The sequence below is a fragment of the Quercus lobata genome, chromosome 1 (genome assembly GCF_001633185.2).
Source record: "Quercus lobata isolate SW786 chromosome 1, ValleyOak3.0 Primary Assembly, whole genome shotgun sequence".
Lineage (NCBI taxonomy): Eukaryota > Viridiplantae > Streptophyta > Magnoliopsida > Fagales > Fagaceae > Quercus > Quercus lobata.
This window is the reverse complement of record NC_044904.1, coordinates 50,226,234-50,287,609: the sequence shown is the minus strand read 5'-3', so window position 1 is coordinate 50,287,609 and position 61,376 is coordinate 50,226,234. Positions and strand designations below refer to the sequence as shown.

Here is a 61,376-nt window from a genome sequence, read left to right as displayed (position 1 = left end):
ATCAGGAAAAATCTAGAGTAATGAAAATAAATAAATAAAAAACCTACGCTAAAACACAAAAAAAAAGCCTAAAAACCCTAGAAAACAGTGGAATTTGGCCTCGAGAGAGTGGGGCTAGTAATCCAAAGGACTAACTAGTCTCGCTTAGAACGTCGTTTACCTTTAGAAAATTATACTATCAAGGCCTAGTTCTACCGCAATTAGAATTCTGCCGAAACTGTAACTACCGAAAACTAACGATTTTTTTTTTTTAAAAAAAATTTCAAGAACGAAATCTAGCCTAGTTTTATGTTACGTGAACAAGGATGGGAGGGGGGTGTTTGAGTATAATGAAAACAATTTTAAGAAAAAAAAAAAACTAAGGAACAACTCAAATTAAATAATCGAAATCAATCAAAACAACAAACCTTGGTCTAAGTCAACATCCACCATCAGAATATTATAGCCGATCATCGATGCAGGTATATATAGGGGTGTGCGCGGGTCGGATTGGGCGGGTAAAGGCTAATATTTCTATCCAATCCGCTACTAGCGGGTTGGGAAAATTCCAATCCGCCACCAACCCACCAAATTCTAAATCCGGCGGATTGGTTACAAATTTTGGCAGTTTCAACTCAGTGGGTTAGGCGGGTTAGGCGGGTTAGGCGGGTTGGCATTAACAATGTATTTTTTTTTTTTTTTTAATTATCACAAACTACAATTTGTTATTGATAATCTCAAAATATAACTAATGCACACAAAAAACTAAAGGTAGATTTCATTGAATAATCTCAATTCCAACACAAACATAGAGTCAATGAAAAAGAGATATATCATCTCTAACAAAAGTAGGCTCTGCCTTACAACTTAGGAAATTTAAAAATAGTAGAATTAAATCAACAAACTCAAAGTCTTAACATTCCCAAAGTCATATCAAGGATTCAAAATAATAACATACCAACATAACAAATAAACTTCAAAATGGTATGGTCTCAAAAGCCATAATGTAATCAAATTAAACCCACTGAAAATAAACTCAATTCTAACAAAAATTCTTCACAAAATAGACTTCATCAATCAACTTCAAGCTTGGTACCACTCCAAAAGTTAAGGTGAACTCCTCCAAAGCAAGTAGCAACCTAATCAATCATCCACAACATAAGATAAAATTAGGAATGTTACTGTTATCTATATAAGATAATGAAAATTGCACATAATCCTAAGTTGCTTTAAGTACAACAATGCCAAATATAATGATGCAATGGTAAATCCCTATGAGCTACACTGGCAACAAGCATTTGAACACTTGATTTTACTCTATTATTATATTGTTAATGTTATAATTTATAATGTAATCAATCTAATCAAGTTTAAGCAAATGAAGATAGAGAATGGATGTTACCTGCCTAAGCCAAGTTCCTCAAAATCAACTAAATCAATTCTCCACATCTCTTATATTTAAAGCCGCAAATTCTGAAATAAAAATATTACATATAATAAACATGTTACTACAATTAATCAAAACGAACTAAATTAAAGTATCCATGAACCAACTTCAACAAATAATTAAAAAAAAAATGTTACCTGACTCAATTTCTTCATATTTTTCTATGTCATCCATAGCCTCTCGAAGGTTGATTGGAATTGGTGAAGACCGCAACCAATTTTGTCCACAAATAAGAGCCTCCACCATCTTTGGAGTTAGAGAACTTTGAAATGGATCAAGTACACGTCCACCAGTACTAAAAGCTGACTCAGAGGCCACTGTGGAGACTGGAACAGCCAAGACATCTCGTGCTATTTGAGAGAGAATTTGATACTTGTGGCTATTAAGCTTCCACCATGCCAAAATATCAAATTCAGCATTGCCTAGACCCTCACAATTTTCTGTCAAAAACCTATCCACTTCAGATTTATTCTCCAAACTTTCTGCCTCCTCCAAGTGTTTCTTATATTGAAAGGCAAATGACTTGCTATCATCTTCCTCCTCATCATCAACATCCATCTCTTCAAAAGTTTGACTTACACTAGGTTTTGCAATATTAGCACTAGTATCCTTTTGAAGATAGTGCTCATATAATTTTTTTAATTTTGCCTCCACCATTGCTGTTAGTTCTTCTGCCTTGGATTTCTCATAAACTTGTTTAAAGGAAAACATGATATATCTCAATTTATAACGAGGGTCTAGCACAACAGCAACATACAACAAAAAATTGATATTTTTAATATTCTCCCAATATTTGTCATATTTCTTTCTCATGCTAGCAGCCATATTCTTTAACATATTATCCTCACTTCTACTTAAAGTCAACAATTTAGATTGCACTAACACAAGTTCATGGAAAAATGCATTAGATGTGACATATAAAGAGCCTGAAAATCGCAAAGTCACCTTATAAAAAAGTTTTAGAAATTGCACAAAGATTCTAGCCTTTCCCCAATCAAGCACATTAGGAGGCCCAATATTCTTTCTCCCCCTCCCTCTTCCTCTCCCATTATCATCCTCAACCCCAACCTCATTCTCATCATTATCATCATCATTGAAATATGAGTCAAATTGTGAGTCTTCCTCTTGTAGCCGCTCAAAAGCATTTTGGAACTTTACAGCTGCCTCCAACATCATATAGGTCGAATTCCACCTAGTTGGAAGATCTAGGCATACTAGACTTTTACTAGGAATTTTTTCACGCTCTACACAATTCTTAAAAGTTTGGAGCCTAGATGGAGAAGACCTAACATATCTCACTGCATTTCTAATCTTAACAACTGATTCATTTTGATCTTTTAAGCCCTCACACACAATAAGATTAACAATATGTGCACAACACCTCATATGCAAAAACTCATTATCCAAAATGGTGGTTTTCCAATCCTTAGTTTTTCTTTTCAGATATTGTATGGCAATATCATTTGAACTTGCATTATCAAGTGTGACTGTAAATATCCTATCTATCCCCCACTCTTGCAAGCACTTCTCAATATGCTTGCCAATTGTGACACCCTTGTGATTAGGAACAATACAAAAATTTAAGATTCTTTTATGCAAGTTCCAATCATTATCAATCCAATGAGCAGTAAGACACATATAGTTAAGATTTTGAATTGATGTCCAAGTGTCAGTGGTTAGGCATACTCGTTGCTTTTGAAATGCTTTTTTCAATTTTTTCTTCTCTTCATAATAAAGATTCATACAATCACGAGCAACAGTGGTGCGACAAGGGATAGTGAACCTAGGTTCCAAAACCTCAACAAAAAACTTAAAGCCTTCCTTCTCTACATGCCTAAAAGGTAACTCATCAACAATTATCATCTTTGCTAGGGCATTCCTAGCAATTTTTTCACTAAACCCCACTGCTTTAAGAGTAGATTGCCCTTCTTCTTTTTTAAGAAAACAAAGTGTCTTTTGTTTTTTGTCTACAACCTTATAAGGGGATGTGGCGCATTGATTATAAAGATGATTCCATAAATTACTAGTCCCATCCCTTTTCCCACGACATCCATAGTCTTTACCACAGTAATTACATGCTGCTCTAGGGTTATTAGGATCACAATCACCCATCATTGAAAAGTGATCCCAAACTTCAGATTTTTTCTTTTTAGGACGCTTAGGAGGAAGTGCATTGGTATTACCTGTGGTTGGAGACTCAGTTTTGTCATTGGGTTTTTCATTGTGGGCACCAGATGTTTCACTCTCCATCACCTATTAAAAAAATTAGACAAAGACAAAGAATAAGATGAACCGTAAGAATATGTAATATATAACAATATAACATATTAACTTGAATATACAATGAACAATAAATACTTGAATATACAATAAATTGCCTCTGCCAGAAATAGAATGGCTTTGCATGTAATATATTAACACTTTTTATATTATATAAATTAATCAAATGATGGAAACTGAAATAAGAAAGACACAAAAACTAAACAATACAAGACAAGAAAGCAAATTGGCAATATCAAGTGTGCTGTTGGTGAAGAGTTGAAAGGATATAAAATAGGTTTCTATTATCACTTTTTATATTATATATATTTCAAATGATGGAAACTGAAATAAGAAAGACACAAAAACTAAACAATAAAAGACAAAATAGCAAATAGGCAATTACCTTTGTGCTACCGGTGAAGAGTTGAAAGGATATAAAATAAGTTTCAAAAAAGTTAAAGAAGAAAAAGGGCAAAACAGTGGCTGAACTGAAGGTGTCGGCAGTGAGAAGAAAAAGTGAGACTTAGAGCATATAAATACCAATAGTATAAATATAATGTATATACGGCTGAAGCAAATGGGGTGGGTGATAGGTAAGAGTGTTTAGGGTTTCAATATTGACTTTTTAGATTTTGTTTAAGGAATTTTTTGAAGGCTGGTTCTGTTTAGGGAATTGATGATTAATTAGCTGTAAAAATTTATTAGGTGAATTGATTAACTTTAAATACTTAACAATTTCAACTAATATATTTTTTTTATGTATGTAAAATTATTAATTAAGCGGGCGGGTTGGGTTGTAGCGGGTTGGCAATTTTTCAATCCATAACCCAATCCAATCCGCAATTTTTGGGGTCTAACCCGCCCAACCCATACCGCCTAACTTAATGACCCGTACATGGCGGGTGGGTCGGTTGCGGGTTGGACGGGTCGGCGGGTTAAGCGGATATTTTGCACACCCCTAAAAGAAACTATACATGGCTTTATTTCCTAGTTATAATCTAGTAAAGGAATTACATGACCTTGTTTCCTAGTTACAATCTACCAACAATAAAAACTACTCTACAAACCTAAGATCTAGGGTTTGGGACACCCATCCTGCCAAGACAAAGTCCGGACTTCTAGACGCTAAATGATCATTAAGTACCTATTAACATACATTGATAAGATGCAACATGTGTTTGAATAATAGATCTAAATTTAAGTCATGAAGTGAGCTTTATGAATCTACTCTCTTTAGAACAAGAGGAAAATAAATAAATAAAAGTATTCTAGATCTATTTTTTATTAGAACATGGAGACTAAATCTAGATCTGTCATTATTATGAAAGAAAAACATGAGATTTAATAGAAAATTTCAAACCTGTTTTTTATTATTGTAGACCACATGAAATTTGATAGAAAAATCTAGATCCATTTTTATTTTGAAAGAAAAGATGAGATTTGATAGAAAAAATTCCAAATCTGTTTTTATTATGATGAAAAACATGAGATTTTGATGAAAGAGTTATAGATTCATAATGGCGACTTCATAAATAATCATGGATGTATATGCAAACAAACATGTGAATTAAGAAAGTATAGAAAAAAGAGGACTTGCAGACTAAGAACTTGCTTGCATGAATTTATTCAATGAGAGGGGATTACTTTAGAGATCAGAGAGATTGAATCTCTCTAAGATCTAAAGTAGCATCACTTAATAGAAAATAAATTTCTAAAGCAGAGCTTCCAGAATTTCTTTAACCTAAGGGGAAGAGGGAGGTCAGGGGTGCTGAATGTTAGGAGGCTGTTATATTTATAGAGGTGTTAGTTGCTTAGAAAATAAGCAAGGGTTGCTTAAAAATTAAGTCAGATCAGCTTAAAAAATAAGCAAAAAAAAAGGAGATTTGGATAAGAGTAAGTTGATTTTTCAAATCTAAACACATTTTAGTATTTTGATTATATCTCTTTACTCAAAATTCGGATTAAACTGAAATTTCGATAGCTGAAGGGAAATTAGATTTTCTACAACTTTGCTAGATATAGCCTTGTCCGAATTTCAACGTTTACTATGCCAAAAGTGCCCTGGAACGTGAATTTGAAAAATTGCTACTTGATTAGCACGTTTTTGAAGTGTTTTCCAAGTCTAAAGCTGTATTTGGACGAATTTTAGAGTTATTTTCATGATAAACCTCATCCTAAAGTGATAATTAGGATTTTTAAAATAATTATTTTGAATATAATTATCCTAAAAGCCTAATTATTTACGGTCTTTAAATATTATCAACTTAATTGTTTTTAATCCCACGCAACAAATCTCACTTTAAGAAAAATACTCCACCAATCACATAAATTCATTTAATTAATTTTAATTAAAAACTAATCAAAATTAATTTCAATTAATCACGTGTGATCAATTCCACCTAAATGAATGCATGCAGACTGTGAAAACTTGATCTTGTGATATCCTTCCATCCGAAGGTCCAATTTGGGAACCATACATATTGATAAGAATGCAAAATGTCATATTTTTCTCCCTTAATATTTAGTCTTTTATAATTATTTGGTACCCAAATATACTCATTATTCTTATATTTTGATTTAGGATGCAAATGGAGGCATTAAGTGCAAAACGTAGTTAATTGGACGATTCTAGGAAGCTTTGACATCGCTTCGTAATCTAGGCATAACTCTCTCATCCGAGCTCCGATTGAGATGATTAAAGATGATATGGAACGCCAAGAAAAAGCTCTACAACTTTCATGTTTTGAGTTTTGAGAGATACTAGCTGCATCAAGGTCAAAATCGGGCTTGAAGTTGCTGCACCTACACTGCTGACGTTCTAGAATGTTCCTTTGTTTGAAATTCTAATACGCGGATCTGATGTGGTTTATTTTTAGAAGTTTCCAAATCTGGTGCACGAAATTTCCAGCTGAAAACACCACTTTCCTAGTTATATTAGGACTCTATTTTATTTATTTTATATTTTTCTTTAATTAGTCAGATTTGGATGTTGTTATTTTAGGATAATATTTAGAATATTCTTAGGAGATCTTATAGGCTTGGAAAAGGGGGAATTAACATGTATAAAGGGGGAGGAAAAATAAGACTTGAGACATGTCTCTCTCTCCCCTCTTCTCTAATTTATCATTCGAGTTTTCATCATGGCCCTACTTGGCTAAACTTTTATTATTCGTTGCAATCTACTGCTAGATTAGATATCAAATCCATAATTGTTTGATCTCTCTAATTTGTGAAGCAACCAAGATTTAATGATTTGATGCGCTAGAAATTATTAGATCTTAGGAAGAACGCTCGACTAAATTAAATGCAACCGCTTGTGCTTGTGTTGTTTAGTTTCATCGATCTCTCTAATTCTTAAGGCTACTACTAAACTAAACCTTTAGCGCTTGTCTTGGGTTGTTTTGTAGTTAGGGTTAATTAGATTGCTTGTTTTCTAATTAACTGCGACTAAGGAGAGATAGGAAAATAGTTCCAACGGTGAATATTTAAAGTGTGAATTGATATATACCTAGGGGTGTGCAAAATATCCGCTTAACCCGCCGACCCGTCCAACCCGCAACCGACCCACCCGCCATGTACGGGTCATTAAGTTAGGCGGTATGGGTTGGGCGGGTTAGACCCCAAAAATTGCGGATTGGATTGGGTTATGGATTGAAAAATTGCCAACCCGCTACAACCCAACCCGCCCGCTTAATTAATAATTTTACATACATAAAAAAAATATATTAGTTGAAATTGTTAAGTATTTAAAGTTAATCAATTCACCTAATAAATTTTTACAGCTAATTAATCATCAATTCCCTAAACAGAACCAGCCTTCAAAAAATTCCTTAAACAAAATCTAAAAAGTCAATATTGAAACCCTAAACACTCTTACCTATCACCCACCCCATTTGCTTCAGCCGTATATACATTATATTTATACTATTGGTATTTATATGCTCTAAGTCTCACTTTTTCTTCTCACTGCCGACACCTTCAGTTCAGCCACTGTTTTGCCCTTTTTCTTCTTTAACTTTTTTGAAACTTATTTTATATCCTTTCAACTCTTCACCGGTAGCACAAAGGTAATTGCCTATTTGCTATTTTGTCTTTTATTGTTTAGTTTTTGTGTCTTTCTTATTTCAGTTTCCATCATTTGAAATATATATAATATAAAAAGTGATAATAGAAACCTATTTTATATCCTTTCAACTCTTCACCAACAGCACACTTGATATTGCCAATTTGCTTTCTTGTCTTGTATTGTTTAGTTTTTGTGTCTTTCTTATTTCAGTTTCCATCATTTGATTAATTTATATAATATAAAAAGTGTTAATATATTACATGCAAAGCCATTCTATTTCTGGCAGAGGCAATTTATTGTATATTCAAGTATTTATTGTTCATTGTATATTCAAGTTAATATGTTATATTGTTATATATTACATATTCTTACGGTTCATCTTAATCTTTGTCTTTGTCTAATTTTTTTAATAGGTGATGGAGAGTGAAACATCTGGTGCCCACAATGAAAAACCCAATGACAAAACTGAGTCTCCAACCACAGGTAATACCAATGCACTTCCTCCTAAGCGTCCTAAAAAGAAAAAATCTGAAGTTTGGGATCACTTTTCAATGATGGGTGATTGTGATCCTAATAACCCTAGAGCAGCATGTAATTACTGTGGTAAAGACTATGGATGTCGTGGGAAAAGGGATGGGACTAGTAATTTATGGAATCATCTTTATAATCAATGCGCCACATCCCCTTATAAGGTTGTAGACAAAAAACAAAAGACACTTTGTTTTCTTAAAAAAGAAGAAGGGCAATCTACTCTTAAAGCAGTGGGGTTTAGTGAAAAAATTGCTAGGAATGCCCTAGCAAAGATGATAATTGTTGATGAGTTACCTTTTAGGCATGTAGAGAAGGAAGGCTTTAAGTTTTTTGTTGAGGTTTTGGAACCTAGGTTCACTATCCCTTGTCGCACCACTGTTGCTCGTGATTGTATGAATCTTTATTATGAAGAGAAGAAAAAATTGAAAAAAGCATTTCAAAAGCAACGAGTATGCCTAACCACTGACACTTGGACATCAATTCAAAATCTTAACTATATGTGTCTTACTGCTCATTGGATTGATAATGATTGGAACTTGCATAAAAGAATCTTAAATTTTTGTATTGTTCCTAATCACAAGGGTGTCACAATTGGCAAGCATATTGAGAAGTGCTTGCAAGAGTGGGGGATAGATAGGATATTTACAGTCACACTTGATAATGCAAGTTCAAATGATATTGCCATACAATATCTGAAAAGAAAAACTAAGGATTGGAAAACCACCATTTTGGATAATGAGTTTTTGCATATGAGGTGTTGTGCACATATTGTTAATCTTATTGTGTGTGAGGGCTTAAAAGATCAAAATGAATCAGTTGTTAAGATTAGAAATGCAGTGAGATATGTTAGGTCTTCTCCATCTAGGCTCCAAACTTTTAAGAATTGTGTAGAGCGTGAAAAAATTCCTAGTAAAAGTCTAGTATGCCTAGATCTTCCAACTAGGTGGAATTCGACCTATATGATGTTGGAGGCAGCTGTAAAGTTCCAAAATGCTTTTGAGCGGCTACAAGAGGAAGACTCACAATTTGACTCATATTTCAATGATGATGATAATGATGAGAATGAGGTTGGGGTTGAGGATGATAATGGGAGAGGAAGAGGGAGGGGGAGAAAGAATATTGGGCCTCCTAATGTGCTTGATTGGGGAAAGGCTAGAATCTTTGTGCAATTTCTAAAACTTTTTTATAAGGTGACTTTGCGATTTTCAGGCTCTTTATATGTCACATCTAATGCATTTTTCCATGAACTTGTGTTAGTGCAATCTAAATTGTTGACTTTAAGTAGAAGTGAGGATAATATGTTAAAGAATATGGCTGCTAGCATGAGAAAGAAATATGACAAATATTGGGAGAATATTAAAAATATCAATTTTTTGTTGTATGTTGCTGTTGTGCTAGACCCTCGTTATAAATTGAGATATATCATGTTTTCCTTTAAACAAGTTTATGAGAAATCCAAGGCAGAAGAACTAACAGCAATGGTGGAGGCAAAATTAAAAAAATTATATGAGCACTATCTTCAAAAGGATACTAGTGCTAATATTGCAAAACCTAGTGTAAGTCAAACTTTTGAAGAGATGGATGTTGATGATGAGGAGGAAGATGATAGCAAGTCATTTGCCTTTCAATATAAGAAACACTTGGAGGAGGCAGAAAGTTTGGAGAATAAATCTGAAGTGGATAGGTTTTTGACAGAAAATTGTGAGGGTCTAGGCAATGCTGAATTTGATATTTTGGCATGGTGGAAGCTTAATAGCCACAAGTATCAAATTCTCTCTCAAATAGCACGAGATGTCTTGGCTGTTCCAGTCTCCACAGTGGCCTCTGAGTCAGCTTTTAGTACTGGTGGACGTGTACTTGATCCATTTCAAAGTTCTCTAACTCCAAAGATGGTGGAGGCTCTTATTTGTGGACAAAATTGGTTGCGGTCTTCACCAATTCCAATCAACCTTCGAGAGGCTATGGATGACATAGAAAAATATGAAGAAATTGAGTCAGGTAACATTTTTTTTTTAATTATTTGTTGAAGTTGGTTCATGGATACTTTAATTTAGTTCGTTTTGATTAATTGTAGTAACATGTTTATTATATGTAATATTTTTATTTCAGAATTTGCGGCTTTAAATATAAGAGATGTGGAGAATTGATTTAGTTGATTTTGAGGAACTTGGCTTAGGCAGGTAACATCCATTCTCTATCTTCATTTGCTTAAACTTGATTAGATTGATTACATTATAAATTATAACATTAACAATATAATAATAGAGTAAAATCAAGTGTTCAAATGCTTGTTGCCAGTGTAGCTCATAGGGATTTACCATTGCATCATTATATTTGGCATTGTTGTACTTAAAGCAACTTAGGATTATGTGCAATTTTCATTATCTTATATAGATAACAGTAACATTCCTAATTTTATCTTATGTTGTGGATGATTGATTAGGTTGCTACTTGCTTTGGAGGAGTTCACCTTAACTTTTGGAGTGGTACCAAGCTTGAAGTTGATTGATGAAGTCTATTTTGTGAAGAATTTTTGTTAGAATTGAGTTTATTTTCAGTGGGTTTAATTTGATTACATTATGGCTTTTGAGACCATACCATTTTGAAGTTTATTTGTTATGTTGGTATGTTATTATTTTGAATCCTTGATATGACTTTGGGAATGTTAAGACTTTGAGTTTGTTGATTTAATTCTACTATTTTTAAATTTCCTAAGTTGTAAGGCAGAGCCTACTTTTGTTAGAGATGATATATCTCTTTTTCATTGACTCTATGTTTGTGTTGGAATTGAGATTATTCAATGAAATCTACCTTTAGTTTTTTGTGTGCATTAGTTATATTTTGAGATTATCAATAACAAATTGTAGTTTGTGATAATTAAAAAAAAAAAAAAAATACATTGTTAATGCCAACCCGCCTAACCCGCCTAACCCGCCTAACCCACTGAGTTGAAACTGCCAAAATTTGTAACCAATCCGCCGGATTTAGAATTTGGTGGGTTGGTGGCGGATTGGAATTTTCCCAACCCGCTAGTAGCGGATTGGATAGAAATATTAGCCTTTACCCGCCCAATCCGACCCGCGCACACCCCTAGTTTCTTTCTATCAATTGTAATTTTTCAAATAAATAAGAACTCGATGTTATTCATGTATTTTGTATTTTTTTAGTTTTTATTATTTTTTGTAATATGTAAAAAAAAAAGTGGCAACTCCACAATAATCAAAACCCCAAAAGAGAGGTGCTAATGCTTTCTCTTTTGTTGAGAGCCAAGTGTGGTCTCTCACACCTAGCTTATTTTTTAAGCCGATACACCTCTATAAATAGTGGAGAAAACCCAAAATTCAGCACCCCTCTCCTTTTAATGTTAAAGGAATTCTAGAAGTTTTGCTTTAAGACTTTCTTTTCTGTTAAGCGACCATACTTTAGATCCAGAGAGATCCATTCTCTCTAACTTCTAAAGTAATCCCTTTTGTTTAATCCTTCATGCAAGTCAGTAATTAGTCTATAAGTTCTTTTCTTTTTGTATTCTAATGATTAACATGTTTGTTTGCATGCTTGTTCAAGTTTATTTATGTCATGCTTTCATATTTTCGTGATTAATGTATTCATATGATAATCACATGATTCATGCATAATATTTAAGATGGTATATGAAGTCTCCCTCATGAATCTATAACTCTTTCTTAAAATATCATGCTTTCTTCTAAGTAAAAACAGATCTAGAATTTTTCTTTCAAACCTTATTTTTTCATCATAATAGAAATAGATCTAATTTGTCTTCTTAAATCTACTGTTTTTCTTTCTAAAATAAAAACAGATCTGGATTTTTTTTCTACTGTTTTTTCTTTCTAAATAAAAACAGATTTGAATTTTCTTCTTAAATCTACTGTTTTTTCTTTCTATATAAAAACAAATCTGAACTTTCTCTACAATAAACTGTTTTTCTTTCTATATAAAAACAGATCTAGAATTTTTCTACTACAATGCATTGATTTTTTCATAAATAAAAACAGATCTAAAATATTTTCTTAATCTATTATTTTCTCTAAAATAAAAAACATATCTAGAATACTTTTTTTTTCCCCTAAAACTTCTTGCTTTAAGAGAATAGATTCATGATGACTATTTCTTTACTAAATCTTAGATTTATCATTTAAACACATGTTGCATCTCGTTACTTTATGTTAATGGGTACTTAAATGGTCATTAGAGTTTAGAAGACTGGATTTTGTCTGGGTAGGATGGTTGCCTAATACATTCCCATCCTATAACCTAGCCCCCGAACCATAGATCTTAGGTTCGTAGAGTAGTTTTTATTGTTGGTAGATTGTAATTAGGACAAAGAGGTTTGTAATTTTTTACTTAGATTGTAATTAGGACCAAAGTCATGTAAAAATGTCTTTCTATTAATTGTAATTGTTCAAAAAATTAAGAACTCAATGCTATTCATGTCTTTTTCTAGTTTTTAAAATGTGATTGTAAATGAGACTAACCCCTTTTGTGTAAATTTTTTACGTTGTCAATAAACTCTTTTTATTCGATAAATTAAAAAAAAAAAAAAAAGTATATATGAGAGACATGGATTGAATTAACATACGGGTCTGTTTCTAGTCCACACGATGTTTATCCCACTTCTCTGGCGTCCACACATGCACTGCCTACCTACGCCTTTTCCTCTCTGTCTCTGTGTCAGTGTCATCCTCTATCTATCTAATCTATGTTCTAAACTAATTGCAAACGAAACTGTAACTGCAATGAAAAGCGTCATCTCCTGTACCAATCCACTTGCCCCTTTGCCTTGTTTCAGCTCCGCCTCTTGGTATGTTTTCCTTACAACTCTTCAAATTTCTTAGTTACACCAATACTTCACTTCAGAAAATTAATGCATTGCTAACAACTTGTTTCTTATTATCACATAGATTGTCTAGTCTTTGCAACTCATATTGGGTATTCGATTCCTTAATAAGGAAATTTACTGTGTTTTAAGAATGTCTTTCTGGGTCTTCTACTTTATGTGCTGAACAAAAGTTTAAAAAAAAAAAAAAACATTATGTGCTGATGATATTTATATATCTGTAGACTGTACTCAGGCCAAATTTGGACTGAAAGAAGTATGGCACTGGCTGCTGCGCAATCAATCTGTTTGTACCGTGACGAAATTATTGGTAATGCATATTTCAGATCAGGACTTACTAGTCATGCAAGGTTTCACAGGCGAAGGGTCGTAAATTTACGCGGTGTAGCTCTAATGAAAATTAGGTTCACCAGCAGAAAGTCTAAATATTTCCAAATGATCAGACCTTATAGGAATCTTTGTTGTTTCGGATCAGAATTTTCAACATTGCTCTCCAGCATGACTGAAAAGATGTCTTCATCATCTGGTACTAGTACAACTAAACATGAGGTAGCTCCCAACACCAGTACTCATTTAGTCTCTCAATGTACAATTTCCTTAATTAATCATTACATCCACTGCTTTTTCCTTAGCTAATTTGGTTCCGTTTCAAGACAAAACAGACATTTGACTTTCTTGTTGACAAAGTAAGAATTGTTCTCAAAGAATGGAGGCATCTACACTTCATGAAAGTTGTTGGTTTACTGGCGTGTGCTTTCATGGTCATTCCATCAGCCAATGCTGTTGACGCTCTCAAAACTTGTACCTGCTTGCTTAAGGAATGCAGGTATGATCTCATCCTGTAAAATTCAGAACTCTCTCTCTCTCTCTCTAAATAGAACACTGACTTTATTGATTAGAGAAAAGAATACTATCTAATGGGTATAATCACTACCTCTACTCCTATATATATATACACAATCTAATACAAGCTAAAAAAAAAAAAAACTGAAAAAATAACTAACTCCCTAATTGGAGGGAAAATCTGTTACAACAGAATCAGAACTAATTTGCACACGTGTTTATCACCAAATCAGGTCCCTAACCTCCTAATCTATGTGGCATTGATTCAATCAGGACCATTAGATCTTCCTTTACCAATTCTGATTCTGCAACAGCTGTTTGATCAATGCCTCTTGTCACGATTTCATCTTGAACCTTTCCCTGATGCTGAGAGCTACTTTGATTGACAGAATGCAGCTTACCTTGATGCAGAGAATCACTCTGCCTTTTAGTTTCAACACACATCCTAATTGGTTCAAGCATTCTGAAGCTCCCAACAAATGGTATCTTATTCTATTTTCTTAGCTTAGGTTGATTATAGCGTGACAGCTACTGATACAAGAGTACTGAAATGTGTTACCCTGCTTCGTTTTAGATAATAAGATGGCTTAGAAAGAAACTTAGCTATATAACCTTCAATTCGCGCTAGTTCAATTTTTAAGAAAATGGCCCCAGGTCAATAAAATTCTTTTTGTGAAGGAAAATCGTAAACAAAGTGCTGTAAATTGCCTCACAATTTAGTGAATCACGTGTTGAAAAGTGTGAAAACAAAGAGGTACAGTATAGTTCATATTTCTCACGTAAAGGTGGTAATCGTACATCACCAAGAGAGTAATGAATTGTAGTTGGATCCTTAAGTGCTTTGATGATGAAATCAATTTGTATCATAGCGTTAAGTGTCCGCAATATGACTGAAAAATAGCATTTAGTTGGAAAATTGCCATTGTAATTTGTGCAGTTCGTTGGCATATATCTTGAATAAGGGAAAATTTACATTGGTTTAATGGAAGATGTTCAAGAATTTCTTACCAGATATTATAGACACCCCATTTTGTTCCTAACTATACCTGAAACAACCCCCCCCCCCCCCCCGGCGGCGATCCTAATGATGAGACAATTTTTCCCTACCAAAATTATCAGAATTGTGTATTGAGTCCAATGAGGATACAAACCCTAAAAGTGACCCAATATAGTCCAAGCTCAAACCCAACTATGAACCACAAACTAAACCCAAATCCCAAAAACCCATTTTTGACCTATTTAGCCGAGGCTTACAAAAGATGTGTATGTACGCACCCAATCTATGGCATACGCACCTTCTAGACAAAAAGCCTAAAATTACTCCATTTTCATTTTGGTGAGATTCTAGATCAACCAACTTGATCAACTGGCTGCCCAAACGTCCCATCAAACCCTAGACCCTCATTTCCCCTATAAATACTCCCGCTTTCATCAACCAAAGGGTTAAATACTTTTTGCCTACCGAAACTCTCTCAAAATCCCCTCAACATATCTAAACTAAGAGTTTTTGGCTAGGAGAGCAGAAAAGGGTGAGGATTAGGTTGATTTTCAGCCATCTTTAGTTAGAAAATAATCTCTTGCTCACTTGTGATCAAACTTCTAGTTGGTCCAATCTTGCTAGCACACATTTTTTAGGGTTATTCAGCCACCCTAATCAAATCGTTCAACTCATCCTCCCACACACACAGTTGCGGTAGTTGATTTGAGTCGAGGGGCCGGTCAAAATAACATCACTATAAGTGCTACAAGAAGATGTGGATATTTCCTATGATGCACACTCTTCTCCTTGATTCTTGTTTCATTTATGTTCTTTCTTTTTTTTAGTCTTTCAATATGTTATCTTGTGCAGAATAATTTGCTTTGTGTCTTTTTTATTTATTTATTTGTTTTGTTTTTGCTAAAAACATGTTGGAACCCTAATTTGCTTTAGGGTGTGTATGCGTTTGGTAAGATTTGTTCACATCCATGTTCGTGCATATGCATCCTTTGAATGGCTAGGTTTCATGTTTTGTTCATCTAGCTTAAAGCCCAGATGCATACGTTAGTAGAAGGATGTGTACGCACTCTTCTTATGGCGTACACCAAGGGAAATTATTGTGTACTTCCGGAGTACCATAAATACGTACTCCCTTCTCTCACATAAATGGTGAGTCTCTCTAATTAAATTCATGGTGGGACCCACCATTCATGTGAGAGGAGGGAGTACACATTTATGGTACTCCGGGAGTACCTAATAATTTTTTGTACACCAATCTGAGTAGAAAACAGATTTCATTCCTATTTTGTTTTATTTGCCTTAAATGTCATATTTATTATCTTTCCTTATCTATTTTATCTGCATTAACTATATATACTTGCTATCCTATTTGTTTCCTTTTGTGTCTCATGTAATAAATGAAAATATTCAAAATACTTTTTTTCTTTCATTTCTCATACCAAAACCTAATACACTCTCTCTCTCTCTTCTCCCTCATCCACTCTGTAATTCTGATTTGAATCTAATTAGGCAACTGAAAGTGTTAGGGATAAATAAGGAAACCTTTTTAATTCTTAAAAGACACATACTTTCTAAAACTTAAAATCAATAGTCAATTGATATCCAATCCCTTTTGGAAATTGGTTAACTATTCAAACATAAGAAAGGTATTTAAGTAAGCTTTATTGTAGTTAAGATGTTTGATTTGAATTTAAATGGTAACATAAAAGTTAATTAAATATCTCTTAATTAATCAAATCTCTTTTAAGCCATGTACAGTCACCAAGCCTAGAACGATAAGTGTAAAGGTTTGTCTGTGAAGATTACATCCTAGCCTTACACGTGAGTGCCATCGAGCTACGGAAGCAGTGAGTTTGGGTGAGGAGAGCTATGCCTTTAGCATTTCAACAGCGTGAACTCCATAGCTGTAAGGATCTGAAAGGAAAGAGGACACAGCCTGATACACTATACTGGTCACCGAGCACTAACATGAGAGAGGTACTGATCTTTGCCTAGTTTGGTGTTGCATCAGCCTCCTCATGGGTAGAACATTGCTTGGACAGCATAGCAGGACAATTGTAGCTCCCTCTTAGGACAAAGCAAGTGACAAGGCTCACAATCTTCTCTCTCTCTCTCTTCATACCACCCAACGTTGTCCTCCCAGCACACTCCATGCAACAGATTTTTCTCACTCCATTAGCAAGAAAATAAGTACTGCGGGCTAGCTGCCCTTAGGGTTTGAAAGTACTAATAGGAATTCACCAGCTATCCTTGTATACCAGAAAACAACCTCGTACTATAAAAGGGAAAAGTATACTAAGCATCCTAGGTATCACAAAAAACAGAACAATGAGGTAGAAAATGATAGAAAGAGAAAGATGAATACAAAAAACACTAGATGTGCAACAGAAAGAATGTAATTTCGGTTTCTAAAATGGAATACAATATCTTTGCAGGGATAAAGAGATGAAATCCTTAATCCCGCTGTGGTTTTTCACCCCTCATTCATGGGGTTTTCCACAAAATTCCTCTATCTTTGTTGCTCATTTTAATCCTTGCTCTTCACTCTCGATTCAAGCACAAAAACACCATTTTTAGAATCCTTATAAAAAATGATATTTAAATATACTCTTGTTGAGGTTTAGAGATCTTCCCAAAATACTTTCTAAAATTTAACTTGCTCGTACACTTTTCATGACTTCATTGGGGATCAAACCTAGAATTTTTGATTATTTCCGCTTCATTGGGGATCAAAATCCTTTTTCTTTTAAAAAAAAAAGTTTTTTTTTTTCCTATGTTTATTCTCAAAAAGAAAAGTTTCAACCCAATCTTCCGGAACAAAAAACTCCCATGTTTTCAATCAAAAAATAAAAGGTTTTCATAAACCTATAGCTCTCCCATGCATGCTACATGTGCATCTCTCATACATGCTTCTAATATTTTGCTCATGCATTCTCTTTCACATGTACCATTTCTCACATCCCTCGTATGTGCCCCTGCATTTCATGCATCGTTGTCTTTTGTCGGCTTTACAGATATCTTAAATCTCGTGTTAATGCTTGTCACATTTGCTTACATGCTTCATGCATCCTTAGTCTGTTAGCAAACTCCCTTTCAGAAGGGAAGTCTCTCATCATCACGAGAACGCACTCAATAAATCTCTATGTTACATACGACAACTGGCTCAGTTTTCCTCTGCGTCTCTTGGTCTACATCTCATGCATTTTGTCCATGCATCCGTGTGCTTTATGCATCATATCATTATCCAATCAATTCCATTTTTTTTATGCACCATTTATCATGCGATCCCACTGATCTAATGACTCCTGCAGAAAATATCTTTTCAAGTCTATGTTGTCATCAATCTCATTGATTCTACTTTAGAGCTATGATGCTCCAATTTGATTGATTGCGTGATGTGTGTGGGTGTGTGATGAGTTCCACATCGGACATATAATAAGTTGAACTGGATTTTATTAACAATTACAAGGAGCCTCAATTGTGACTGGTCCTTTTAAGGTATAGTGCAGATGTGGCTAGCGCTTTTCCTTGGGTTGTTACATATGGTATCAAAGTCGGCTTGGTAATCTCGTGTGGATTCAGAGACACTACACCACAAATTGGGCCCTAACGAGGACGTTAGGGATTTAAGTGGAGGGAGATTGTGATGCTCCAATTTGATTGATTATGTGATGTGTGTGGGTGTGTGATGAGTCCTACATTGGGCATATACTGGGTTCAACTAGACTTTATTAACAATTATAAGAAGTTTCAATTGTGACTAGTCCTTTTAAGGTATAGCGCAGATATGGCTAGCGCAGATATGACTAGCGTTTTTCCTTGAGTTGTTACATATGGATTGTGATGCCCCAATTTGATTGATTATGTGATGTGTATGAGTGTGTGATAAGTCCCACATCAGGCATATACTGGACTTTATTAACAATTACAAGGAGTCTCAATTGTGACTAGTCCTTTTGAGGTATAGTGCAGATGTGGCAGCTTTTCCTTGGATCGTTACATATAGTATCAGAACCGGCCCGGTAAGATGTGGCTAATGCTTTTCCTTGAGTTGTTACAAGAGCAAGTCAACTCTAAATATACAATTTTCTCTCAAGCATCTTGCTGGCCCTGTTTGCATTTGGTTGTTATTTCAGTAGAAGACAATCAGCCTTGGTCTTGAAGCCCAGGACTTTGAGACCACCTTCTTTGGGGAACTTGTCCCTAGAGGTTGATGAGCGACACGACCATGTCGTTTAATTAGCTCCCTCATTGTATGTTTTGTTTGAGAGAAGTGTTCAAGGGTGGGGCGCGGGTATCGGTTGGAACTACTGGATCATCTATATAGTCTTTCGACATCGCCGTGCACAACAACGCCAAAAGAGGGGCAACTGTAAACACCCCATTTCATTTTAACCTATACTCAAATCCCCTGGTCCCAACGATGAGACAATCTTTCGCTAACAAAATGATCAGCATCGTGTTTGGAGTCCAATGAGGATACAAACCTTAAAAGTGGCCTAATAGAGTGCAAGTCCAAGCCCAAATATGAACAAAAAACCAAGCCTAAAAGCCCATTTTTGACATAATTTGGCTAAGGCTTTCAAAAGGTGCATACATCAGGAATATGATGCATATGCGCCCAATCTATGACGTACACAACTTCTAGATAGAAAGCCAAAAATCATTTAATTTTCATTTTGGCGAGATTCTAGGGCAACCGACATGTTCATTTGGCTGCCTAAACGTCCCATCAAACCCTAGATCCTTATTTCCCTTAAGAATACCCCCACTTTTATCAACCAAAGGTTCAGACACCATGTTAAAATCATTTCAGAATATCTAAACTAAGAGTTTTAGTCTAAGATGACAGAAAAGGCTAGGGATTAGGTTGATTTTCAGCCATATTTGGTTAGAAGATAATCTTTTGCTCACTTGTGTTCAAACTTATAGTTGGTCCAAGCTTACTAGCACACCTTTTCTGGGGTTATTCAACCACCCTAATAGAATTGTTTGACTCATCCTCCCACACAGAGCTGCAGTAGTTGATTTTAGCCAACGGGCCGGTCAAAATAACATCATTATTAAGTGAAATGAGGAGGAGATGTGAATCTTTCCCATGATCCACACTCTTCTACTCGATTCTTGTTTTCTTTATATTCTTTTTTGTTTTTAGTCTTTGAATATGTTATCTTGTGCATAACAATCTATTGTTTTTACTAAAAACATGTTGGAACCCTAATTTGCCTTAGGATGAGTATGTTAAGATACTAGCTAGCTGTACTCATTGTATCAACACTATATGCATTGTATGATCACTGTATGATGTATTGCATTAGTATTGTATTTGCATTAGTATTGTATTAGCATTAGTAATGTGGGAGTTAGTTAATAAAGCAATTAGTTAGTTAGTGTAGTTAATAAAGCAATTAGTTAGTTAGTGAGGCTGTTGAGTCAGTTAGGTGAGGTGTGGCTGATAGGGGTCGTATATAAGCTACATGATTGAATAATAAAGGGCATTAAAAGGAATTAACCAAACTTTCTCCTCTCTGAGCTTTCTTAATCTCTCTTTCTCTGGAGGCAGTTACCCTCGAAGAAACAACCCACACTTCCCACCCTCAATTCTTTTCCGATTCATCCATTTACTCATTTCCTTTTCTTTGATTTTCTGATCAACCAAACATTTAACATTTGGTATCAGAGCCCTCTTTCCTGCACCATGACCGAAACCCGTTCTTCATCCTACATCAATGAATCTATCTCTAATCTCAAAGTTAATATTGACCGCCATGCCCATTCTTTGCAAGAATTTCCCAACAATTGAATGCTCATACACAGCAGTTGAACGCCATCAGTATTGGTCAGCAAAAGCTCATTGAGGCCGAAGAAAAGTGACAACAACATCCTATACCTCCTAAATCCCCGTCTCGATCCCCCAATTCCCAAATGTCACGAGTTGTTATGTTACCACACTCAAACCTCTCAAAGAGCATGAAACTGGATTTTCTGCGATTTAGAGAGGAGGATCCAGCATCTTGGGTATACAAGGCCCACCAGTACTTTGATTTCTACTAGACCCCATTCAAAGAGAGGTTGTTAATGGCTTCTTTCCACATGGATGGTGATGCTTTTGTGTGGTTTCAAGATAGTGATGAAACAGGGATGTTTGCCAGTTGGGAGGGTTTTGTGGATTCATTGTTGACAAGATTTGGAAACTTAGCATATGAAGACCCAATGGAATCCCTTACACGATTGAGGTAGACTACTAATGTTGTGGTTTATAAGGGACAGTTTGAAGCTTTATCAAATAGAATTAGGGGCTTGTCTGATAGCCACAAGTTGAGTTGTTTTCTTAGTGGTCTTAAAGATGAGGTGAGATTGCCTGTGAAAATGCTTAAGCCAAAGAATCGAAATGAAGCTTTTGGGTTGGCAAAGATTCAGGAGGAGTACTTGATGAGCAGTAGGAAGTTTCAGAAATCTTTTTCATTGGAGTCCTCCAAGCCTTCAATTCTTGGACCAAGACCTGATGTAAAGATGGACTCAAAGTTTAAGCTTCCACTACAGAGGTTGTCTCTTGCACAAATGGAAGAGAGAAGGAAGAAAGGCCCTTGCTTTAATTGTGATGAGAAGTTTCAGGCTGGGCATCATTGTAAGTCTGCTAAACTCTTTTTATTAGAAGGGCTTTATCCATTTCAATGGACCGGTTCTAATGTAGAATTAGTAGAGCTTGATGCCTTTGATGTGCCCCTGTCCCATGATTCTGACATGCACTTGTTACATTCTAGAGTTGATGAGTCTGAACCTAAAAGGTTTGAAGCAAATATTACTCTTTATGCTCTCTTAGGAAGCCCCTCCCCAAGTACAATGAGAATTAAGGGTAAAATTAATGGTCACTGGATTGTTATTTTAATTGACACTAGAAGCACTCATAATTTTTTAGATGCTGCCATACTCTCTAGGTTACACTTGCCAGTTGATCCTACTGTCTCCTTTGAGGTTAAAGTGGCTAATGGTGATACCATCATGACCAAGGGTGCTTCTTTAGATGTTAAGGTTGTCATGCAAGGTTACAATTTTGCAGTGGATTTGAATGTTTTACCACTAGGTGATTGTGAGTTGGTTCTTGGAACCCAATGGCTTAGAACTTTGGGTCTGATTCAGTGGGACTTCTTAACTATGTCTATGCAATTTCAGCATTTTGGTAAATCTGTTACATTGTTTGGCATGCACCCCACTAATTTAACTCTTCAAAAGAGTGATCATTTCTTTAAAAGACCTGTCAGGAAGGGTATTTGTCTCCAAATTGTGTCACTGGGTTCTGGTACTACTTCACCTCAGCAACAATGTGATCCTTTGATTGAGAAACTATTGAATAAGTTTGCTTTAGTGTTTGATACACCATCTGGTTTGCCTCCTTGTAGAGGTCATGAGTGCCAAATTCTCTTAAAAGAAAGGACTGACCTAATCTGTCAAAGGCCTTATAGATATCCCCATTTCCAAAAAACTGAGATTGAGAAGATAGTCATTGATTTGTTGGCTGCTGGTTCTATCAGGCCTAGCCAAAGCCCTTTCTCTTCTCCAGTTTTGTTGGTAAGGAAGGCAGATGGCTCTTGGAGAATGTGCATTGACTATAGAGCTTTGAACCAGGCTACAATTAAGGACAAGTTCCCTATATCAGTAGTTGATGAGTTATTGGATGAGCTAGTTGGTTCCACCATTTTTTCTAAACTTTATTTAAGATCTGGTTACCATCAGATTCATATGAAGGAAGAGGATATTCCAAAGACTGCTTTTAGGACACAGGATGGTCACTATGAGTTTTTAGTCATGCCATTTGGTTTGACTAATGCCCCATCTACTTTCCAGTCCTTGATGAATGATGTTTTCAGGCCTTATTTGAGGAAATTTGTGCTAGTCTTCTTTGATGACATCTTGGTTTTCAGTCCTACAATGGAACTTCATCTTTCTCATCTTAGGACTGTATTGGAGCTATTGTTGCATCATCAATTATATACTAAGAGAAGCAAGTGTGTCTTTGGCTGTACAGAGGTGGAATCTCTTGGGCACATCATTTTAGGTTAGGGAGTTAGTGCTGATCCCAAGAAGATTGCAACAATGATGGCTTGGCCAACTCCTACTTCTATTAAGGCATTGAAGGGATTTTTGGTTTTGACTGGCTATTACAGGAAATTTATACAGAATTATGGTCATATTGCTGCTCCCCTTATTGCCTTACTTAAAAAGAATGCTTTTATTTGGTTTGTCCATGCTGAGGAAGCCTTCCAACAACTCAAGGCTGCTGTTAGTCAACCACCTGTTTTGGCTCTGGTTGATTTTAATCTTCCTTTCACCATTGAATGTGATGCATCAGGTTATGGTTTAAGGGCCGTTTTGATGCAAAACCACAAACCAATTGCTTATCATAGTCAACTTCTCAAGGGAAGAGCTTTACAGCTATCTACTTATGAGAAAGAGCTATTAGCATTGGTTACGGTAGTGCATAAATCGAGGCCTTACCTCTTGGGCAAACCCTTCATTATAAAGACTGATCAATAGAGTTTAAAGTATATTTTGTAGCAGAGAATTGCCACTCCTGCTTAGCAGAAGTGGCTAGCCAAGTTATTGGGTTACTTGTTTGTGGTGGAGTATAAACAAGGGTGTGAGAACAAGGTAGCTGATGCCTTGTCTAGAAGGGAAGAATCTATTTGTGAGGATTCATCTTCAGCTCATCCAACTGGTCCTGCATCTTTGTTTTAATCTCATTTCCATGTCCTTCTTGGATTGAGGAACTTAAAGCTAGCTATCAACATTCTGCTGAGGTACAACAGTTGCTACACCAATTACAATTTGGTTTTTCAGGGCCCAAATTCTTTTCTTTACATAATGCGTTGATTTTATATAAAGGCAGGGTCTATTTGGGTCCAACTTGCAGTCTGAAGCCTAAAATTCTTCACCAAGTTCATTACAGCCCTCTAGGAGGCCATTTTGGTTTCCTTAAATCCTTCCATAGACTGAAACGGGATTTCTTTTAGGTAGGGATGAAGTCTGACCTGAAGCAATACATTAGGGAGTGTGCAGTGTGTCAACAGATGAAACATGAGACTTGTAGTCCTGCTGGATTGCTTCAACCTCTACCAATTCCTGATAAGCCATGGTCTGCTGTTAGTATGGACTTTATCAGTGGTTTACCTCCTTCCCAAAGGCTAGATACAATTATGGTAGTTGTTGACAGACTCACCAAATATGTACATTTCATTGGTTTATCTCACCCTTATTCTGCTGCTAAAGTGACTGCTTTGTTTGCTCAGAATGTCTTAAAATTACATGGCATGCCTACTTCTATTGTTTCTGATAGAGATCCAATGTTTACGGCCAAATTTTGGGCTGAGTTGTTTAAGCTCCAAGGAGTGTAGTTGGCTATGTCTTCAGCATACCACCTCCAGACTAATGGGCAAACTGAGGTGGTGAATAAGTGCTTAGAGCAGTACTTAAGGTCCTTTTCTGCAGATAGGCCTACTAAGTGGTCTGAGTGGCTGTACTTAGCTGAATATTAGTTTAACACCAATTATCATTCAGCTACCAAATTCACCCCATATGAGGCTGTGTATGGTTTTCCTCCTCCTCGGTTGATGGATTATATACCGGGTACAACTTAGGTTGCAGCTGTGGACTCTCTTTTGCAGTCTAGAAAGTAGATTCTTGCCTTGCTGAGACAGAATTTGGTCATTGCACAGGCTCAGATGAAGCAGCAATGTGATCTTCATAGGACTGAAAGGGTATTCAATGTTGGTGATTGGGTATATCTCAGGTTACAACCATACAAGTAGCAATCAGTGACTTCTCAAGCCTTTCACAAGCTTTCCCCCCGTTTCTTTGGTCCTTTTTAGGTTCTTAAGAAGACTGGGGAGGTAGCTTATAGGTTGGATCTTCCTGCGGGTTCTGCCATACACCCTGTGTTTCATGTGTCTTGTTTAAAAGCTAAGTTGGGGCAGTGCAATGTCGCCATTCCTCTGTTACCATTAATCAATTCCCAGGGTATCCTCACTCCTGAGCCCGTGGCCATTCTACAGACCAGATCTCATAGACTCCGCAATAGGACTATCACTCAGCATCTTGTTCAGTGGCAAGGTGGCTCTGCAGATGATGCTACTTGGGAGGATCTGTTTTGTCTTCAACAGCAATTCCCTCATCTTGTGGGCAAGATGTTTTGAAGGAGGGGAGTGTTGTTAAGATACTAGCTAGCTGTACTCACTGTATCAACACTGTATGATCACTGTATGCACTGTATGATGTATTGCATTAGTAATGTGGGAGTTAGTTAATAAAGCAATTAGTTAGTTAGTGTAGTTAATAAAGCAATTAGTTAGTGAGGTTGTTGAGTCAGTTAGGTGAGGTGTGGCTAACAGGTGTTGTATATAAGCTACAAGATTGAATAATAAAGGGCATCAAAAGGAATTAACCAAACTTTCTCCTCTCTGAGCTTTCTTAATCTCTCTTTCTCTGGAGGTAGTTACCTTCGAAGTAACAACCCACACTTCCCACCCTCAATTCTTTTCCGATTCATCCATTTACTCATTTCCTTTTCTTTCTTTGATTTTCTGATCAACCAAACGTTTAACAGAGTATGCATTTGGCAAGATGTGTACGCATCCTTTAAATGGTTAAGGTTCATCTTTTGGTCTATCTTCTAGGAATCTGGCTTGAAGTCCAGATGTGTATGCCGGTAGAAGGATGTGTACGCACTCTTCTTATTGCTTACGCCAGTCTAGGTAGAAACTAGATTTCATTCCTATGTTTTTTATTTGCTTTAAATTCCATATTTATTATCTTTCCTTATCGGTTTTATCTACTTTGACTATGTATATTTGCTGTCTTGTTTGTTTCCTTTTGTGTCTAATGTAATAAATGCAAAATATTAAAAATACTTTTTTTCCCCTTTCTCATACCAAACCTTAATTCACTCTCTCTCTTCTCTCTCATTTACTTTTTAATTCTGATTTGAGTCTATTAATGTAACTAAGGGTTTGTTTGGATACAACTTATTTTTGCTGAAACTGAAAACTGAAAACACTGTAGCAAAATAATTTTTAAATGTGTGAATGGTATCGTGGGACCCATTTTTAATATTTTTTTTTTGAATAAAGTGATTGTGGGTCCCATGAACAGTATTAAACAGTATGGGAACAGTGAATTTTGTCCCCTTTGAAACGTGTGCAATAGGAAAAAAAAAAAGAGAGGAGAAAAACGTAACGTGGATCCAAACCCACACTAAAAGTCTTAAAAATAAATAAGGAAACCTTTTAATTCTTAAAAGACAAATACTTTCTAAAACTTAAAGTCAATAGTCAATTGATATCCAATCCCTTTTGGAAATTGGTTGACTATTCAAACATAAGGAAGGTATCTTAATAAGCTTTAACGTAATTAAGATGTTTGATTTGAACTTAAATGGTAACATGAAAGTCAGTTAAATCTAGTTGAGCAACGATATATGAAGGCTGGCTATGACTGGACAAGCTTGGGGTGCCTAACATCTTCCCACCATGTACCCTAACTTCGGACCAAGTCTAGTAAAAAGACCTTTATGGAGTCATGTTTTGGTTCCTGGACTTTATAACCAAATGGCGACTTCATCATCTCCTTTTAAGAAGCTTTGTGTAGTCCCAGGTTTCCACTGACTTTGAGTCTAAAATTGTTTTTCAAGGAAATTAAGTACCGAGCACCCCACCTTCACAAGAAGAAACCGACATGCTGATGTGTCACAAATGGGGGTACAAACCACAGAACTTACATGCATAATCCTCACTACGTGATTTTGTATAGCGCTTTGTTTCAGAGTTTGCTAATGATAGTAAACTCTCTCTCTCTCTCTCTCACATCTTAAGGGTAATATTCCTTAAATATTGCATTTTTTTTTCTTTGACTAGTTTATTATCCATTGATGAATATATAAAAATTTATGGACCACTGATTGTTAAGAATTAAGAAGACAATCCATCTTCTTTGTTTGGGATCCTCTTATTTTGCTGAAACTGAAAAATTTTGCTGAAAGTACTGTAGATAAAGATAAAAGTTAGCTGAAATAGTATAGTGGGATCCATGAATAGTACCAAAAAGTGCAGTGGAACCCATAAATAGTAGCAAAAATAAGTTGAATAGTAAAATAAATTGGCAAAATTAATCTTTTTTTTGATAGGTAATAAGACTTAAAATTGGCAAAATTAATCATGCCAAACAGATACTAAATCACCACGTTCTACAATCAATTTACATGAGGATTGTTCATTAAAATATCTGTTGATAGTTTACTCTCCAACAAATCAGATTTAACTGGATACATTTTTTGTTTTATATTTTTTCCTTTTAAAGAAAAAATTAATCACCAAACATGGCATTCTGTCTCCAAAATTAAGGGCCTGTTTGGGTAAGCCTTTTTCGTCACTCAATTTCCGTCACTCAATTTCCATCACTCATCACTCATCACTTATCACTCAATTTTTCACATCCGTTTGCCTTCATCACTCAGTTTCCATCACTCACTATTTTTCACACTATTTGGAGGGCCCACGCCTGTCACAGTGCAGCTTTTTTTTTTTTTTTTCCCCCTGGGTTGGCTATTCGGTCTGGTTTTTTTTTTTTTTTTTTTTTTTTTTTTTTTTTTTCACTAAGTTTGGTGAGTCTAGGTACTAAAAAAAAAAAAAAAAGAATAGAACAGAACAAACGAACCAGTAAAAAAAGAAAAAAAAAAGAAGGAACGAAAGCCAATCCAAAAAAAAAAAAAAAGGAACGAACAGCCAACGCCAACCCAAAAAAAAAAAAGGAACGAACAGCCAACCCAAAAAAAAAAAAGTCAAAAGGTGGTCAAAAGTTGCGGCTGTGGGTCCCTCATGTGTGTTTATTTACGGAAATGCCATTGAGTTATGAGTTATGGAAACTGAAAACAGCCTTTTGTTGTTTTTAGTTTCCATAACTCAAAAATAAGAGAATTGAGTTATGGAAACAGAGTTATCGTTTGGCCAAACAACCTTTTTGCTATGGGTCCCACCATTTTTGAGTTATGAGTTATGGAAACTGAGAATTGAGTTGTGGAAATTGCTTACCCAAACAGGCTCTAAGTATCTCCTTAATCTCTAATTTTATTGCTGGTGCTTTTGTTGACATCAGGGTAGAACTTGCCAAGTGCATTGGAAACCCTTTATGTGCTGCTAATGTTGCTTGTCTCCAAACTTGCAACAATCGACCAGATGAGACTGAATGTCAGGTTAGTTCTATATCTTTCTCTCGGCACCCGCATGGGCTTAACCAATTTATACCAATCAAGGTAAAATCTTGTTTTATTAATTCTTTCTATTCTTGTCTTGCAGATAAAATGTGGTGACTTATTTGAAAACAGTGTTGTTGATGAATTTAATGAATGTGCAGTATCACGAAAGAAGTGCGTACCTAAAAAATCTGATGTTGGGGAATTCCTTGTCCCTGATCCTGCTGTTCTAGTTAAGACTTTTAACATTACAGATTTTAATGGGAAGTGGTTCATTACTAGTGGTTTAAATCCTACCTTTGATGTTTTTGACTGCCAATTGCATGAATTCCACCCAGAGTCCGGAAAACTTGTTGGCCATTTGTCATGGAGAATAAGAACCCCAGATGGCGGTTTTTTCACTCGCTCGGCAGTACAGAGATTTGTGCAAGATCCCACCCAGCCTGGGATACTGTATAATCATGACAATGAGTATCTTCACTATCAAGACGACTGGTAATTTCTCTATTTTTTTCTGCAACCATTTTCATGCTACTCTTCATGTATCCATTTAGGCGTGATTGCATGAATATGTGCTTCTTGTTTGTTACCAAATATATTTTTTGGTAGAACAATTTCACTTATACTAAATACATGTGGTAATAACTGTTTTGAAAGAATTAATGAGTATAATTAGGTACTTGCTTACATGGGGGAATCATCAATTGGAGGATTTCTATAAAAATTACATTTCAATTGTGCATGCATAGTGAGACAACATAAATAGGTCAAATATAAGGTTTTCCTCTGCTGAAACTTGTTATTACAACAATATATGCTAATCTCATGCGTAAGATACAAATATATAAAATGCCATTCACTTCCACAATATGAAGTTTTGCTCAAGTTAAATGCATTTGATATGTAATTTAAAAACTATCATAAAATAAGAAATAAAAAAAGCATGTAATTTGTACTTTTCAAATAGTTCAAAAATTTGTGTGTATTAATTTTAGCACGCATAGTTCTTTATTGTTACCTATAGTGGCTTATCTGAGGAAATTTAAATAGAGAACGAAGGATAATTTCTGGATTAATTCAAGGTAATCCAGCCTCCTTAAAAGATAAGTTTGGATGATAATTTTCTGATATCTTTTATTTCAATAGTCACTGAATTTATACAAGCAGAAAGCAACGTTCCAAAACATAAAATCTGGACCACTAAACACAACGTGATCCCCTTTAACAACTCCTAAAAATTAGAACAAAATAACAAAGAAGACTCCAACTCCTAAAAACTAGAACAATATTACAACAATTTAAACGTTAATATACCACTACTAACGTAACATTTAAATACCAAACTAACATAGCACAAATTAAGGAAAACACCACAGCTACCAATACTCTGAGATCCCATCTGCCATGTAACAAACCTGTGCACGTAACAACTCCTCCCCTCTTAAAGAGGTCCCTTGTCCCCAAGGGCTTATTCTGGAAACTGATTCATCATTGATTGCAAATTCTCCCGTGGCTTCTGTTGGGGCAAGTCCCTGCCAATGCACGAGTATTTCATCCTTGTTTTGCCTTGTTCACTTATCCAACACAGCTTGTGGTTGCACCAACAGCCCTTCTCTGCCTTCTACGCTCAAGGCTAATTGAACTTGAGCTGAGACATGTGCCCCTAATTTTTCATTTAACAAAGAGACATGAAAAATGGGATGAATACGAGAACTGCGTGGTAAGTCAAGCTTGTAAGCTACTGCTCCTATTCGTTGCTAGATTTGAAGTGGACCATAGTAACGTGGAGCTAGCTTAGGTTTTCATTGCATCGCAATTGAAACTTGTTTATATGGTTGTAGGCAAACATAAACCCATGATCCTACTTCATACGCCTTCTCTCTATGCAGCAAATCATAGTTTTTCTTCATCCGCTCTTGAGCTGCCTTGAGGTTCTATTTTAATTCTTTGACATCATTCCGTCAAATTAATTCCTCCTCTACAGCAGCCACCTTTGCTGTACCTAGGACATAGACTAATAGAGACAATGGTTCCCTTCCATAGACAATTTTGAAGGGAGTGCATCGTATGTTTAAGTGCCAGCTAGTGTTGTAATGGAATTCCACCCAAGACAACCCCTTAACCCACTGCTTGGGCTTGGTACTAGTGATGCATCGCAAGTACATTTCCAAGGTCGATTCACAACCTCACTTTGCCCATCAGCTTGAGGATGATAGGCTGAACTAAAGTTAAAATTAGTGCCGTTTAAGTGAAATAATTAATTCCTGTTGAATAATTATATACTTTACTAGCGGTCATGTAGACACATACCTTTTGTGGAACAAATCACCAAATTGCTGGATCTTGTTCTTTGCTTGCTTTACGAACTCCTCATGATCTCCTTTGTGGAACACCTCCAAGTCGTAGAAGAGGCTACTAGAGTCTCCTAATTTTCATGCTCTAAATTCTAGGGAACAGTAGATGGTGTCCCAGAGAGATGGCTTATATTGAGAGAGCACTCAAAAACTATACGTATGTTCATTCACTGTATCTCTCATTAATCTTACTAAGTATTTTTTAAATACTAGTAGAGATTCACTTACATCAAATGTATGTGATCCCTAAAAGATCTCATCTGTTAAGTTTAAATTACTTCACTACTAATACTGATAACTCATACCAATATCTGTAAGTTTAAATTTAAACTTACTTATCAGATAACCGATGTGGACGATCCGTGGGCCATGGTTTATGGGTTGGGTCAAAACCAGCTAATTTCTAACATCTCCCACTCGTCCACACTAGGTATTTCAGGCAGAATTGGCTCCTCTCAATCTCGTCCAATCCTCTCTTTATACAGAAAAATGGAGTGTGCAACCTAACTAGAAGGTGTAGGGTAGGAGTTCTATATAAAGTCACCATCTAAACTAACATAGTACATCACTCATAATATCTTGTCTATGCCCCAGATTATTTGATCACACCCGATCAAGTTTCTTTAATCCCTCATGAGTTCAAAACTCAAAGCAACACTTGATCCTATACCATATAATATGCTTATGATTATGTTGAAAAACAAATTCCTCATAATTGCCTGGGCTATGAGCCATAAAATAAATGGTGTGTTTTAAATAATCTTCCCCAGACACTCATGTCAATTCATTCACACTTGACCGCTTTCCTAGATGTGCTCTGCGAGACCGTATATATCATGGCCCTGAAATAACATGCTAAAGTAGCGACATCAAGCATTCACTTCATGACATAGTTCTAGGTCAAAAAAAGGGCACAGAATAGACCATATAATGGTCGACTAGGGCTCACATAGTGACGGAGTAGGGATTTATCCAATCACTCCCTTAATTGGTTGACTATAGCACATACAGTATAATTTGTATGCTACAGTGGAGCTCCCACTCAACTAGGCTTGTCACAGTCAAACACTGTACAAATATTAGTCCAATTGCCACAAAGGTAACCAACCTAAGTTTCTCAGCGTAGTTACACATCAAGTTCCTATCCAAGATCTCATATTTGGCTTTATTCAGGCTTCATGAAGTTGTGGATACACTTCAAGTGAGACTCCCATAAATCTCATCTTAGCCTAGCTAAGGCGACATTCATTATATTATCTTGCATGCCCCCCTAAGCGTCAAGATGATCACTTACTTGATTTACCAAAAAAAAAAAAAAACAAAGTGATCACTATGTCTCATCCTGCTCGCTACTCAAGTGCTAGGGTGATCGTTTATGTGAGTAGATTGATTTAAGCCTAGTGACATATTCTCAAATAATGCATGCTTAGTATGCAATATCAATCACATCACAAGATGAATCAAAATGAATAACATCATTATTGCATAAAGTATGAATAAACATAAATGTCCATAAGGTATCCAAAAACATATCAAATCTTACAAAGTGTCAAACTCCTAACATGAGCCTAAAAGGCATCTCTAGCAATGGCTTTAGTAAGTGGATCAACCACCATCCTACTAGTGGAGATATGTTGGAGGATCACCTCTCCTTGTGTAATAGCAAGACGAATGTAGTTATAATGAGTCTGTATGTGTTTGCTTTTGCTATGATACTTAGGATCTTTAGCATGAGCAAGGCAGCCATACTATCACAATACATCTTTACAGCTTCATCTGCAAGAGATGTCACCTTTAGGCTTTGGAAAAATCTCTGTAACCAAACAGCTTCTTGTGTTGCTGTTGAACAAGCAACATACTTAGACTCCATTGTGGATAAAGCAATGCAAGACTATTTCTTACTGCACCAGGAGATAGTTGTACCACTAAGTAGAAATGCATAACCTGTGGTGGACTTGCGCTCATCTCTATCACTGGCCAAGTCAGCATTAGAATAACCTCTCAATCTCAAATCTCCACCATGATAGCAAAGAATGAGATTTGATGTCCCATGATGGTATCGAAAAATCGTCTTAACTACTTGCCAATGAACAGGTTTTGGATTACTTTGATAACGACTAACCATACTAACTGCAAAACAGATGTCTGGTCGAGTACACAACATAGCATACATCAAACTTCCAACTGCACTTGCATAGGGAACTCTTGCCACTTCTCTCTTTTCCTTTTCTGATTTAGGGCAATCTTCAAGGCTTAATGTATTTCCCTTCTCAATTGGAGTGTCTATCCAACAAAATGTCGTCCACATACAAAGACAGGATAAATAAACTTTTTCCTGATCGTTTGACATACACACAATGGTCTTCTTCCATCATTTCGAAACCAATCGAAATAATAGTTTTATGAAATTTGAAATACCATTGTCTAAACGCTTGCTTTAGGCCATAAATGGAACGCTTAAGGCGGCACACTTTGGGCCATTGTTCCTTGACCTCAAAGCCAATAGGTTGATCCATATAGATCTCCTCGTCTAGTTCTCCATTGAGAAATGTAGTCTTTACATCCATTTGGAAGAGTTCCAAATCCAAATGTGCAGCAATAGCTAGAATAAGGCGAATAGAGACAAATCTCACTACTGGGGAGAAAGTCTCTTCATAGTCTATCCATTTTCTTTGGGTTTAGCCTTTCGCCATGAGACAAGCCTTATATTTGTCAATTGATCCATCTGCTTTGTGCTTTATTTTTAAAACCCACTTGTTTCCAATGGTCTTGCGCCTAGGCAGAAGGTCAACCAACTCCCAAACTTGATTCTTTGCCATAAAATCCATCTCATCCCTCATGGCAACTATCCATTCATGTGAAGTAGGTGAAGCTAATGCTTCCTTATGGGAAGCAGGCTCATCAAGGTCCAGTGAATCACATATAAAAGATTCCCCCTTAATCTCAAAATGACGATGGGGAATAGTTCCATGTTCACTTCTACATACCTTGGATCCTTGTGTGTTACTATTTAGCGGTTTGCTCCCACTAGGAGCCAAATCACTCCCATTATCTTAGGCGATTTTAGGATGAAGTTGTGATTCTCCACCCTCGCCCAAAGATGGTATGACATCTTCAAGTTCTTGCAGCTCATAAAGTTAAAGATCTTGTTTTGCTTCATTGATGCTTGGAAAATCATCTTCAATGAAGTTGCATCACGAGACTCTATCTCAATCATTCCACTATCAGAATATTCACCATACATTACATACCCCTTTGAGCTTTTTGAATATCTTATAAAGATTTTCTTGCTTGCTCTAGGGCCCAATTTCCCATACTTATGGGAAGTACTATGAACAAAACTTGCACAACCCCATGGCCGCAAGTTCTCCAAATTGGGTTTTGCACCAGTCCATAACTCATATGGTGTTGTGGGAACTAACTTAGAAGGCACACGGTTAAGGATGTAGGCAGCAGTCAACAATGCATCACCCCAAAACAAAATTGGAAGGTTAGCTTGCGCCATCATCAATCTAACCATCTTTAATAGAGTATGATTCCTTCTCTTTGCAACACCATTTTGTTGTGGAGTATCAGGAATCGTCAATTGCCTGCGTATCCCTTTTTCCTCACACAGTTCCTGAAACTGTTTAGACAAATATTCACGACCCCTATCAGTTCGAAAAACCTTTAGATTCCTTTCTTTCTGATTCTCAACCTCTACCACAAAGCGCTTAAAGCAATCTAATGCTCCAAAGCGATGGGAGATCAGATAGACATAACTGAAACATAAATAGTCATCTATAAATGTGAGAAAATAAGAGGCGCTATGGCGTGCCTTAACATTCATAGGTCCACATATGTCCGAATGGACTAATTCCGAAGGATGAGCTGCCCTTGGAGCCTTACCAAAAGGCTTCTTGTAGGCCTTTCCAGCTAGACAAGGTTCACACATAGGTGGGCTTACATAAGTGATAGACCCCAATAGGCCTTATCTAGCTAGTCTAGCCAATCTATCTTTTCCTATGTGTCCAAGTCTAGCATGCCACATTACAAAATTAGAAACATCATCATTATGAGCACTAAAAGAAAAAGAGGAATGGTCTAAATCCAACATAAAGAAATTATTAGATAAATAACCATGTCCATACAAGGTTTTATTTAAATAAAAATCCAACTGAGGACCATCGAAACAGAAACTAAATCCAAGTCTAAGCATAGTAAATACTGAAAATAGATTACATTGGACACCAGGTGCATGAAGCACATCATGAAGAAGTAACATACGTCCCAGACGCAATTTGAGCTAGTAGGTTCCAACTTCTATGACTTCTTTTTGAGCTCCGTTACCCAAAAAAACGTACTGTGTGTCTGTTGGTATCTTTTTGTAATCCACACATCCAATTCTATCTCTGGCTATATGTTTGGTTGCTCTTGAATCTACAATCCACCCAGGAATAGTATGAGCAACAAAAACATGTGTACAAACATAAGTAATGACAGAGTTATTAAGAATGGATGTCTTCTTCGTCTCAGTGCACTTACGAGCGAAGTGACCCTTCTTACCACAGTTGTAGCACTTGATCTTTGCCTTGTCCTTCTTAGCACGCTTGCCCTTTTTGCGCTTTGCTATCTTGCCTTTTTTAGGCCCAAGGTTACCGGCTCCTTTGGCATTCCTCCCTTGTCCCTTGCGTTTAGGCCTGAATGCCTTCCGCTGCCCAGATTAGGCGACAAGGAGGGTGTTTTGGTGCGCCCCTATGTGCTTTGCCTTAAGCTCGAGATGACAAGAAATATCAGCAAAAGTCTTGATATTCTCACTATGTGTCAAAACAAGCTTCATTTGCCCCCAAGTAGGTTCAGGCAGTGAATGTATCACCACTGTGACCTGTTGTTCATCAGAGAGATTATTGCCCGCAGCCTTTAGGTCACGGATCAATGCATACATTATCCTTAGATGTTCAGCTATGCTATGCTTTGAATCCATAACATATTGCTCAAACTTCAAAGTAAGAGCTCACAACCTAGTTGCTGAAGTTCCTCCATAGGCAATCTTAAGCTGGTTCCACATCTCTTGGGCATTTGGGTAGTCGTCAAACTTCCCAATAAGATCATTGTGCATGCTACTCAGCGTAGTGAAGCGTGCACAACGATCTTTCTTAACCCAAAGGCTCATAGGCCTCTAAGTCACGGCGACGTTGGACAGTATTCCCATTTTCAAGTCGCATCATCACATTGGTTAGGGTTTCAAGGACCTCTTGTTCATTAAGCAGATATTGAATTTTTCTATGCCACATATCATAGTTGGTTCCATCTAGTTTCTCTTCCTTAGTTAGATCAGCAACTACATTCTTAGTGGCCATGTTCACTACATTCATTACACAAGTTGACATTAGTACATACATTTTAAAATTTTATTTCCAAAAATCCAACTAGACCATGATATTCCTTCTACATAGTGAGATCGAAAATTTTGCTAAGCTCATAATCATCTCTCACTATGTAAATTGGAATAACACATTTAATTAATTTTAAATAAAATTTTGTTAAGAATAAAACATTACACCATCCACATATTAAATCATACATATAACATGTGTCCATACATCTTTGTGCACAACGAATTGTGCATGGGCTCCACTATAAGCCCTATTGGTAATTTCATACAACATGCTAAGACAAAATTTGAAAATTATAGGTAACTGTAAAACACATCCCCTTACATGGCTTCCAAAATTAAATTATATAGCCTTAAATTACATTGCCAAAAACAATGGCCCAAAAAAAATTGCCAAAAACATTGGCCCAAAAAAAAGTACATATTCAAGTACCCAACTACAAAGATTCTATTTGTAATTAAAAAAAATTGGGGATGCCACATTACCAAATAATTTCAAAAATTGTCTTATCCATTCACAATAACAATAAATAAAAATATACATGTTGCATAAATTACCAATACAATCTCTAACTATAGAGATGAGCCAAAGAATCTCATAAACCCTTTGGATACATATTCTTCACATAATGCATTCATATAATATCTATTCAATCATATCATAATATGTTAAAAAAATATCATAAATTAATTCAAAGATTAAAACCATGCATATTTATACAAAAAATTAGAAAACTAATTTCACAATTTTCTCATATTATCACAATTCTATTTTAACATCAAAGTTAAAAAAAAATTCCACTACAAATACATATATGTCACATTAGAAAAAAAATGTGGTCTAAACAAAATTAAGAATATATAGTGTTTTACTATAAATTAAATTAAATAATAAGAAAACCCACTGTGCATGTTATAACATTTGATTTTGATATAATTTTCTATATTGTTATAACCCAATTCCTTTGTAAACTATGTTACAAATCCACACAACATTTGTAAATAATATTACAAACCCACACAACCACTTGCGTGTGGCTTATTACTTGCACAGTTTCCTTGTTGAAGGAAACAATAACAATTTTTGTGTAACTGATACACCAACGTGGCCTTGCACAATATCCTTGTTAAAAGAAACAAGGATAATTAGTTGTGTTCAAGTGTAACTAATACACTAACATCAACGTGGGGCTCTTTTATTTTATTATTAGTTTTATCAATATTTTTTTTTTAGATAACCACTCAAATAATAAGTGTAGTGGTTAGGGGAGCCCTTTAGGACACAGCCGAAGCAAATCTTGGCCAATGAATACACAGTTATTCACTTGGTCCTCTATGTAGGACTAACAGAACGGGGCTTACGATCTTGTGGTGTTCCATTTTAATCACAACTTCATCATTTAAAGTATAAATTAAGCATGTAAACTGTCGTTTTAAAGCTTATGGAATGTACTTCAAACCATTAAAAAATATTTGACATTAAACAAGATTTAATAGGTCAAAATAAGCTTGTAAATTTCTGATTACATGTAAACAATCAAAAAATTAAAGCTTTTTATTTCTCTCTCTACATGCCATAACATGCTTTTAAAAATTACAGATCGGAAAATTAAAAATTACTTAATCTTTTAATTTTAGCATGCATATAGGATTACATATATTAGAGATCATGGCATCATTCAAGAGTGAAAACAAGCATAAAATAACTCTGATACCAATGTTGAATAATTATATACTTTATTAGCGGTCATATAGACACATACCTTTTGTGGAACAAATCACCAAATTGTCAGATCTTGTTCTTTGCTTACTTTACGAACTCCTCATGATCTCCTTTGTGGAACACCTCCAAGTTGCAGGAAAGGCTACTAGAGTCTCTCCTAATTTCCACGCTCCAAATTTTAGGGAACAGTAGATGGTGTCCCAGAAAGATGGCTTATATTGAGAGAGCACTCAAAAACTATACGTATGTTCACTCACTGTATCTCTCATTAATCTGACAAGTATTTTTTAAATACAAGAAGAGATTCACTTACATCAGATATATGTGATCCCTAAAAGATCTCATCTATTAAGTTTAAATTACTCCACTATTGATATTGATAACTCATATCAATATCTGTTAAGTTTAAATTACTTCACTACTAATATTGATAACTCATACCAATATCTGTAAGTTTAAATTTAAACTTACTTATCAAATAACCTATGTGGACGATCCATGGGCCATGGTTTATGGGTTGGGTCAAAACCAGTCCAATTTCTAACAATTCCAAAAAGCAGGGACGAAACTACCTAGGGGCTAAGGGGGGCCATGCCCCCACCCCCCCAGCCTTTGAAAAAAAATTCCCTAGTATATATATTATCATAAAAAATTTACTTTTGGCCTAAAATTAATATACTTGGTCCCCCTCTCCCAAACAATTTACAAGCTGACCCATGAAACCAAAAATGAAAAAAATTATCCAATCATCCATTGTCTGGTTGTCCCAAGAATATCAAGAAAAACATTTAGCTAAACATTTGGACAATTTACAAATCTGGACAACAAGGAAAATCTACAAAACAATTCACATATTCAGATAATAAAAAAAATCTTTGGACATAGTCTAAGTAAAAAAAAAAATTATAACAAATCAATTATAAATCCTAGCAAAACAAATCACAAAAACCCAATAATCTTTAGCCAAAATTTACCTCTAATTTGAGAGCTTTGTCCCTCTCAAATGACTCCACCCTATAGTCACGGAGACAACTTCTATGTTGCTAATCACTACATCCACACACCAATTAGTATCACCAGCAACTTGGATCAGTTGGTGTCACCAGCAACTTGGATCAGTTGGTGTCACCAGCAAAGAAAATATATAAAGAAAATACATTAAACTCCCCCTAAATACAATAAATCTACTCCCCCTACGTACAAAAAGTCCTAAAATCTACTCCCCTTTTTGTTATGAATTGCCAAAGGCAAAATCAGTCCTCAAAGGGTGGAGGAGGTGGAAAGGCACTTCTATGCTTCGCAAAATCTTCTCTCAAAGAGGCAATCTCTGTCAATAACTCATCCAGAAGTTGTCCATGAGTTGCTTGTGTAGTCATGAAGGACTGCATCATGGCACGAAGTGAGAGAGGAGGGGCAACAGTAGAGTCTACATTGTTAGCACCACCAAAAGGATCCACAGTTGCAGTCGGATCCACAAAAGTCTCCTCAATAGCAGGCATAGTACCAGAGGTAGGAGTTGTAGTAGAAGCTTCTCCTCGTGATCTCTTTGACGTTCTGGTGCTTGGCTTAGCAAACTTCATCTGTGCTTGTCGCTGTCTAAGAAAGGTGGCTCCTACGGGGGGCAGTGATGTGAACTAACTCTAAGTGAGGAAAATCTAACAACCCTAGAAACCTCAAAATCCTATATATGTACATTGGGAAGAACAACTTTTGAGCTTTACTAGTACTCTTGGATGTCAACAATGGTTTGAATAAACATAAAGGGAAAACACATAGAACCATAAATAACAAGAGCATAAAGAAAAGCACACCTATCTATGGGAACAGTATGAACATGAGAAATAGGATATATGTTATGACAAGAAATCCTTAAGTACAAAGAATTAAGCTCATTGAGTCCACAAGAATTGATTCTTGGTTCAATACCCCAAGAAACAGGACGACTACAAAGAAGTGACATCATGTCATCAGTAGTAGGAAAAACAGTGTATGGGTATGTGGGTTTAAGAACTACAGGCACTCCTAAAGCTTCAGAAATTGTTTGCTTATTTATGATAAACTCTTGACCTTTGATCCAAGAAGTCAAATAATGACCACTCGTCATTTCAGGATAGATAAAGAGATTTGAATAAAACTCTTTAATCAAAATTGCAGGAGGAGGATTTGACACCTCACACAAAGAAACCCAGTTCCTAGACACAAAGTTCCTATGAATAGATGGATTTAACTCACTCAAGATAATCTCTCTTTCACCCCAAATAGACCTATACTTAGTTAAGATCTCATAAGTCTCTTCACACTTATTAGTGAGAAACCTAACTCTATCAAAATAAGCTGAACCAGGATTCCCATTTGCTCTAGTTTTAAACTTCCTACCAACCTTAGGAGATATGACTAAGGACAGAAACAAAACAACACAACAAAACCAAGGGCAGACTGCATCAAAAAGGGTTAGAGACAGGATAACATGGAATTTTGAAAAGCTATATGATGCATGATATTAGAATTCGTATGATGCATGATCTAATGCTCAAAAAACATTCTAATTTCATCATAATTTTGAAAATTGACCAAGAAATTTTAAGAATTTTAGAAAATCACTAATTTGAAAAACCTAATTTTCAAAAAAAAACTTCATATTGATCAATTGAACAATATAACAAGCATCAAACATGTTATAATCACTCAATCTATCAATCACACAGGTCAATTTTGCCCAATTTCAGAAAATCCCCAAATCTCTCAAGAACAATAGAACCCTAATTTCAAAAATTTTAATCAATCACAATTTTTTTGAAATTAAAGCATGTGAATCATGTTTATATGATCCTTGAACAAAAACTCATGATTTAGTTTTGATCAAAAAGCCTAAAAACATCAAAAACCCCAAAATTTTTAAAATGCAAAAATCCCTAAAAAATGCATGAAAACATGTAATATGATAAAAAAGAATGGGCAAAAGTGTCTTACCTTAGGATTAGGAAGAAAACCTTTGAAACTTTGACCAAGAAAACGACAAAAAAATAATTTTTGTGAGAAGGGATCAAGAGAGGAATTGGAGAGAAAGACAAAGAACTTTTGAAAAAGTCAAAACTGATTCCTATATGTTTTTAAAAAAACGAAATCTGATCGGTCGAGAGGAATTAGATAGGAATCGAAATGTACATGAAGAAAGGTTTGACAGGTCGAAAGGAATCGGGAAGGAATTGAAGGGACTTGAGACTTTAAGCTGAAAACTGATTTTCTTCCTCACATTTCGATTGGTCAAAAAATAGACTCAATCGGTCAAATTCTAAAGAAACAGAAATTTTGAAAAATTCTGGAAAATTTTTTCTGCAGAATCATTTGAAAAAGAGTTTTTATGATATGACATGTATGTTCATGACTTCAAATGATCTTCAAAACCAAACTTTGCAAAGAAAAATTGGATTTTTTTTGAAAATAATTATAAAAGCCAAACTATTTTATTAGTTAGTCAAGGTTTGGAACTAATTTGGTATCTAACAACTCGAGTCTTGGAGACTTGATTTCGCTGTAGCAAATCGACTTTAAGATACTCGATTTCTATGGGCTGCCACTGTTCACCATCTTCTTCCTTCGTTCTTTTTCTTTTTTTTTTCCTCCATTTCAGGTCCTGTTCACCATCTTCTTCCCTTCTTCCAAGCCCCCAAAAACCCAAGCCAGTTCTTCCTTCTTCATCTAAATCCATTTCTCAAAATCCCAAACCCAAATCACGATCTCAATCAGAGCAAAAATCCAAACCCAAAAATCACAGTTTCTTCTTGCGTTTTTCTGGGTTTCTGCGTTGGATCCTGGGCTGCGTTGCTATGATTTTTGGGTTTCTACGTTGGTGTTTTCTGGGCTGCGTTGCTGTTGGTGTTTTCCTGCGTTGCTGTTGGTGTCTTCCTGCCTAGCGTTTTCTGGGTTTCTACCTAGCATTGGTTTTGTTTGTTTTAACCTCATGGAAATCGAGTCTGTCAAAGTCGATTTGCTACAGTAAAATCGAGTATTATAAACTCGAGTTGTTAGATACCAAAATAATTCCAAACCTTGGCTAACTAATAAAATAGTTTAACTTTTATAGTTATTTTCAAAAAAAATCCAGAAAAATTCAAACTTTATCAAATTTCTTCAATCTTTTCTTTCCTTACTCCCCAAAATGCATTAAACAACTCAAGAATAATTTTCGAAGGCCAAAAAACTCAACACACAATCACATGTACAAGGTTTAACAAAGTTTTGCTTGTGGTGTGTGCAACTAGTAAGTGTATGAGATACTCACAAAGTGATATGTAGATAGAAAATAAGTACAATTTCTACATTATTTATCGCATAAGTTTGAAAGTAACTATCACCTAAAGAGTTACATCATATAACTTTCATATTTCCTAGAAAACACACTTGCAACCAGACAATTTTTTTTTTCCCCCTTCTTTTGAAGCATATTTTTCTTTGTTTTTCATTTTGCTTTTTGCTTCTTTTAACTAATGTACAATAACACCTTAAGTATTTTGCTATGTAAGTGCTACACCTTACTGAGTACGACTTTTATGAATTGCACACAGGTGTTAATGATTGGCGAGTAACAGTGGTGAGATGGTTATTTATGCTTTTTTCTTAGGATTTTTTAGTCCTTACAATCAAAAAAATGTGACTTCAAAATCAAGAGCATGTGTTTAAAAACCATAAATAACTCACACAATATAAGTAGTCCGTAGCATAAACTAGCAAAGTGCAGAAAAATAAAACTTATTAAAGTTAAACAAGGTACACAGTTATGAAATGTAAATTTCATAGGCCAACCTCAAGGTAAATTCCATAGGTACATAGTTTGCATCTTGAAAATGTATAATACAAAAACCCTTTTTTATTTTATTTTATTTTATTTTCTTTTTAAAAAAAAAAATGAAAAACAACCAAAAACAAACCTAGAATGCAATGTATGAATGTTATGCAAATGCAAACCCTAAAGAAAAACAATTTTGGTCATAGGAGATTGAAAGAATTGATATAAGGACCATGTCAGATAGACTCACCGAGGTTGAGTCTTTTGTATCCAGACCTCTTTAGATGCAAACTTGGAGTTGGGATTTCTATTTGAATTTTCCCTAATTTTAGCTCCAATATTGGTATACAGGTTAAGAACTTTTACCAAAATTGATTTCTCAGTAGATGCAATCCTTTTTAGTTCCATTCTGTATCTTCCTATTTTCCAATATCAACTGATATCTTGGAAATTTTGGTGACCATGGCCTAGAACTGAGAGAGCTGACCCTCCCCCCTCCCAGCATGACCCTTCCCCCTCCCCCCTCCCACCCCATCTCTCAGCCAACACCCTTCCCTCCTTTGCCCCCCTCTTTACCACTTCCTTTCAACCAGCCACCCCTTCTTCTCCCTGGTTTTTTCCCTTCACTATTTGGTTTTTTTTCCATATCACTCTTTTTGTCCACCTCTTTCTCTTTCTCCTTCTCTGATCACCCCACCTGCATCAGACTGGCCCTTACACCCACCTGTACTGCCTAGCCCAACCACCACTTTATCACCCACACCCCAACCTAACACTTTGCCCCTCCCTATCTCAGCTCTTAAACTATCTCCTCAGGGCAGAGAGGGCAGTTTTGGCTCCTTTCGCATTGACTCCAAAACCTTTTCCTTCTCTTTTGACGGCGGGCAGGCGGATTCTTATGCTGTACACGAAAGTCGTCGGGCTATTATAAGTTCTGTTTGGTTAGGTCGTAAGGGATTGGAATGGATTCTCTCATGTTTTGCCGATATCCGTGATTGGGTTCTAGGAATAGATGTAATGTGCAAGTGCCATAGAGAAAACAATAAGTTGTTTGAATTCCGGGGACGGTCGAATAAGGTTGGAATTTTTGTGGAGATAGCTGTATATTATGGTGGAGCTCGCCATGGTTGTGTTATGGTACCTGCGAGTTCAAACTGATTTGGGTGGTGTTTGTTCTCAAAAGAGTTGGAGAGATTCCTATAAGGTCCAAACACTGTTTGGGTGAGAGGGGAGACTTCCGATGAAGCTGTTGGTGGTGGTCCGACGGATGGAGGTGGACTTGGAGGGAATATTTCTTTCAAATTTGGTGACCATCGGAAAATCAGAGCCTTTGAGAATTCTAAAGCTGGTTTAGGTAATAACATGCTAAAGAGCTGCTGAAGGGTGCACAGTCTAAATGGGTGTCCAATATGATGAGTAGTTTTTGCAAAATGGTGAGTTTTCCTATTGTAAGGCATGAAGCTCAGTGTGTGGCTTTATTTCGTCTTTTGGAACAAGAATGTCTTGAGGTTGTTAATGAGGGGAGTGGTCGAAGACCTATTAACCAAGGTCAGAAAGGTCTTATAGAGAACTTCGAGGTCTAGTTTCCACAGTAAATTATGATGGGTCCTCTTCTCGTTATAGAGTTTCGTCGAACAGTTTGGGGGTTATTGGTAGTTATAAATGACTTTAAGACTTCTTTCTTGGAATGATATTGTTTGTCTCCAGGAAACTAAGCTTTCTTCGGTAAACTCTGCTATCTTGCGTAGCTTATTGGGTAGTCCTTCCAGTGATTGGGCTGTTTTGAATGCGGTTCAATCATCTGGTGGGTTCTGCTGATTTGGGATAAGCGGGTGGTCGAGGAAATTGATGTGTTGGTTGGTCAGTTTTCAGTTAGTGTTCTTTTTAGGGGTGTTGTGGATGGTTTTGAATGGGTTTGTACTGGCATTTATGGTCCAAACGCAGACCTTCATAGGGCTGTTTTGTGGGAGGAGTTATCAAGGGTGCGTACTCGATGGAACAAGCCATGGTTTTTATTTGGTGATTTCAATGTTATCAGATATCCTTGCGAGAGGCTTGGCTGTGACTCTTTTAGCCCAGCCATGTTTGCTTTTTCAGATTTTATAGAGAATAATTTTCTAGTGGATTTACCATTAGAGGGGGCTTCTTTCACTTAGTTTAGGGATTATAGACCGAAGTCTATGTCCCATATCGACAGGACTTTGGTCTTTGTTGATTGGGAGGATCATTTTGGAAATGTGTCCCAAAGGGTACTTCCTCGGGTTATTTCTGATCATTGTCCGATTTTGGTGGAATCTAGTGTTGTGGGGAGGGGGCACGGTGCTTTTAAGTTTGAGAACATGTGGTTAAAGGTTAAGGGTTTTGTTGAGAAGGTTCAACAGTGGTGGATTAGGTATTGCTTTACGGGATCACCTAGCTTTTTTTTGGCTCAGAAATTAAAGGCTCTTAAAGAAGACCTAAAAAAGTGGAATAAGGAGGTTTTTGGTAATTTGGCTTTTAAGAAGAGTTTGCTGTTTGAATTATTTGGTTTGGATGTTAAGGAAGGTATTCTGGGCCTTTTGCATGAGGATCATGCTCGCCGTACTCAGGTTAAAGGTGAGATTAAAGTTTTAGCTTCCATGGAAGAGACTTTCTGGAGACAAAAGTCTCGTGCTCTGTATGTGAAGGAAGGTGATAACAATGCACGCTTCTTTCATAGATTAGCAAATTCTCATAGAAGAGCTAATCGTATTAGTAGTGTTGAGGTGGATGGGGTGTTATATGAGGATGAACCTGCTGTGCGGGCTCAAGTGGTCTAATTTTATCAGGAACTTTATACAGATTCGGACACGTGGCATCCAACTGTGGATAGGTTGGATTTTGCTAGTATTGGGGAGGATGATAGGTTGTCCCTTGAGAGGGAGTTCTCATAAGAAGAAGTCTCCCAAGCATTGTTAGAGATGGAGGGGGATAAAGCCCCTGGCCTGGACGGGTTCACCATGGCATTTTTTCATAAATGTTGGAGGGTGGTGGAGGCTGATGTGATGGCTGTCTTCAAGCATTTTCACAGGTATTCAGTTTTTGAAAGGTCTCTTAATGCTTCTTTCCTCACTCATATTCCTAAGAAATCTGATGCTGTCAATATTAAGGATTTTCGACCTATTAGTTTGGTGGGCAGTGTTTACAAGTTGCTATCTAAGGTGTTGGCGAATAGGCTGAGGGTGGTTTTAGACAGTTTGATCTCGGAGACCCAAAATTCCATTGTTGGTGGAAGACAAATTTTGGACTCAGTGTTAATTGCAAATGAGTGCCTGGACAGTAGATTGAAGTGTCATTCCCCGGGTGTAGTTTGTAAGCTGGATATAGAAAAAGCTTATGATCATGTTAATTGAGTTGCCCTGCTTTTTTTGTTGAATAGGATGGGCTTTGGGTTGAAGTGGAGGGAGTGGATTAAGGCTTGCATTTCTACTGTTCGCTTCTCAGTTCTTATAAATGGTTCTCCGACAGGCTTTTCTTGGAAGCTCTCGTGGGTTGAGACAAGAAGATCCTCTGTCCTCTCTTCTTTTCCTCTTGGTTATGGAAGTTTTATCTTGGATCCTTAAGGAAACCGAGGATAGTGGTCTGCTTCGTGGTTTTCATGTGGGACTTGTGAACTCTATTGGGGTTCGCATATCTCATCTGCTTTTTGCAGATGATACTATTTTGTTCTGTGATGCTTCTAGAGATCAGCTGTTGGCTATTAGACTAGCTATGTCTTGCTTCCAAGCCTTTACTGGATTAAAGGTAAATGTGGGGAAGAGTGAGATTGTCCCGGTGGGGTAGGTTGGTAATATTGATGCTTTGACTAATATTCTCAGTTGTAGGGTGGGTAGCCTGCCCATGAAGTATTTGGGCATGCCTTTGGGCACCTCGTACAAGACTGCATCCATTTGGAACCCCATTTTGGAGAAGATGGAGAAGAAGCTGGCTAGTTGGAAGCATCTATATTTGTCTAAGGGTGGTAGGCTTACTCTCTTGAAGAGTACCCTCTCTAGTCTTCCCACATACTATTTATCCTTATTTACTATCCTTGTAGCTGTGGCTGACAGATTGGAGCGTATTCAGAGGAAATTCTTATGGGGGTCTTCGAAGGAGTGTTTTAAACATTCTTTGGTGGCTTGGGAGAAGGTGTGTTCACCTCTAGAGATGGGTGGTTTGGTGGTTAGGAAGTTAGGTCACCTCAACCAAGCTCTATTAGGGAAATGGTTATGGAGGTTTGGCCAAGAAGGTACTAGTCTTTGGCGGAGGGTTATTGCCACCAACTATGGCGAGGGTCAAGGGGGGTGGACTACTAAAGCTTGTAGAAGGGCACACAGGTGTGGCCTTTGGCGTGGTATTAATGTCAGTTGGGAGAGGTTCTCCAAACACTTAGCTTTTATGGTGGATGATGGTTCCTGTATTCGTTTTTGGCATGATAGGTGGGTGGGGGATTTCTCTCTTAAAGTGCTCTATCCTCAGTTATATGCGTGTTCTTGTGACAAGGAAGTCTATATTTCTGACATGTTGGTTCATCAGGAGGATGGGAGTAGTAGATGTTGGAATGTGAGATTTTCTAGGAATTTTCATGAGAGGGAATTTGAGGCTGCCTTCTCCTTCCTAGAACTCATTCAGTCTTGGATCCCAAGAGGTATTGGGTTGGATAGACCCCATTGGTGCCTTAATAGGAATGGTAAGTTTGATACTTGGTCCCTTCTATCATAAGATCAGGGGTACAGCTCCTTCTTACTTCCTACGGAAGGGGATTTGGAAAGTCAAGGTGACTAAGAGGGTGGCTTTCTTCTTGTGGACCGCAGCACATGGCTGGATTCTTACCTTGGATAATTTGACGCTCCGGGGCCTCCCTTTGGTGAATAGGTGCTGTATGTGCTGTTGTTCTGCGGAATCTGTGGACCATCTTCTCACTCATTGTCTGGTAGCTTATTCTTTGTGGGTGCAAATGTTACAAGCTTTTGGGATTCAATGGGTCATGCCAGGTTTTGTGGAGAGTTTGGTGTCTTGTTGGTGTAATTGGTTGGGAAAATATGCTTCGGACGTTTGGAATATGGTTCCTAGTTGTTTGATGTGGGTTGTTTGGTTGGAAAGAAACCGGCGCTCTTTTGAGGTTTTGGAGAGAACACTTGATCAGTTACAAGTGCTCAGCCAAAATACTCTTTTTGAATGGGCTTAGTGCTAGGGTTATTCAAACTGTTCTTTTGCTTTGGAGTTCTTTTCTACCCTTAGTAGTGCCTCTTAAGTTGCTTATTTTTTTCTGCTTTCAGTTGTTTTTGTTTGCTGTTTTTTGTGTTCACCATCATGAACACCTGTAATGGCTATTTGCGTTTTTCTTGTTGAATAAAAGTCTTATTACTTATATATATATATAAAAAAAAAAAGAACTTCTACCAACTCATGAATAAGTGCCATAGGATCTTGTGTTTTTGACACATGCACTCATTGTTTGGAAGCTTGCTTTAAAACTTGCAACTTAAAGCAATTTGGTCTAGTATGCCCAGCTCCACCACAAAAATGATAAAACCACTAGCGTTTGTGGTTTTTCTTGCTTCTAGATTGATTGGGATTTTTAGGTTTAGACTTACTTAGATCTACCCTAGTTCTTCTAGAAGCTGAAACTACTTCCTTATGTACCTTAACTTCAGAAAAAGTTAGATGAACAACAGAAGATAATGTAGCAGGTACAAACTTAGGAGGATTCACCACAGTAGTAAATCCACTCTCAACAAACCCTAAACCTGTCTTATCAGAAATAGACTTTTGAACATGTAGCATCTCATCTAGTCTAGAAGTAGAAGTTCTATCTATTTGTTCTCTAGCAACAGATAATTCTAATTCTAAACTTTTAACATTTTCAAGCAAAGACATGTTCTCAATCTTAACAGAATTCAAGAGTTCATTAGCATCAAACAGTTTTAGCAGCAAATTCTTCTTTTCTTGTTCAAGAGTGTTTATCTTTTTCAACCTTATTCAACACTTATAGCATCTTTAGCTGCTATCTTGCAAAGTTTGTTGTAAGCTTCTTGCAAATTTACATTCTCAAAGATTTCCCCTTCAGAAGGGTTCTCATCAGTAGTCTCAATTTCACTTACTACAGTAGTAACAGTGGAAGCCATGAAATTTCATTCTTGATCACTTTCAAACTCATGATCAAAAACTTCATTATCACTCAGAGTAACAGCCATAGCTTTACCTTTGGATCTCAAGAAAGTTGGACACTCAGATTTTAGATGACTATGACCCTGACAACCATAACATTGTTGTCCTAAAGAACTATTAGATGATTGACCTACATTATCTTTTGATTTTTCAGAATTGTTGTTTTTGATTGTGTCATTCTTCTTAACATTCTTAGTATCAACATTGTTTCTATTTCTTACCCTCCTATTATTATTTTTTAGAAAATTTCTTAAGTTCTTGGCAAGATAAGCGATCTCAGTAGACGAGAGTTTATCATCAAATCCACAATCATTAACATCATCAATATATTTCAAAGCCATAGATTTGGATTTATTTGTTTTTGGTAAGTCAGATTCATAAGACTGAAGAGATCTTGCAAGTTCATCTACAAGAATAGAGTCAACATCCTTATTTTCAGTTATGACAGTTACTTCAGGTCTAAAATCCTCAGTTAATGATCTATAAGAATTTTCCTCACAATTTTTGGTTGATTATAAACTTCACCCAAATTAAAAGCAGAATCGACAATATCATTCAACTTAGCATAGAATTCATCAAAAGATTCATCATTAGACATTTTAATACTTTCAAATCTAGAGGTCAACTCTTGCAATTTATTGAATTTTATTGCCTTAGTGCCTTTATGCATTGTTTGTAAGATGTTCCATGCAGTGTGAGCAATCTCCACATTTGAGATCCTCTTAAATTTTTCCATGGAAACAGCATTGAATATCGTATTCATAGCCTTACTATTAAAGCTTACTACTTCCTTTTGGGCAGTAATCCATTCACCAATAGCCGTGGTTGGTCTTTCCCAACCGTTTTCAACTGACAGCTACACTTTCTCATCAATAGATTTCAAGAAGGCTTTCATCCTAACTTTCCAGTAAGTATAGTTATTCCCATCAAAGTGTGGGGGGATCACAAGAGAGTGATCGTATTCCATAACAGCAGGGGTCAAGGATCAACTCTAGGTTAAGAAACCTAAAAACAATAGCTAATCTACTTTGATACCACTTGTTCGTTCGTTCGTTTAGACCCCTTAAACCAAATTATTTAACCTAATATATTAATCAAGTGATTACTTAGATTAATTATTCAGATTTAGGTTAAAAAACAATAAATCATATCATGCAAAGATACGGAAAAGTAAATAACATATGATATGATGACCCAGGAAAACCAATGAAACAAACCGTTTCAAGATAAAAACCTAGAGAGGATTTGACCTAACTATTCTCAAGGTAAACAAATCCACTATAGGAGAATTGAAATTTTTATAATCAGATTTAACCCTAAATTTATTGCTACCTCATGTAGTAACTTACTAACACGACCACGTGCAAATTCTGAATCTACAGACTCTTTCTCTTCTTGGATTTATACCAACACAAGCCGCCTTGCTTGTGACTTTGAGATCCCACTCAAAGGTTTCAGATCACCATTAGTAATGATCTTGATGCAGCAACTATGTTCTACCAACACTTGATTATAGTTCTTGCTTCGGTAGATTCTTATATGGTTAGAAGGTACAAAACCTCTCAGATCTCACAAAGAGTAACACACAAGTCTTCCAAAGGTCTTCAAAACGTGAACTAGGGTTTCCTTTTTATATGTGAAGAAGTTTAGATGAAACTTTAAACATTTTTGCGGGTTTGGGCCTATTCAAAAATTCTGCAGAAAAACTGTGCCTGCAATTTTCGATTGGTCGAGCCTAATTCTCGATCAGTCGAGCAATGCAGAACCACACTTCCTTTTTCTGCAATCATCTGGACTTGAACCTTGAAACACCACTTTTAAGTATTGCCTAAAAACTTAGACTAGACATGTTTTGTTCTCGGTTTGCCAACACAATAAATATATGATTCTAAATATTTAAATCTAAATCTTTATAACCTAGTAGATGTAGTAAAGTGTTTCGACAACATAGATAATGGGCTCTTAATCTCAGTTCTTCAATTCTATTTAGCTAAGGAAAACACATCCTTCTATGATCTTATTTCCGCTTTTCTCCAAACTCCAATCTTAGACAAAAATGGGCATTCTTATTCAAATCGCAAGAAAGGCATCACTCAAGGCAGCTCCCTATCCCCTTTGCTAATGAACATTTTTCAACATCGACTTGATTTGCAAATCCATTCTTCCTTTATGAAAAAGGATAGGAGGATCGACTATATTCGGTATGCTGATGACATGATCATTGCTATCAAAAGTGGGTTTGATTCAGAAAAAATATATAATAGGTTTAGGAATTTCTTCATAAAGCGCTGCAAGACCTAAAGCTGGCAGAGACATAAAGCATCCATGTTTCTATTTAAGCCCCCTTCCAAGGACTTCAATTTTCCTACTAACCAACTCTGTTTGGTGGGTAGATGCATTCTCATCAACTCTGTTACGCAAATCATTCCTAACTATACCATGTCCTCATTCAAAGTCCCTATCTTTGTCTGTGACAAGCTTGATGTGCTCACAAGAAAATTCTGGTGGAGAGCTTGGGATAAACTCTCTGCTTCGAAAGCAACAGGAGGCCTAGGCTTTAAAAGAGCCAAAATAGTAATAATGCTCTACTTCCAAAATTAGCTTGGATGATCGCCTCCAAGCGGGACAACCTTTGTATGTCCATTTTGAGAAGCAAATATAAAGTGAGGCAAGATTGGCTCTTCAAAGAATCACCAAAAAATGCTTCCCCAACCTGGGGAGCTATTAAGAGTGCAAAGCATACTGTCATTAAAGGAGCTTGCTATCAAGTGGGGGATGGCACCTCAACTAACGTTTGGAGTGACCTGTGGGTATCATGGCTGCCAACATTCAAACCCAAGCCCAAAAATGTGGCATCAACTTCCTCCCATCTATGGTTTCTTAGCTCATTGACCATGCTCAACATGCTTGAAAATCCAATATGGTTCTTGAGCTTTTCGATTATGAATCAGCTAAGGCTATCCTATCCATCCCTATTCCTATAAGGTCTAAGCCCGACAAGTTAATCTGGGCACCAAACTCCAAACGTGTTTTCACTATCAAGTCTGCTTATCGAATTGACAATGAGATTACTTCCATAACCCCTCCCACAGACATCCCTTGGAAAAAACTTTGGAAGGCTAGAGCACCAGAAAGATTGAAGATGTTCTTATGGAGAATGGGTAACAATGTTCTCCCCACTAATGAAAATCTCATGCAAAGATTGTCGATCCAAGATTCTTGCTATGAACTTTGCAAACAAGAAGTTGAATCCTCTGTTCATCTCTTCATATCTTGTCCTATAGCCAAAGCCCTTCGGTAAACCTGTTGGGGCTACAAGCCTGAAGAACACCAACTAGCTGCCCCTGAAAGTATCATCAAGCTAGTTCTTGAGCCTCCCAAAGCCTACTGCCCCGACAAAGATGTATGACTCATATCCCTTCCAATGGCTTTTGTTCTTGATGAAATCTTGTATGTTAGAAACCAATCTTTTCACCAGGGGATCCATACTGAAATCAGGAAGCTATCGAACAGATCCTTCGCAAGTTTGCTGAATTTAGAAATCTTACGAGCTTAGAACATCCGCAAACAAACCCATCCAAATGATAACCCTCCCTCATGCTGGACTAAGATCAATACTGACGCTGCTGTCGCCCTTAATGATAAAGGTGAAGTCCTCAAAGTATGGGCAAAGCTGCTCCCACTAACCGGTTTACTAGATACTGAGCTAGTCAGTACCGTTCATTAAGTTGATTGCTCTGGCTAGTATAAATTGCAAACACCTCAGTTCAAGTTACTCAAATTCTGGTACAATTAGAATGTACTCTTTTATCGCAACACTATCCGAATGACTCTCATTTGTAAAATTAATTTCTCATAATGTGGAACATGTGCTTGGTTTTAAATGTCACTAAGTATATTTTTTTTATAGAGCTGAGCTGATGAACAGGACCAACTTTGTATCTTTTCGTATTCAATAGCATTTTAAGTTGAAAATTACCTAGTTATGTAAATATATTAATATGATGAATATATTATTCAGATTCATTTACCAGCATCAGTAAATGACTTGAACAGGTATATTCTATCATCCAAAATAGAGAACAAACAAGATGACTACATATTCGTATACTATCGAGGCAGGAATGATGCATGGGATGGCTATGGTGGTGCTGTAGTGTACACAAGAAGTGCGGTTTTACCAGAAAGCATTGTTCCTGAACTTGAAAGAGCAGCTAAGAGCATTGGCAGAGACTTTAACGGGTTCATCAAAACGGATAATACCTGTGGTCCTGAGCCTACCATTGTAGAGAGGCTTGAGAAGACAGTAGAGGAAGGGGAGAAAATCATTATAAAGGAAGTGGAACAAATAGAAGGGGAAGTTGAGAAGGTGGGAAAGACTGAAATGACCTTGTTTGAGAGGTTGGCAGAAGGATTTAAAGTCCTTCAAGAAGATGAGGAAAATTTCATAAGGGAGCTAAGTAAAGAAGAGATGGATGTATTGAGCGAGCTCAAGATGGAAGCAACTGAGGTGGAAAAGCTCTTTGGAAAAGCATTGCCAATTAGGAAGCTTAGATAAATTTCACTTTGAAATAGATGGGCTAATTGGTTACACCATACCATACAAAGTTACTTCCATTTTTTATTCTTTAAACATTGTAATCTGATTTGGCATCCATACTTTTTCACTTAAAAATGAAATACATAATTCAAATCTGTATCATACTTCAAAGAACATTTTAGAGGCAATTCCAAGGAAATTCCAGCTTGGTAATCTATTTGAAATCCGTTTGTGTTGCACTGCTCGGTGCAAAAGGGTCACTCCCCACATTCTTGTACTCTGAATTAGCTGTAAAATCATATTGCTAAATTATTGAATTGCACTTAATCATGATCAGAATGAGAGTAGAGGAAAAAAAAAGAAGAAAAACAACTAAAGTTACCAAAATTAAAAGTTCTTAACTAAACTTAACCTAAATAAATAAAACTTACAACTAAACAAATAATACCACTACTCATCCCAACTCATTTATTCAAAGTGACTATGCATTTTGAGTGGAGTTGTAGTGTGTCTTTGTGTTAAAAACCTTTTCCCTCTCTTTTTTGTGTGAGTTTGTTTCTAAAAAAAAAAAAAAAAATTATTGAAAGTGGGTCCAACTTACCCATTTACAGGTTCACATGAAATAACTTCAAATACTTGACAGACATTTGTTAGTTTTTATTATGTCACCTTTTAAAGTTTGGAGGCAATTCTTGAGATTTAATTTTTATTTATTTATTTATTTTTTATTGTCATTATCTTCATTTTTGAAATATTTTAGTTAGTTGCCATGTTTGCAAAATTATTTAGCAAACTATCATATCGAGTCTTAGAGACTCAAGTTCCATCTTAGAACTCGAGTCTATTAAACTCGAGTTGCATGTGGTGGCAATCTGATATAGAAAAAAATTCATGTGGAACTTGAGTTTTAAAATACTCGAGTTCTTGCATTCACCAACTATTCTTCTTCCTCCTTCGTTCGTCTTCTTCCTTCGTGGGTGTCTGGGTGAGTTCTTTCTTCTTCCTTTGTTCTTCTCTTTCCAGGGGTTCTTCTTCAAATTCTTCAAATCTTTCTTCCTCTTTAGATTCATCGTCTGTTCTTCTTCTTCCTTCATGGTTCTTCAAATTCTCCAGATTCTTCAGATCTTCTTCTTTCTTTAGATTCTTTATCTTCTTCTATGAAACTCAAGTCTTAGAGACTCGAATTCCATGTAGCAAAATCTTCATGCCAGCAATGAGAACTCGAGCCTCTAGGGCTTGAGATGTTACTTTCTTATATTATTTCAAAGCCTTGCTTACTAATGATATAATTTCTATACATGATGTTAGAGGGAAAATATCTCCCAATTCTTGAAGTTTTGAGGCATATCATGGTCATTTTTTTCCATTCAATAGTTATCATTTTGATGGTTTTTGGGATCAAATTGAAAACATATTCAGTATTCAATGACATTGTGCCCTTTGTTCACTAGATGCCTTATCTCAAGTAGCATACTACTACTGCATAAGAAAAATCCCTCGACGTCAGTTTCCTTTTTCCATTGTTTCGCTACACACTGCATTAATTCCGAAACATTCCCAAAATTCATTCATGAATTTCGGCCAAGTCTTCAACTCCTATTACAACAGCTACATGCTTATAAAGTCCTTCTTAATAACTAAAAATTATCCTTAAGGAAAATTTTATCAATAAATCCAAAAATATCATCAATAATGCAATTTTCAAAGGATCTCCAAATAATAATCTTCCAACATCACAAAGAAAGATAAACTAAATCTTTTAAGACTAATGCTCTATTTGTTTATGCAAAAATATTTTTTAGAAAATGAGTCATTTTCTAAAAAGTTCTGTAAAACTACTTCATTTTCCTATATTTGGTAATTACCTTAAATGAGTTGAAAAACAATCTTCTAACTTTCCTTATTTAGTTTGTTGTGAGATAGAGTTGTTTTAAAAAAAAAAATTAATGGAAAATAATCTCTAAAAATAAGCCATATTTTTTATGTTGACCAGATATAGTTTTCCTTTGACTCATTTTTTTTTTTTAATACTACTAAACACTGAAAAACATGAAAAACCTTCTTTACAAAAGGTTTTCCATCAAAACAAATAGAGCGTTAGTGGAAAACAATCTCTAAAAATAAGTTATACTTTTTATGTTGACTAAATATAGTTTTCCTTTTACTTTTTTTTTTAATGCTACCAAACACTAAAAAATACGGAAAACTATATTTTTACAAGGTTTTCTATTGAAACAAACATAGTGTATATAAAATTTCAAAAAATGCCAATTGAATTACTTTCACATTTTATTCACTTTTCAAATTAGACAAAAGAGAGAAATGTTTGAGATGAACAAAAATACACTTGCAAGTTCCCGTTCCATTTGTTTCGATGAAAAACCTTGTGCAAAGATAGTTTTCTATGTTTTTCAGTGTTTGGTAGTATAAAAAAAGGTAAGTCAAAAGAAAATTATCTTTGGTCAACATAAAAAGTATGACTTATTTTTTGGAAAACAACTCAATCTTATAGCAAGCTAAATAAGGGAAGTTAGCAGATTGTTTTTCAACTCATTTAATGTTACTACCAAACATTGGAAAATGAGATAGTTTTATAAAGAATGATTCTTGGAAAATGACTCATTTTCTAGAAAACATCATTGTTGAAACAAACAGAGCGTAAAAGTCTAAACAAAAGACAATTTTAAACATAAAAGTCCAAATCTTATTCCAATGATTCCTAAACTCCACTCATATGCACATCCTAGCGGAAGCCTAAACACATGCTACTCTTCCTTATGAAAATCTAAAAGGGGAAAGAGGGGGGGGGGGGGGGGGTTGACAACTCAATAAGTAACCAAATACCAAACTAGTTAAAACAAGTATATAGATTGACAAAATAATATAGAATTATGAGATTAAATTTTTCACATTTGTCAAAAGTTATAATATACTATGGATTTTCAAAAATATACTAAAGATGTTTCATAGACTTAAAATAATTCATAAATCCAAACATTTTCTCATTCTTAACAATCTTATACAATTATGACTATGGTCACGCTATATCCTCGTGACTAGGTATCAGATTCAGAAGAAACTAGTTCCGTGTTAATGTATATTCCCTTATTAGCTGGGTTTAGAAACACAATAGATTTGTGATGCCCTAGAAAGAACTAATTTTGGTACCAATGAATAATCCCCATTGGATGGGTATCAGAGTTCAAAACATAGTCATATTGTCCAAAATCATATATATCAAATCAGAGTTCAAACAACAATATATCTCATTCAAATACATATAAAATCATATATTTAGTAATCAAATATATTTGTGATAATTCTTTATTCTTTACTTTTAATCAGTAATACAATTGACATAAAATTGTAATAATTATAAACAATTTTTAGTAGTTAAAATACAGTAGTATAAGCAAAATAAAACCAATTAGGATAAGGTTACTTACCTCAGCTAGCTCACCACAAAAGAACTTCTCCTAACACTTAAACAATTTTTTTCAGGTACCATTTACTCAATAATCAAATAATTTAAGAAAAACTTATAACGATACCCAGCCAGAAGAGAGACTACTAAAAAATATCCAATAATTTTCTACTATTATCTCACACCAAAAATCCACATATTCAGAGTTCATTTGGGATCTGCTTATTTTGCTAAAACTGAAATCATTTTGCTGAAAGTACTGTAAATAAAGGTAAAAGTTAACTGAAATAGTACTATGAGACCTATGAATAGTACCAAAAAATACAATGGGACCTATAAATAGTAGCAAAAATAAACTAAATAGTAAAATAAGTTGGCAAAAATAATTTTTTCCAAACGTACACTCATAATATATATTTTCTTTACTTTCTGCTACTAGTAATTCCCTAGGATAAGACTTATAGAATACATAAAGGGTAAAAGTCACTTTATAAAAGAAGAGCAACATATGGACTCATCTTCAGGTATATGTGTGTTCCTTTCTCTCTCTTTCTTTTTTTTTTTACATGATAATTTATGACTTGTTAGACTTCATTGACTTCCTATTCACCTGTACCAAAGCCAATAAAATAAATAATAATAATAATAATAATAAAAGTTGAAGGCTGCTTTTGTTTTCTTGTTTTAGCCTTAATCTCTACTCACAAAGATGGTCATGGAGTCAATAAATGTGGTTATAGATGATGCCATTTCGGAAAAGAGTGTTGATGAAGGTGGAGAAACTTCAAGCCTTAAAAAGAATGATGATGACGGTAACACTTCACAAAGTGATGATGTTTGGAGACAATTACCGAAAAAGGAAACTACTCCTACTGCATCAAGAAGGGAAACTAGATCAACCCAGGGGTCATCAAGCCCACTCACTCCTCTGGAAGTCCAACCTCCAATCTTTCGTGATGATGAGCTTTCCACTTCAAAGAAACCACCGTCAAGAGTGAGTCTAAATCATCCCAAAAGCAATATAATTGGAGATTTGGATGAGGGCCTTCCTTTGAGTAGAGGACCTAGCTATAGTGTGAATCATGTGACATATCATTGCTATCTTGCTCAATTTGAACCAAAGAAGGTGAAAGAAGCCTTGAAAGATGAAAATTGGGTAGAATTCATGCACCAAGAATTACATCAATTTGTTAGAAATGATGTATGAGAATTGGTTCCAAGACCAAAGGACACTCATGTAATTGGTACAAAGTAGATCTTCAAGAACAAGAACGGTGAGGATGGTGAGGTTGTGTGAAACAAATCTAGATTTGTGGCTCAAGGTTATACTCAAGTTGAAGGTGTAGAATTTGATGAGTCATTTGCTCCGGTAGCAAGACTTGAGTCAATCCAGATTTTTCTCTCCATAGCATGTATTATGAATTTCAAGCTTTATCAAATGGATGTGAAGAGTGCATTTTGAATGGGATTCTGCAGGAAGAAGTATTTGTTGAGCAACCAAAAGGGTTTCAAGATCCTCATTTTTCGGGTCATGTTCTCTGATTGAAGAAAGCTTTGTATGGGTTGAAGCAAGCACCAAGGGCATGGTATGATCGTCTTATGACATGTCTCTTGGATCGTGGTTTCAGAAGACGTCAAGCCGACCGAACACTTTTCGTCAAATGAGATGAGAAATCTCTCCTTGTAGCTCAAGGGTATGTAGATGACATTGTGTTTAGATCATTAATTGATGCTCTTGCTCAAGAATTTTCAGAAGAAATGAAGGACTTTGAAATGAGCATGGTGGGGGAGCTAAACTACTTCCTTGGTCTTCAAGTCAAACAACAAAAAGATGGGATATTCATATCTCAAGAGAAGTAAGCCAAAAATCTCGTGTAGAGATTTTGTTTAGACTCCAAGAAACATGCATCTACTCCAACGAGTACCTTGGTCAAACTAAGCTTCGATCTAGCCAGTGTGGAAGTAGATCCAACTCTTTATAGGAGTATTATTAGTAGTCTCCTATATCTCACTACAAGTAGGTTGGACATAGCCTTCAGTGTTGGGGTATGTGCTCATTTTCAAGCAGCTCCCAAAGAGTCCCATATATCGGCGGTTAAAAGAATCATTTGTTATGTCAATGGAACATCTGACTATGGGATTTGGTACTCAAAAGACTCAAATGACTACCTAGCCGGATACTCGGATGCTGATTGGGCTGGGTGTGTTGAAGATAGAAAAAGCACATTGGAAGGATGTTTCTACCTTGGAAACAATCTGGTGTCATGGATGAGCAAGAAGCAAAATTCAGTGTCGTTATCAACAGCTAAAGTAGAGTATATTGCAGTGGGTAGTTGTTGTGCTCAACTTTTATGGATGAAAAAGCTTTTTCATGACTATGGGATTTCTTAAGACACCATGTGCGTTTTTTGTGACAATACAATTGCCATTAATCTATCCAAGAACTCCGTTCAACATTCAAAACCAAAGCATATCGAAATTCAATATCATTTCATTCGAGACTTGGTGGAAGAGAAAGTTGTATGGTTGGAGTTCAATAACACCGACAATCAAAAGGCTAATATTTTCACTAAACCACTTGATGGTTCTTGGTTTGAATCTCTTCGTAAGACCATCAGTGTTGGTATCATCCCTTGACTCATTTCTCTAGTGTGACCCACATTTGATCATTGGTGCATTCATGTAGAAAGGGTCTCACATGTCATCAAGTTTCTTTTATAGGTCTTTGCTTTGTTTACCTTTTTGTTTGTTGATCTTACTTTAATGCTTTGTTTTTGAGTGTGTTGAAAATTCAAAAACCCATAAAAAGTATAAAATCTAAAAAGTTTGATCACTTGTGTTGTGTATATCACATGTTGAGTTTGGCCTAGTACCTCCATACTAATGGTGTAGTGCATTTACGAGCTTAGTTTGTTATGTATGCACATTTTTTAAGTGTGAGCGAAATCTAGAAATCTACGTTTGATTGTTGTAAATAGATCTTTAAGCTTGTCATGAATGATTAGTCAATAGTCTTATTAGATCTTGATACATGTGTAGACTTGTGCCTATATATGTCATGACCCAAATCCATGAAACATGAATTTAGATACACGACTAACTTGTTGAATTTATATAACTCACTAAACATAATTAATCCAAAATAAATTAGAACTCCAAAGAAACAATACTCTTAAAAACCTCTTACAAAAATCCAAACTCCACAAATTGGAAATAATCTCCACTATATAAAACATGAATTACAAGATAAAGGTAACTAAAATTCTATAAGTTTTCAAGAAATACTAAAGTCGCCTACAACTTCCACGCTCTACCTTGCACCTTACAAAGCGATCCAAAGGTTATATATTCCCAACTACACTTTAATCTGAAAAATAGTAATTGATGGGGTGAGCCACACATCTAGTAAGTAATTATACAGAATACACAACGGAGTAGAGTCAAGCAAAGCACGAGTATTTTGATTTTTCACAAACTCATTCAATGATATCAAAAATAATTATTCCAAAACATATAATGAATCACTTAATACATATGTAATCACATCTTAAAATCATTAGAAATCACATACATATAATTGATTAGAGCACAATGCCACATATACACATCACATATTCTCACATACAATCCAGTGAGCAGATACCAACATCTAACCCCTGCTGGTGAGGGATCAACACATATTCTCACATACAATCCTGTGAGCAGATTTACACATTTACCTGATCAATTCTAAAAACATTCATTTTGAGTCACATATCACAAAACAAAATATATACAAAATAGAATAATTTTCTTAATATTAACAATTATTCCAAATATAAAGGCATAGCGAATGTCACAATATCAAATTACACATAAATCAAAGGATGCTTGACTCTCTTAGGGAATGAATAAGAACTGAAGAGTTTATATAAATATTTTTTTACAATTCTTGAGTAAGTTTGAAAACCCCATTTTGCTAAAAGAAATGTCTTAAATACCATTTGGAAAATATGACTTTGAAATCGCTTAGTTTTAAACAAACTTAAAGGACAAGAACCTTTTTAGAAAACTTACTTTGAAACTCAGTTATTTTTTAAAAGTAGTTTAGTTTAGAAATCATCTTTTAAATGAGACTTAGACGTTCAAAACTTCATTTAAAATTCAAAGTTTCTTTTTAAACATTATTTAAAAGTCGAAGTTTCTCTTTCAAAATTGTAAAAATGCTTTTGATAGACTTTAGAAAACGTAAGCTTAAAAACATAACTTTTGAAAACCTTTGACATCTAAGAACCTAATGAACAAAATTGTGCATATTATGCATAATTACTTACCTCTATTGCTAATACTTCTGAACACAGCTGAACACTTTAATCTTCCGTAAGCTCTAAACAAAAGAATGCTTTAATCAGTAAGCATGGAATCTAATCCTTACAAACCTTTTCTTTCCTACTATCCTACAAGAATCAGGTATGAAAACTACTTTCGTATATACCATTGAATTAAGCAATTTATTATTCCTTATCAAAGTCCCACCACAACAATATTTCCCCAAAACTAATCTGTACTAAAAGAGTTCAAACAAATTTATATAACCATAATTGATATTCTAGGCCAATAATGCTTCCTTGCATTGGGTCAAATCTCATATTACCATTGGAGAAGCAGCAGCCGAAATACCATAGACCTTAGATTAATAGTCCCATTGAAAACATTAAGGATACAGGGCCACCTTTAGGATTTAAGGTTATAATCATGGAATCTATATTCAAATGAAATCTGTAGCAATTCAATGAAATTGTGTACTC

General features: G+C 35.8%; 1 protein-coding gene and 2 long non-coding RNA genes across 5 annotated transcripts; 2 read left to right on the top strand and 1 right to left on the bottom strand.

Moving 5' to 3' along the window:
• Positions 1–1,031: 1,031 nt before the first annotated feature.
• Positions 1,032–1,661, bottom strand: LOC115963476. Its single transcript, XR_004085845.1, has 3 exons — positions 1,564–1,661; positions 1,382–1,452; positions 1,032–1,118 (listed from the first exon to the last, which is right to left on the bottom strand). It is a non-coding gene; the product is annotated as an uncharacterized LOC115963476 (long non-coding RNA).
• Positions 1,662–10,185: 8,524 nt separating this feature from the next.
• LOC115963665 lies at positions 10,186–10,815 on the top strand. The gene is made up of 3 exons (XR_004085891.1): positions 10,186–10,283; positions 10,395–10,465; positions 10,729–10,815. It is a non-coding gene; the product is annotated as an uncharacterized LOC115963665 (long non-coding RNA).
• A 2,069-nt stretch (positions 10,816–12,884) lies between these two features.
• On the top strand, positions 12,885–53,389 carry LOC115991765 (violaxanthin de-epoxidase, chloroplastic-like). 3 transcript variants are annotated; one of them, XM_031115672.1, is made up of 6 exons: positions 12,885–13,104; positions 13,365–13,689; positions 13,773–13,966; positions 28,124–28,220; positions 28,324–28,715; positions 52,682–53,389. In XM_031115672.1, the coding sequence occupies exons 2-6, from the start codon at positions 13,399–13,401 to the stop codon at positions 53,181–53,183; spliced, it is 1,476 nt and encodes a 491-aa protein (XP_030971532.1). In that variant the 5' UTR covers positions 12,885–13,104; positions 13,365–13,398; the 3' UTR covers positions 53,184–53,389. The 3 variants fall into 3 exon arrangements, with proteins under 3 accessions (XP_030971532.1, XP_030971538.1, XP_030971537.1); XM_031115678.1 differs by having other exon boundaries at positions 12,886–13,104; positions 13,803–13,966; XM_031115677.1 differs by having other exon boundaries at positions 12,886–13,104; positions 13,794–13,966.
• Positions 53,390–61,376: the final 7,987 nt, after the last annotated feature.

Bases quoted from the DNA above. Each gene is read 5' to 3' on its own strand.
- LOC115991765 (XM_031115672.1), top strand. From the start codon at position 13,399: ATGGCACTGGCTGCTGCGCAATCAATCTGTTTGTACCGTGACGAAATT. The intron at 13,690-13,772 runs GTAGCTCCCAAC...CTTTTTCCTTAG, and splicing joins CTAGTACAACTAAACATGAG to CTAATTTGGTTCCGTTTCAA. The intron at 13,967-28,123 runs GTATGATCTCAT...TGTTGACATCAG, and splicing joins TGCTTGCTTAAGGAATGCAG to GGTAGAACTTGCCAAGTGCA.